At 44.7% G+C, this 72089-nt stretch overlaps 2 protein-coding genes across 8 annotated transcripts in view; both read left to right on the forward strand.

The window, feature by feature from the left end:
• wdr55 (WD repeat domain 55) overlaps positions 1–1596 on the forward strand; it is an 85680-nt gene extending 84084 nt beyond the window's left edge. For 2 of the 3 annotated variants that reach the window (XM_078198053.1, XM_078198051.1), the window contains exon 10: positions 555–1590. In XM_078198053.1, the coding sequence (XP_078054179.1) occupies positions 555–864 (310 nt within the window). In that variant the 3' untranslated portion in view covers positions 865–1590. Of the gene's footprint in view, positions 1–554 lie in introns of all 3 variants that reach the window. The other variant, XM_078198052.1, reaches the window with a different exon arrangement.
• A 22990-nt stretch (positions 1597–24586) lies between these two features.
• LOC144479408 (polypyrimidine tract-binding protein 1-like) lies at positions 24587–57622 on the forward strand. Of its 5 annotated transcripts, none has more exons than XM_078198045.1 (16): positions 24587–24677; positions 26738–26768; positions 41085–41169; positions 41434–41609; positions 42123–42269; positions 43506–43673; positions 44303–44413; positions 46181–46376; positions 47863–47937; positions 48339–48365; positions 49046–49197; positions 51902–51935; positions 52357–52449; positions 53454–53670; positions 53906–53983; positions 54109–57622. In XM_078198045.1, the coding sequence occupies exons 1-16, from the start codon at positions 24670–24672 to the stop codon at positions 54239–54241; spliced, it is 1731 nt and encodes a 576-aa protein (XP_078054171.1). In that variant the 5' UTR covers positions 24587–24669; the 3' UTR covers positions 54242–57622. The 5 variants fall into 5 exon arrangements, with proteins under 5 accessions (XP_078054171.1, XP_078054172.1, XP_078054173.1 ...); XM_078198046.1 differs by having other exon boundaries at positions 46181–46355; XM_078198049.1 differs by lacking the exon at positions 24587–24677 and adding an exon at positions 24759–24773.
• Positions 57623–72089: the final 14467 nt, after the last annotated feature.

Genomic DNA, 72089 nt, shown 5'->3' on the forward strand with positions numbered 1-72089 from the left:
CCGAGTAACATAGGAAGAATGAAGCAAATTTAAACTAAATAGGGGCACAGAGCCCCCGGGGTGTATGTTAACAAATCTTCACGGTTGTCAGGACAAATTGAGAAGGATGTCAGGCAAAGCATACAGGATCCTTGGATTTTCTACAGAGGAAAGATTATAAGTGAGGAAGTTATCCAAAACCTTCATAAAACATTGCTTAGGCTCGGCTGAGTTTAGCGTGGAGAGGGTCCAGAATGATACCAGAATGACTTTCGTTATATAGAGAGGTTGGGATTGGTTTCCTTGTAGTAGAATAGGTTAAGAGCAGATTTAATAAAAGTTTCAAATCATGAAAGGTCAAGTAATTAAGTAGGAATTATTTACCGTAGCAGAAGGTTTGTTAACCAGTAGACCTGGATTACTCTAGGTCTGTAGATTCTAGTCTAATGATATTCCCACTATGGCACGGTATATGAAGGGTGCTGTAACTATGTGTATGTGCGTGTTTTTACAGTTACATAACTGTTTATCTGCGTATATGAGCAATCCTCTAACTGTGTGTGCATCTTTTCCAGGGCTGTGAATATTTTTCCCAATCGAGTGATTGGGAGTGTGGGGCAGCATGTCGGAGAGCCCATAGAGCAGATAGCCAAATCCCGGGAAAGCCGCTTCCTGGCCAGCTGTGCCCACGACCAAAAGGTGAAATTTTGGGATATTTCTGATCTCCGTGGGGTTGTCATTGATGACTACAGGAGACGGAAGAAACATGGGAAGTTGAAGTCACTGAGCAGGAAGGCATTTGGTTGCGGAGATGACTTCTTCGCTGATCTTGTGGAGGGAGGTGGAAGGGAAGAGGCTGAAGAGAGTGAGAGTGAGAGTGACTGAGAGCAGGACTCCCAGATGGGTGAGGACTTCCCAAAGCATGTTCCCTGCTCAGGATCCCAGGACTCTCCGCCGCAGTCACCTGGGAGACTTGCCTTTCCCTCAACCTGTCTGACTGACCCAGGAATCACCTCAACATCTGCAACAAACATTGACTTCAATTTATATTTTTGCCCTGAAGGCTGTGAGGGGAAGTCTGTGTGTGAACAGAGTAGAGAACATCACTCTTTCCCCCCACCGCCAGCCCACCCTGCTCTCCGTTATAGACTCCCTGCAGCCCGTTATCCGTCTTCCCTAGTTTGTGGTTGCAGCATGAGCTCTAACTGCCCACTGGCCAGTTCATTACTGCTCCGGCCTCCTCATCTGTTGTGCAGTCTGGGCTCCCAGTCCAAACTACTGTTCGAGTCCGGCCTGGGCTCTGGGTCCGCTCCGCTCCGGTTGCTCTGGGTTCTTGGTGCAGTGGGCCTGGCCTGAGCTGAAACACAGTCCAGTTTACCAGTGGGTGACACTCACCCCATTGAACTGATTTACATTATCCAGACCAGGGTTTTTCAAACTCCAGCCAAGGAATCCCTTCGACCTCCCAAGAGGAAGGAATCCCTGAGAAACATTCCCACTGTACTGAACAGCCAAACCACACACAATGGGTAAAGACATACAAAAGCCCTAATTTATGGAAGCCTTTCTATTTCTTGTGTATGTTTATTATAATTAAAAAGTTTTTACTAAAAATGTTCTTCGGTCTCACCTTTTTGTCATTCTAATGGAAGGAGTGCTGTTGGGTTCCCATCTTGGACACAGGTTCGTGCCCTCGCCCTCCCCTCTCTCAGGGACAGGCCCTGCTCCCCTTTTCTCTCTCGCCCTCTCCACGCCCCCCCCCCCCTTCTCCCCCACCCTCCCCCTCCCCCACAGGCCCTGTATCCTCCCTCTCTCCCCCTGGCCGCAGGCCCTGCGCGCCCCCCCCCCCCCCACCGGCCCTGCTCTCCATGCTCACCCTGAGGAACCAGCCCCTGATTGGACAAACTGGGAACAGCCGGAAGCTCTCACTGTGTCGATGGGGCCAAACTCATAGATTCGAAACAAAAACTGACAGTTTTTGTACCTGTACCCCTGTACCTACCCCCCCAGCACCTTAAACCTGTGTCCTCTCGTAGCAGACATTTCCACCCTGGGAAAAAGCCTCTGAGAGTCCACCCGATCTATGCCTCTCAACATCTTATATACCTCTATTAGGTCTCCACTCATCCTACGTCTCTCCAAGGAGAAAAGACCGAGCTCCCTCAGCCTATCCTCATAAGGCATGCCACTCAATCCCAGCAGCTTTGAATTTCCAATGATTTAATGGCATTTGAAAAGGTGCCATTGTCAGTTGTATAAATATGAACAATAATAAATACCCACTATGTCGGAGGGTAGAGCCAGCCGTCTCCACACTGATCCTGACAGACTGAATTCTCAGGTGCTGCAATGGAGTGTCAGTGCTTGTGCAGGTCTGGGGCAGTCTGAACAGTCAGAACCATTCATACTGTGACCTCCACTGGTTTTATCTCTCACTGCAGTCTGATTGAAGGATTTTACAAATACTGAGTCTCCTTACAGAAAGACCAAAGAATTCCTATTTGTACAGACTCAGTAGCTTATTGAGGCGAGTGTCAGGTAGGGAATAAGACAGCCAATTTGTATATAGCAAGCTTTCACAAACCATGACAAGATGATCTACTTTGGTGATGTTTGAGGAATAAATATCGACCAGAACACCAGAACTCCCCCCACCTCCTTCTTTCACGAAATGGTGCCATGGAATCTTTCACCTGAAAGGACAGATGTGAGGCTCAGTTTAACACCAGACCCACAACAGTGCAGCACTTCCTCAGCACTGCCCTGGATTATACGCCCCAGTCTTTGGAGGGGGACTTAGAAACATAGAAAAACCACAGCACAAACAGGCCCTTCGGCCCACAAGTTGTGCCAAACACATCCCTACCTTCTAGGCCTACCTATAACCCTCCATCCTATTAAGCTCCATGTACTCATCCAGGAGTCTCTTAAAAGACCCTATTGAGTTTGCCTCCACCACCACTGATGGCAGCCGATTCCACTCGCCCACCACCCTCTGTGTGAAAAACTTACCCCTAACATCTCCCCTGTACCTACCCCCCCAGCACCTTAAACCTGTGTCCTCTCGTAGCAGACATTTCCACACCGGGAAAAAGCCTCTGAGAGTCCACCCGATCTATGCCTCTCAACATCTTATATACCTCTATTAGGTCTCCTCTCATCCTTCGTCTCTCCAAGGAGAAAAGACCGAGCTCCCTCAGCCTATCCTCATAAGGCATGCCACTCAATCCAGGCAACATCCTTGTAAATCTCCTCTGCACCCTTTCAATCTTTTCCACATCCTTCCTATAGTGAGGCGACCAGAACTGAGCACAGTACTCCAAGTGGGGTCTGACGAGGGTCTTATATAGCTGCATCATTATCCCCGGACTCCTAAACTCAATCCCTCGATTGATAAAGGCCAGCACACATAAGAACATAAGAACATAAGAAATAGGAGCAGGAGTAGGCCATCTAGCCCCTCGAGCCTGCCCCGCCATTCAATAAGATCATGGCTGATCTGACGTGGATCAGTACCACTTACCCGCCTGATCCCCATAACCCTTAATTCCCTTACCGATCAGGAATCCATCCATCCGCGCTTTAAACATATTCAGCGAGGTAGCCTCCACCACCTCAGTGGGCAGAGAATTCCAGAGATTCACCACCCTCTGGGAGAAGAAGTTCCTCCTCAACTCTGTCTTAAACCGACTCCCCTTTATTTTGAGGCTGTGTCCTCTAGTTTTAACTTCCTTACTAAGTGGAAAGAATCTCTCCGCCTCCACCCTATCCAGCCCCCGCATTATCTTATAAGTCTCCATAAGATCCCCCCTCATCCTTCTAAACTCCAACGAGTACAAACCCAATCTCCTCAGCCTCTCCTCATAATCCAAACCCCTCATCTCCGGTATCAACCTGGTGAACCTTCTCTGCACTCCCTCCAATGCCAATATATCCTTCCTCATATAAGGGGACCAATACTGCACACAGTATTCCAGCTGCGGCCTCACCAATGCCCTGTACAGGTGCATCAAGACATCCCTGCTTTTATATTCTATCCCCCTCGCAATATAGGCCAACATCCCATTTGCCTTCTTGATCACCTGTTGTACCTGCAGACTGGGTTTTTGCGTCTCATGCACAAGGACCCCCAGGTCCCTTTGCACGGTAGCATGTTTTAATTTGTTTCCATTGAGATAGTAATCCCATTTGTTATTATTTCCTCCAAAGTGTATAACCTCGCATTTCTCAACGTTATACTCCATTTGCCATATCCTCGCCCACTCACTCAGCCTGTCCAAATCTCTCTGCAGATCTTCTCCGTCCTCCACACGATTCACTTTTCCACTTATCTTTGTGTCGTCTGCAAACTTCGTTACCCTACACTCCGTCCCCTCCTCCAGATCATCTATATAAATGGTAAACAGTTGCGGCCCGAGTACCGATCCCTGCGGCACGCCACTAGTTACCTTCCTCCAACCGGAAAAACACCCATCTATTCCGACTCTTTGCTTCCTGTCGGATAGCCAGTCCCCAATCCACTTTAACACACTACCCCCAACTCCGTGTGCCCTAATCTTCTTCAGCAGCCTTTTATGGGGCACCTTATCAAACGCCTTTTGGAAATCCAAAAACACCGCATCCACCGGTTCTCCTCCATCAACCGCCCTCGTCACATCTTCATAAAAATCCAACATGTTCGTCAAGCACGACTTTCCCCTCATGAATCCATGCTGCGTCAGATTGATCGAACCATTTCTATCCAGATGCCCTGCTATCTCCTCTTTAATAATGGATTCCAGCATTTTCCCTACTACAGACGTTAACCTGACCGGCCTATAGTTACCCGCCTTTTGTCTCCTTCCTTTTTTAAACAGCGGCGTAACATTAGCCGTTTTCCAATCAACCGGCACTACCCCAGAATGCAACGAGTTTTGATAAATAATCACTAACGCATCCACTATTACCTCTGACATTTCTTTCAATACCCTGGGATGCATTCCATCCGGACCCGGGGACTTGTCCACCTTCAGTCCCATTAGTCTACCCAGCACTGCCTCTCTGGTAACATTAATCGTATTAAGTATTTCTCCTGCTGCCAACCCTCTATCGTTAATATTTGGCATACTATTTGTGTCCTCCACCGTGAAGACCGACACAAAAAACTTATTTAAAGACTCAGCCATATCCTCATTTCCCACTATTAACTCCCCCCTCTCGTCCTCCAAGGGTCCAACATTCACTCTAGCCACTCTATTCCTTTTTATATATTTATAAAAACTTTTACTATCATTTTTTATATTAATTGCTAGCCTAGCTTCATAGTCTATCCTTCCTTTCTTTATCGCTTTCTTAGTCTCTCTTTGTTGTTTCTTAAATTTTTCCCAATCACTTGTTTCTCCACTATTTTTGGCCACTCTGTACGCAGCTGTTTTTATTTTAATACTCTCCTTTATTTCCTTCGTTATCCACGGCTGGTTCTCCCTTTTCTTACAATCCTTGTTTTTTGCTGGAATATATTTTTGCTGAGAACTGAAAAGGATCTCCTTAAAAATCCTCCACTGTTCCTCAGCTATCCTACCTGCCAGCCTGCTCTCCCAGTCTACCTTAGCCAATTCATCCCTCATCCTATCATATTTCCCTCTGTTCAAACAGAGGACACTGGTTTGAGACCAAACTTTCTCCTCTTCCATCTGAATCAGAAATTCGACCATATTGTGGTCACTAGACCCAAGTCTTAACCACCTCCTCCACCTGCGGGACTTGAACCTTTCTGACTCCAAAGTGAGCTCTACTAACTGAGCTGCGGCTGACAATACAATCTTACCTTTGTGCTGCTGGTGTTATGATGATTCCTTCACAAATAAATTAAATAGGGAAGTCGAGAGATAATTTACCCCAAAAATGGTGAGAATGTGGAACCCGAGGACATGCAGCAGCTGAGGCAAATCTTCTAGTTGCATTCAAGGGGAAGCTGGACAAAGACATGAGGGAGAAAGGGACAGAAGGATATATGGATAGAGCGGTAGGGGTGGATGAAAGTTTCTACAATCACTCTGATGTAATGAATTCCATGTTCCTACCACCCTCTGGATTAACATTTCTTTCTCTCCCCTCTAATTCTTCCACCAATTGGGTTAAATCCATGCTCCCTGATTTTGACTCCTATTTACTCTAAGCTCCTCATAATTTTATACATGTTAATCAGTCACCCCTCCGCTCCCTCCTATTCAAGGAAAACAACCTCAGCCAATCCAGTCTTTCCTCATTACTAAAGATTTGTGGTCCTGACAACAGCCTCATAAATCTCTGCCTCATAAATCTCAATCCCAGTGCAGTCACATCTTTCCTGTAATGTGATGACCAGAATTGTATGCAGCACTCCAGCTGTGCTCTTATCCCCACTGTTGTACAGTCTTTAAATGTATTTGCTTATGGGATGTGGGTGTCACTGGTTAGACCAGCAAGGAGTATGACAGGTAAGGCAGATGAATTTAGAGCTTGGATTAGTACATATAACTATGAGGTTGTAGCTATTGCAGAGACTTGGTTGAGAGAGGGACAAGACTGACAGCTTAACTTTCTGGGATTTAGATGTTTGAGGCGTGATACAGAGGGATGTAAAAGGAATGAGTGAGTTGCATTACTGATTAGGGAGAATATCACAGCTGTACTTAGGTAGGACACCATGGAGAACAGATATGTGGACAGATTATGGAAAAATGTAAAAGCAACAGGGTTGCTGAGAGTGATTTTAACTTCCCCGATATTGACTGGGACTCCTTAAGTGCCAGGGGCTTTGATGGGGGGGGGGGGGGGGGGTGGAATTTGTTAGGTGCATCCAGGAAGGCTTCTTGAAACAATATGTAAATAATGCAACCAGGGGAGGCCATATGAGACCTGGAATTGGGGAATGAGTCCAGCCAGATGATCGAAGTTTCAGTGGGGGAGCATTTCGGGAACAGTGACCATAATTCCTTAAGTTTTAAGTAACTTATGGATAAGGATGAGTAGCCCTTGGATGAAAGAACTAAACTTTGGGAAGGCTAACTACGACAATATTAGGCAGGAGCTGGGGAATGTAGATTTGGGGCAGTTGTTTGAGAGTAAATCCACATTTGTCATGTGGGAATATTTTAAAGGTCAGTTGATTAGAGTTCAGGACCAGCATGAAAATGAAGGACAGGAATGGCAAGATTTGGGAACCTTGGAAGACGAGAGGAATTGTGAGCTTAGTCATAAAGGAAAAGGAGGCATTCATTTTAGGAAACTGAAGACAGACAGAGCCCTCGAAGAATATAAAGAAAATAGGAAAGAACTGAAACAAGGAGTTAGGAGGGCTAAAAGGAGACATGAAATGTCCTTGGCAATCAGGATTAAAGAAAATCCCAAGGCATTTTATATGTACATAAGGAGCAAGAAGGTAGTTAAGGAAAGGGTAGGTCACTCAAGGATGAAGGAGGGAATTTATGTGTGGAGGTGGATGAAGTCCTTAATGAATAGTTTGCATCGTTATTCACAAAGGAGAAGGTCATGGTGAATGGTCTCCCAGATACCATACTGGCAACCTGTGCCAGGAGGGTTAAAGACACACTGCAGCCAGGAAAGTCATGGTTAATTTATTGCTCTAAACTTGATTCTCAACAGCCCAATTTTAATGGGATATATCTGCAATTCTAGGGCCTCATACATTGTAGAAGAAACTTGTTTGTAGCTGCAAATGGCCTTATGTATGTGGAACAAACAAAGCCTTCACTGGTGCAGTACAGACAGTGCAAATTCCTGTATTGATTATTTAAATGAGACCATCGGCAACTGGCACTGATTAAAATGTAACATTTCACTGGTCACTTATTCTAATAATGATGGAAAACACATTTAATAACTGATTGTGATCCACACCACACCAGGATATCTGCTGAGATTACAGAGTTGTTCCCCTTCATTTCTCAGCCCTTCTGTGAAGGTAAATCCTCACAGTTCACTACCCTGTAATATCATGTCGCAGGAGAAAGGTACATTTGAAGAAAGAATTACAAGATAGTAGACTAGAACATAGAAAAGCTACAGCACAAACAGGCCCTTCGGCCCACAAGTTGCGCCGAACATGTCCCTACCTACTAGGCTTACCTATAACCCTCTATCTTACTAACCTCCATGAACTTACCCAAAAGTCTCTTAAAAGACCCTATCGAATCCGCCTCCACCACCACTACCGGCAGCCGATTCCACACACCCACCACCCTCTGATTGAAAAACTTACCCCTAACATCTCCTCTGTACCTACTCCCCAGCACCCTAAACCTGTGACCTCTTGTGGCAACCATTTCAGCCCTGGGTAAAAGCCTCTGAGAATCCACTCTATCAATAGCTCTCAACATCTTATACACCTTTATCAGGTCACCTCTCATCCTTCGCCTCTCCAAGGAGAAAAGACCTAGCTCTCTCAACCTATCCTCATAAGGCATGCCACCTAATCCAGGCAACATCCTTGTAAATCTCCTCTGCACCCTTTCTATGGCTTCCACATCCTTTCTGTAATGAGGCGACCAGAACTGGGCACAGTACTCCAGGTGGGGTCTGACCAGGGTCCTATACAGCTGCAGCATTATCTCCCGATTTCTAGACTCAATTCCTCTATTGATGAAGGCCAGTATTCCATGCGCCTTCTTAACCACAGCCTCTACCTGCGACGCTGCTTTGAGCATCCTATGAACCCGGACCCTAAGATCCTTCTGATCTTCCACACTGCCAAGCGTCTTACCCTTAATATTATATTCTTTCATCCTATTGGACCTGCCAAAATGAACCACCACACACTTAGATGGGTTGAAGTCCATCTGCCACTTCTCCGCCCAGTCTTGCATCTTATCTATGTCTTGTTGCAACTGCTGACATCCCTCTACACTATCCACAGCCCCACCAACCTTTGTGTCATCAGCAAACTTGCTAACCCATCCTTCCACTTCCTCATCCAGGTCATTTCTAAATATCACAAAGAGCAAGGGTCCCAGAACAGATCCCTGGGGCACTCCACTGGTGACCGACCTCCATGCTGAAAAAGACCCATCTACAACCACTCTTTGCCTTCTGTGGGCAAGCCAGTTCTGAATCCACAAAGCAATGTCCCCTTGTATCCCATGCCCCTTCACTTTCTCAATGAGCCTTGCATGGGGCACCTTATCAAACGCCTTGCTGAAATCCATATAAACTACATCTACCGCTCTTCCCTCGTCTATGTGTCTAGTTACATCTTCAAAAAATTCAATTAGGCTCGTAAGGCATGATCTGCCTTGGACAAAGCCGTGCTGGCTATTTCTGATCATACTATTCCTCTCCAGATGTTCATAAATCCTGCCTCTCAGGATCTTCTCCATCAACTTATCAACCACTGAGGTTAGACTCACCAGTCTATAATTTCCAGGGCTATCTCTTCTCCCTTTCTTGAATAACGGAACCACATCTGCAATCCTCTGGAGCCTCTCCCATCTCCATTGATGACGCAAAGATCATCGCCAGAGGCTCAGCAATCTCTTCCCTCGCCTCCCACAGTAACCTGGGGTACATCCCATCCGGTCCCGGCGATTTATCTAACTTGATGCTTTTCAAAAGCTCCAACACATCCTCTTTCCTAATGTCCACATGCTCAATCTTCTCAGTCCACTGCAAGTCTGCACTGCAACCACCAAGATCCTTTTCCACTGTGAATACTGAAGCAAAGTATTCATTGAGTACCTCTGCCATTTCTACAGGTTCTATACAGACTTTCCCACCGTCACATTTGATAGGTCCTACTCCTTCACATCTTATCCTCTTGCTCTTAACATTCTTGTAGAATGCCTTGGGGTTTTCCTTTATCCTGTCTGCCAAGGCCTTCTCATGACCCCTTCTTGCTCTTCTAATTTCCCTCTTAAGTTCCTTCCTACTAGTCGTATACTCTTCTAGATTTCTAACATTACCTAGCTCCCTGAACCTATTGTAGGCTTTTCTTTTCTTCTTGACTAAATTCGTTACAGCTTTCGTGCACCATGGTTCCTGTAACCTACCATAACACCCCTGTCTCATTGGAACGTTGCTGTGCAGAGCTCCAGACAAATTTTCCTTGAAAATTTGCCACATTTCTTCTGTACATTTCCCTGAGAAAACCTCCTTCCAGTTTATGCCTCTAATTTCCTGCCTAATATCCTCATAATTGCCCCTACTCCAAATAAACACTTTCCTAGCTTGACTGATCCTATCTCTCTCCAATGCTAATGTAAAGGAGATAGAGTTATGATCACTATCCCCAAAATGCTCTCCCACTGAGAGATCTGACACCTGCCCAGGTTCATTCCCTAATACCAAATCAAGTACAGCCTCTCCTCTTGTAGGCTTATCCACATGCTGTGTCAGGAAGCTCTCCTGAACACACCTAACAAACTCCTCCCCATCTGAACCCCTTACCCTGGGGATATTCCAATCGATATTTAGGAAATTAAAATCTCCCATCACGACCACTCTGTTATTCTCACATCTCTCCAGGATCTGCTTCCCAATCTGCTCCTCCACGTCCCTGCTACTATTGGGTGGACTATAGAAAACTAGAGTATTTAACTTCTGGAAAAGCCTGGTAATGGTTTCAATGGACATTGTTTTGTACTAATGGAAACTGGCTCCATTTCTGGAGTTCTTGTTAAAGAGACATCCAGACTCAACGTTGGCTCAATTCTCTCTCCACAGATTTTCCAGCATTTTCTGTTTTTGGTTCAATTTCTGAACAATTGGATTTCTTCATCCTTCCAATCAGAAACCTGCCTGTGGCCAATCAGGACTTGCCTGCAATAACTCTTGGCATTTCTGAAGAGCTGCGATGGTCATTCTCTTATTAAAGTCAAGGCTGAGTGCATTAATCCTGCTCTGAATAGCAGAAATCAGTAAAGGTTAGACCTGTAATTGTACAGCCCAATCACCTGACAATATTCTGATTATGAAAGGTACTGTACTCTGTTCCAAATCTGGACATTGGCTGAAAGATTTAGTAATAACTTTCCAAAAGGATAAAGCCATAGATATGGTACATTTAAAGACAGAGTTACAAGACTACTCTCAAGTATTTAACTTTTGGAAAAAGTCTGTTAGTGGTTTCAATGTCAAAGGAGCAGATAATTAGCACCCAGTCAAGCTAGTGTTGTGAGATGTGAATAAGAAGATTTCCTTTGCAGCTTTCCTGTGACGGGCACAGTGACTGACTGTGGGGGAGAACAGTAACACATCTGCAAAACTGCTGCTGTCAAACTTCAAGTGACAATTCATTCCATTACAAAATGCTTGAAGTGGGTATTTAAGGAGTTGTGAGGAAAGAGCAGGAGTATGTGGCATGCTTTCTCTCAGAGCAGGGATCTTAGAAATCTTACAGCACAGAAAGAGGCCATTCGGCCTATCGAGTCTGCACCAACCACAATCCCACCCAGGCCCTACCCCCATATCCCTACATATTTACCCACTAATCCCTCTAACCTACGCATCTCAGGACACTAAGGGGCAATTTTAGCATGGCCAATCAACCTAACCTGCACATCTTTGGACTGTGGGAGGAAACCGGAGCACCCGGAGGAAACCCACGCAGACACGAGGAGAATGTGCAAACTCCACACAGACAGTGACCCGAGCCGGGAATCGAACCCAGGTCCCTGGAGCTGTGAAGCAGCAGTGCTAACCACTGTGCTACCGTGCCGCCCTGGCGGTGAGCCATTTTCTTGAATCGCTGCAATCTGTGATGTAGGTACACCCAGAGTGCTGTTCGGGCAGGAGTTCCGGAATCAAACTACACTTTCCAATTAATGGGCGTAATCTACTGAGATAAACTCAGTAAAAGCTGGACTTTAATATGTCCAAACTGCAAGCTGACCAAACCTCAAACCAGAGTGAGTGACCCTACAGCTGGAGGACAATCGGCTGATTTGGAACTTTTCCTACATACTGTCCAAAAAAGAGACCAGTAGATGGGAGTGTGAAAAGTAAAGCTCCCTCTACACTGACCCCATCAAACACTCCCAGGACAGGTACAGCACGGGATTAGAAACAGAATAAAGCTCTCTCTACACTGTCCAGCCTCTACAACTTCCCTCAGCTACTACTCCCCTCCCTATCTCTGTAATCTTCTCCAGCTGCTACAACCCTCCCTATCTCTGCAACATCCTCCAGCCACTACTTCCCATCTCTGTAATCTCCTCCAGCCACTACTTCCCATCTCTGTAATCTCCTCCAGCCACTACTCCCCTCCCTATCTCTGTAATCTCCTCCAGCCCCTACAACCTTCCATATCTCTGTAACCTCCTCCAGCCACTACTCCCCTCCCTATCTCTGTAACCTCCTCCAGCCACTACTCCCCTCCCTATCTCTGTAACCTCCTCCAGCCACTACTCCCCTCCCTATCTCTGTAACCTCCTCCAGCCACTACTCCCCTCCCTATCTCTGTAATCTCCTCCAGCCCCTACAACCTTCCATATCTCTGTAACCTCCTCCAACCACTACTCCCCTCCCTATCTCTGTAATCTCCTCCAGCCCCTACAACCTTCCATATCTCTGTAACCTCCTCCAGCCACTACTCCCCTCCCTAAGTCTGTAACCTCCTCCAGCCACTACTCCCCTCCCTATCTCTGTAATCTCCTCCAGCCCCTACAACCTTCCATATCTCTGTAACCTCCTCCAACCACTACTCCCCTCCCTATCTCTGTAATCTCCTCCAGCCCCTACAACCTTCCATATCTCTGTAACCTCCTCCAACCACTACTCCCCTCCCTATCTCTGTAATCTCCTCCAGCCCCTACAACCTTCCATATCTCTGTAACCTCCTCCAGCCACTACTCCCCTCCCTAAGTCTGTAATCTCCTCCAGCCCCTACAACACTCCCTATCTCTGTGTGGATGGGGAAAGTGTGGATGGAGGGGGTGGGGGGAGTATGGATGGGGGGAGGCTGGTCCTCGCTGCCCTCTCCCCACCTCCTCCCCAGGGAGGTTCTTAGTTGGAAACAGACCAGAGCTGGACAGGTGTGCCTGACAATAGGCAAACCCCACTCTGAATCAGACAGGTTCGACAGTTGACTGCTTTACCAAAGCAGCGGGAAGTGTAGATAGAGTCAATGTAATCAGAGAGAATGCTGAACTGTCTCTGATTACTTTGGTTCCTACAATGAGCCCCAAGTTATTCCTGAGCCTAAATTCACAGGATTGGATGGTAGGATTTTTAAAAAATTCATTTTTGGGACATGGGTATCACTGGCCAGCCAGCACCTGTTGCCCATCCCTAGTTGCCCTTCTGTCGCGATTGATATAACTGAGTGGCTTCATTGGCCAAAGGGCAATTGAGAGTCAACCACAATGCAGTGGGTCTGGAGTCACATGTAGGCCAGACCAGGTAAGGACAGCAGATTGCCTTCCCTAATATGGGGAGCAGGCGGGTAAGTGGAACTGATTCGCTTCAGATCAGCCATGATCTTGTTGAATGGCGGGGCAGGCTCGAAGGGCCAGATGGCCTACTCCTGCTCCTATTTCTTATGTTCTAAAGGACATTAGTGCACTAGATGGGTTTTTCCAACAATCGACAATAGTTTCATAGGTTCTTAATTCCAGGTATTTTTTATTGAATTCAAATTCCACCATCTGCCGTGGTGGGATTTGAACCCAGATCCCCAGAACATTAGCTGAGTGTCTGGATTAATAGGCTAGCGATAATACCACTAGGCCATTGCCTCCCCCATCAAGTACTGGTCTTCAGACTGGAGCTAACAAAGTTATCTACAGAATGGAAGGCTGGAGGTGACACTAATGATTGATAATATGACCACAGACTCAATCTTTGTAAATATAGGAGAAAGCTGAACAAACTATCCAAACAGTTCCTTCCTGAGCCCCAGAGTTTATTCTCAGAATTGCTGTTCTTGGATTGTTTCCAGAATTAGCTCACACAAAGAAAGCAAACACGAGTCCACTCCGAATCTGTACTCGGACTGAGCAGAGAGGTGTACACATTCAACCCAACCATTGTTCAGAGATGTGGAGAGAATCAGTGATTATTCTCCTTAGAACAGAGAAGAGCAGAGGAGATTTCATGGGTTTTTCAAAATCATGAAGAGTACAGGTTGGTAAATAAGGAGACAGGGTTTTCAGTGGTGAGGACACAAATTTAAGGTGAAAGTAACCAGATGGGTGATGAAGAAAACACTTCTGACACAGTTGTGATGATCTGAATTCACTGCCTGAAAGAATGATGGAAACAGATTCAACAGTAAAATTCAAAGTGAATAAAATACTTGAAGGGAAACTTTTACAAGTCTATGAGGGAACCCTGAGCAGGAAAATGGGAATAATTAGAGTGCTGAGGGGCTATCCTATATTTTCTTTATTCATTCAAGAGATGTAGGCTTGGATGGGTGGTATAGTGGTTAGCATTGCTACCTCACAGCACCAGGGACCCAAGTTTGATTCCCAGCTTGGGTCACTGGCTGTGCAGAGTCTGCATGTTCTCCCCGTGTCTGAATCTCCTCCAGCCCCTACAACCTTCCATATCTCTGTAACCTCCTCCAGCCACTACTCCCCTCCCTAAGTCTGTAACCTCCTCCAGCCACTACTCCCCTCCCTATCTCTGTAATCTCCTCCAGCCCCTACAACCTTCCATATCTCTGTAACCTCCTCCAACCACTACTCCCCTCCCTATCTCTGTAATCTCCTCCAGCCCCTACAACCTTCCATATCTCTGTAACCTCCTCCAACCACTACTCCCCTCCCTATCTCTGTAATCTCCTCCAGCCCCTACAACCTTCCATACCTCTGTAACCTCCTCCAGCCACTACTCCCCTCCCTAAGTCTGTAATCTCCTCCAGCCCCTACAACACTCCCTATCTCTGTGTGGATGGGGAAAGTGTGGATGGAGGGGGTGGGGGGAGTATGGATGGGGGGAGGCTGGTCCTCGCTGCCCTCTCCCCACCTCCTCCCCAGGGAGGTTCTTAGTTGGAAACAGACCAGAGCTGGACAGGTGTGCCTGACAATAGGCAAACCCCACTCTGAATCAGACAGGTTCGACAGTTGACTGCTTTACCAAAGCAGCGGGAAGTGTAGATAGAGTCAATGTAATCAGAGAGAATGCTGAACTGTCTCTGATTACTTTGGTTCCTACAATGAGCCCCAAGTTATTCCTGAGCCTAAATTCACAGGATTGGATGGTAGGATTTTTAAAAAATTCATTTTTGGGACATGGTGTGTCTGTGTGTTTGTGTTCCTGTTGCTCTCGGAGAGCTTGTGGTAGCACAGGGGATAGCATTGCTGCCTCACAGCACCAGAGGTCCTGGTTCAATTGCAGGCTTGGCCACTGTCTGTGCAGATTCTGCATGTTCTCCCCATGTCTGCGTGGGTTTCCTCCGGGTGCTGCAGTTTCCTCCCACTATCTGAAAGTTGTGCTGGCTAGGTGCATTGGCCATGCTAAATTCACCCTCAGTGTTCCCGAACAGGCGCCGGTGTATGGCGACTAGGGGATTTTCACAGAAACTTCATTGTAGTGTTAATGTAAGCCTACTTGTGACACAAATAAATAAACTAAAAGAGCTTTAACCAGTTACACATCCTGAAAAAACATCACACCATTCATCAGAAGAGATGACACCTCACAGGACCTTCAACCGATGCTATACACTAGATACATCGATGACATTTTCTTCCTTTGGATTCATGGTGAACAATCACTGAAACAACTATATGATGACATCAACAAGTTCCATCCCACCATCAGACTCACCATGGACTACTCTCCGGAATCGGTTGCATTCTTGGACACACGTATCTCCATCAAGGACGGTCACCTCAGTACTTCACTGTACCGCAAGCCCACGGATAACCTCACGATGCTCCACTTCTCCAGCTTCCACCCTAAACACGTTAAAGAAGCCATCCCCTACAGACAAGCCCTCCAAATACACAGGACCTGCTCGGATGAGGAGGATCGCAACAGACACCTACAGACGCTGAAAGACGCGCTCGTAAGAACAGGATATGGCGCTCGACTCATCGATCGACAGTTCCGACGTGCCAGTGAAAAATCGTACAGATCTCCTCAGAAGACAAACACGGGACACGGCAGACAGAGTACCCTTCGTCGTCCAGTACTTCTCTGGAGCGGAGAAGCTACAACATCTTCTCCGGAGCCTTCAACATGTCATTGATGAAGACGAACATCTTGTCAAGGCCATCCCCACACCTCCACTACTTGCCTTCAAACAACTGCACAACCTCAAACAGACCATTGTACGCAGCAAACTAGCCAGCCTTCAGGAGAACAGTGACCACGACACCACACAACCCTGCCACAGCAACCTCTGCAAGACGTGCCAGATCATCGACACGGATGCCATCATCTCACATGAGAACACCATCCACCAGGTACACGTTACATACTCTTGCGACTCGGCCAATGTTGTCTACCTGATACGCTGCAGGAAAGGATGTCCCGAGGCATGGTACATTGGGGAGACCGTGCAGACGCTACGACAGTAGATGAATGGACATCGCTCGGCAATCACCAGGCAGGAGTGTTCCCTTCCAGTCGGGGAACACTTCAGCAGTCAAGGGCATTTAATCTCTGACCTTCGGGTAAGCATTCTCCAAGGCGTCCTTCACGACATACAACACAGAATTGCTGAGCAGAAACTGATAGCCAAGTTCCGCACACATGAGGACGGCCTCAACCGGGATCTTGGGTTCATGTCACACTATCTGTAATCCCACGACTTGCCTGGGCTTGCAAAATCTCACTCACTGTCTTGGCTGGAGACAATACACATCTCTTTAAACTGTGCTTGGCCCTCTCTCCACTCACATTGTCTGTACCTTTGAGACTTGATTACTTGTAAAGACTCGCATTCCAACCATTATCTTGTAATTGCGTTTGTGTCTATATATGCCCTGTTTGCGAACTAAACTCTTCATTCACCTGATGAAGGGGCAACGCTCCGAAAGCTCGTGCTACCAAATAAACCTGTTGGACTTTAACCTGGTGTTGTGAGACTTCTTACTGTGCCCACCCCAGTCCAACTCCAGCAAATCCACATCATCACTAAAAGAGTGGTAAAAATCTGAAATTCTCCCCAAATACCCGCGGATTTTGGACTTCAATCGGAGCTTTCAATATTGGGAGAAGAATTTATTGGGTAAGTCAAGGGATTACAGAAAAAAGGCAAGTAAATGGAGTTAAAATTGAGATCAATCATGATCTGATTAAATAGTGGAACAGCCTTCTGTTCCTATAGTAATTTGGCCAACTCCCTGCCACTGGACACTGAGTAATAAACCATTTTTGTTGCTGTCGTTCAGTGGGAATTCACAAAGTCACATCATAGTAAGAACATAATAAGAAATAGGAGCAGGAGTAGGCCATCTCGCCCCTCGAGCCTGCCCCGCCATTCAATAAGATCATGGCTGATCTGAAGTGAATCAGTTCCACTTACCCGCCTTCTCCCCATAACCCTTAATACCCTTACCCATCAGGAATCCATCTATCCGTGACTTAAACATATTCAATGAGGTAGCCTCCATCACTTCAGTGGGCAGAGAATTCCAGAGATTCACCACCCTCTGAGAGAAGAAGTTCCTCCTCAACTCTGTCCTAAACTGACCCCCCTTTATTTTGAGGCTATGCCCTCTAGTTCTGATTTCCTTTCTAAGTGGAAAGAATCTCTCCACTTCTACCCTATCCAGCCCCTTCATTATCTTATATGCCTCTATAAGATCACCCCTCAGCCTTCTAAACTCCAACGAGTACAAACCTAATCTGCTCAATCTCTCCTCATAATCTACACCCCTCATCTCCGGTATCAGTTCCGGTATCACATCAGTTCCATTGATAACCAGCTGGACCTAGTGAAATCCAGGGTCCATTGGTAAAAACATCACCTGCAAAGTTCACCCTCCTGGTTAACTCTGCCAGGTCATCACAGATGTCACATCTAAAGAAGAAGCAGAGCAGTTGAAAAGTTTGATTGGTCAGTTGAATTGGTTATGTACCCAGACAAGACTGATTTTGATGTTTTGGAGCGAAGTACTATAAAGAAGCACCCTTAACATCGAGGATGTTATAAACATAGAAACATAGGAGCAGGAGGAGGCCATTTGGCCCTTCGAGCCTGCTCCGCCATTCATTATGATCATGGCTGATCATCCAACTCAATAGCCTAATCATCCAACTCAATAGCCTAATCCTGCTTTCTCCCCATAACCTTTGATCCCATTCGCCCCAAAGGCAAATAAAACATTTTTAAAAATTAAATATGGAGAAATGTGTACTCAAGTTTCCATCTTGGTGACCCAGAAAACATGAAATTATTATTAGCAATTCTTCTCATCGGAATCTTTCTGATGGATACTCAGAAGTAGAATCATAGAATCCTTACAGAGCCATTGGGCCCATCGAATCTGCACCAACCACAATCCCACCCAGGCCCTATTCCCATAACTCCACATGTTTACCCTGCTAATCCCCCTGACACTAGAGTCAATTTAGAATCATAGAAACCCTACAGTGCAGAAGGAGGCCATTCGGCCCATCAAGTCTGCATCGACCACAATCCCACCCAGGCCCTACCCCCACATATTTACCTGCTAATCCCTCTAACCTACGCATCCCAGGACTCTAAGGGGCAATTTTTAACCTGGCCAATCAACCTGGGCCAATCAAGCTAATCTGCACATCTTTGGACCTTGGGAGGAAACCTGAACATCTGGAGGAAATCCACGCAGACACAGGGAGAATGTGCAAACTGCACACAGAGAGTGACCCGAGGCCAGAATTGAACCCAGGTCCCTGGCACAGTGAGGCAGCAGTGCTAACCACTGTGCCACCGTGCAGGGTTCCTTGCATGCCTTGTGTCATCATTCCTTGTGGGACAACATACACCCTATAAAAAGCGTAAGTGAAAAAAGAGTAAGGATTGGCTATACTAACATGAAACACCGGTGCCCCACAAGGCTGTGTTCTCAACCCCCTACTGTACTCCTTATACACCTATGACTGTGTGGCCAAATTCCACTCCAATTTGCTTTTCAAGTTTGCTGACGACACCACCGTAGTGGGTCGGATCTCAAACAATGATGCGACAGAGTACAGGAATGAGCTAGAGAATCTGGTGAATTGGTGCGGCAACAATAATCTCTCCCTCAATGTCAACAAAATGAAGGAATTGTCATCGACTTCAGGAAGCGTAAAGGAGAACATGCCCCAGTCTACATCAATGGGGGATGAAGTAGAAAGCGTCAAGAGCTTCAAGTTTTTAGGTGTCCCGATCACCAACAACCTGTCCTGGTCCCCCCCATGCCGACGCTATAGTTAAGAAAGTACACCAACGCCTCTACTTTCTCAGAAGACTAAGGAAATTTGGCATGTCAGCTACGACTCTCACCAACTTTTACAGATGCACCATAGAACTCTTTCTTTCTGGTTGTATCACAGCTTGGTATGGCTCCTGCTCTGCCCAAGACCGCAAGGAACTACAAAAGGTCATGAATGTAGCCCAACCCATCATGCAAACCAGCCGCCCATCCATTGACTCTGACTACACTTCCTGCTGCCTTGGCAAAGCAGCCCCAGCATAATTAAGGACCTCACGCACCCCGGACATTCTCTCTTCCACCTTCTTCCATCAGGAAAAAGATACAAAAGTCTGAGGTCACGTACCAACCAACTCAAGAACAGCTTCTTCCCTGCTGCTGTCAGACTTTTGAATGGACTTACCTTGCATTAAGTTGATCTTTCCCTTCACCCTAGCTATGACTGTAACACTACATTCTGCACTCTCTCGTTTCCTTCTCTATGAACGGTATGCTTTGTATAGCGCACAAGAAACAATACTTTTCACTGTATGTTAATATGTATGTGGGCGGCACGGTAGCATGGTGGTTAGCACTGCTGCTTCACAGCTCCAGGGACCTGGGTTCGATCCCCGGCTTGGGTCACTGTCTGTGTGGAGTTTGCACATTCTCCTCGTGTCTGCGTGGGTTTCCTCCGGGTGCTCTGGTTTCCTCCCACAGTCCAAAGATGTGTGGGTTTGATTGATTGGCCATGCTAAAATTGCCCCTTAGTGTCCTGAGATGCGTAGGTTAGAGGGATTAGCGGGTAAATATGTAGGGATATGGGGATAGGGCCTGGGTGGGATTGTGGTCGGTGCAGACTCGATGGGCCGAATGGCCTCTTTCTGCACTGTAGGGTTTCTATGATTCTATGTGACAATAATAAATCAAATCAAACATTAAGGACACTTAACCGTGTGTTATTTTACCTTTATTGATTGGACTCTAACTCTCCTTATTTCTGATACGCATGTATCTGTTTGTATGTGTCTGTGTGTATGTATGTAATAAATCAAATCAAAATGTATGTGTGTCTGTGTATATGCCTCTGTGTATGTACATGTGTCTCTGTGTACGTTTCTGTGTGTCAGAGTCTGTGTGTTTATATGTCTCTGTATATGTATGTTTCTGTTTGTGGGTGTGTATGTATATGTTTCTTTGTGTGTGCCTGTGTATCTGCATTTGCATATGTCTGTTTGTGTGTCTGTATGTTTGTGTGTGTCTGTATGTTTCTGTATGTTTGTGTGTGTGTATGTTTCTGTATGTTTGTGTGTGTGTATGTTTCTGTGTGTGTGTGTGTGTTTCTGTGTCTATACAAAGAACAAAGGATAGTACAGCACAGGAGCAGGCCCTTTGGCCCCCCAAGCCTGCGCCGATCACGTTGACCGATCTGGACCAACTGCTTGTTTCCCTCTATTCCCTGTCTGTTCATGTGCCTATCCAGATAAGTCTCAAATGTCGCTAACATATCTGCCTCAACCACCTCACTTGGCAGTGCACTCCAGGCCCTCACCCCCCTCTGTGTAACAAAAACTTCCCCTGCACATCTCCACTGAACCTTTCCCCCCTTATCTTGAACTTGTGCCCCCTTGTAATTGTCATTTCTGCCCTTCCAAAGCTTCCAACTGTTCACTCTATCTGAAGGTATAAGTTAAAGCTTTTTTATTAGTCACAGGTAAGGCTTACATTAACACTGCAATGAAGTTACTGTGAAATTCCCCTAGTCGCCACAGTCTGGTGCCTGTTCGGATCAATGCACCTACCAGCACGTCTTTCAGAATGTGGGGGGAAACCGGAGCACCTGGAGGAAACCCACACAGACCCAGGGAGAACATGCAAACTCCACACAGTGACCCAAGCCGGGAATCGAACCCAGGTCCCTGGCGCTGTGAGGCAGCAGTGCTAACCACTGTGCTGCCTGCATATATACCCCTCATAATTTTATAAACTCCTATCAAGTCGCCCCTCAGCCTCCTTCTTTCCAGGAAAATCAATCCCAGTTTATTCAATCTCTACTCATAGCTAATACCCTCCATACTAGGCAACAGTCTGGTAAATCTTTTTTGTACTCTCCCCAAAGCCTCCATGTTCTGTCTGTTTCCGTGTATGTATGTTTGTGTGTGTGTATCTGTATCTGTATGTATGTGTGTGACTATATGTATTTGTGTACGTACAACAGGATGAAAAAGAGTAGTAATGGAACAAGTATGAGACAATGTGGCAGTGTGGTGGCACAGTGGTTAGCACTGCTGCCTCAGTGTCAGGGACCCAGGTTCAATTCCAGCTTTGGATGATTGTGTGACATTTGCACGTTGTCCTTGTGTCTGCGTGGGTTTCCTCTGGGTGGGTTTCCTCCCACAGTAGTCATGATGTGGAGATGCCGGCGTTGGACTGGGGTAAACACAGTAAGAAGTCTCACAACACCAGGTTAAAGTCCAACAGGTTTATTTGGTAGCAAAAGCCACTAGCTTTCGGAGCGTTGCTCCTTCGTCAGGTAAGTGGGAGTTCTGTTCACAAACAGGGCATATAAAGCCACAAACTCAATTTACAAAATAATGGTTGGAATGCGAGTCTTTACAGGTAATCAAGTCTTAAAGGTACAGACAATGTGAGCGGAGAGAGCGTTAAGCACAGGTTAAAGTGATGTTTATTGTCTCCAGACAGGACAGCCAGTGAGATTTTGCAAGTCCAGGCAAGTCGTGAGGGTTACAGATAGTGTGACATGAACCCAAGATCCCGGTTGAGGCCGTCCTCGTGGCTATCAGTTTCTGCTCAGCGACTCTGTGTTGTGTGTCGTGAAGGCCGCCTTGGAGAACGCTTGCCCGAAGATCAGAGGCCGAATGCCCGTGACCGCTGAAGTGTTCCCCAACAGGAGGAGAACACTCTTGCCTGGTGATTGTCGAGCAGTGTTCATTCATCCGTTGTCGCAGCGTCTGCATGGTTTCCCCAATGTACCATGCCTTGTGACATCCTTTCCTGCAGCGTATCAGGTAGACAACGTTGGCCGAGTTGCAAGAGTATGTACTACGTACCTGGTGGATGTACCATGTACCTGGCACTCCGAAAGCTAGTGGCTTTTGCTACCAAATAAACCTGTTGGACTTTAACCTGGTGTTGTGAGACTTCTTACTGTGTTCCTCCCATGGGGTACATACACAGGGTTACAGGGATAGGCAGGGCCGGGGGGCGGGGGGGAGGGGGATCTGCTCTTTCTGCACTGTAGGGATTCTATGACACTACCAGAAGGACGTGGAGGCTTTAGAGAGAGTGCAGAGGAGGTTTACCAGGATGTTGCCTGGTATGGAAGGGCTTAGTTATGAGGAGAGATTGGGTAAACTGGGGTTGTTCTCACTGGAAAGACGGAGGATGAGGGGTGACCTATTGGAGGTGTATAAAATCATGAAAGGGATAAAGGGGGAGGTGGCTAGATGGGTGGAGAACTGGCTTGGTCACAGAAGACAGAGAGTGGTAGTGGAAGGATCTTTTTCCAGCTGGATGCCTGTGACTAGTGGTGTTCCGCAGGGCTCTGTATTGGGACCTCTGCTGTTTGTGATTTATATAAACAATCTGGAAGAAGGTGTAACTGGGGTGATCAGTAAGTTTGCAGACAACATGAAAATGGCTGGACTTGCAGATAGTGAGGAACATTGTCAGAGGCTACAGAAGGATATAGATAGGCTGGAAATTTGGGCAAAGAAATGGCAGATGGAGTTCAATCCAGATAAATGCGAAGTGATGCATTTTGGTAGAACTAACGTAGGAGGGAGCTATACGATAAATGGCAGAACCATAAAGGGTGTAGATACGCAGAGGGACCTGGGTGTGCAAGTCCACAGATCCTTGAAGGTGACGTCACAGGTGGAGAAGGTAGTGAATAAGGCATATGGCATGCTTGCCTTTATAGGACGGGGCATAGAGTATAAAAGTTGGGGTCTGATGTTGCAGTTGTATAGAATGTTGGTCCAGCCGCATTTGGAATACTGCGCCCAGTTCTGGTCGCCACACTACCAGAAGGATGTGGAAGCTTTAGAGGGAGTGCAGAGGAGGTTTACCAGGATGTTGCCTGGTATGGAAGGGCTTAGTTATGAGGAGAGATTGGGTAAACTGGGGTTGTTCTCACTGGAAAGACGGAGGATGAGGGGTGACCTAACAGAGGTGTATAAAATTATGAAAGACATAGATAGGGTGAACGGTGGGAAGCTTTTCCCCAGGTTGGTGGTGACGTTCACGAGGGGTCATTGGTTCAAGGTGAGGGGGGGGAGGTTTAACACGGATATCAGAAGGACGTATTTTACACAGAGGGTGGTGGGGGCCTGGAATGCGCTGCCGGGCAAGGTGGTGGAGGCGGACACACTGGGAACGTTTAAGACTTATCTAGATAGCCACATGAACGGAGTGGGAATGGAGGGATACAAAAGGATGGTCTAGTTTGGACCAGGGAGCAGCACGGGCTTGGAGGGCCGAAGGGCCTGTTCCTGTGCTGTATTGATCTTTGTTCTATGAAGAAACAAAATATATGTCTAGAGGTGTGAATGGCAAAATGATGAACAGCTGCTGTCCAAATGCAAAAACAAGGAGTGAGGCAGTGGAGTTTACAGCCTGAAATTGTTGAACTCATTGTTGAGTTGAAGAGACTATAAAAGTGCCCAAAATGAAAGATGAGGAGCTGTTCCTCGAGCTTACGCTGAGCTTGACTGGAAGAGGTGAGGGAGCCCAGGAGTGTGTGACTGACTGCACGGTGCAGAGTTAACGTGGCAAGCTCGGGTCACACCTCAGGCTGAAGGGAGGTGCAGACACCCAGTGCCTGTCCTGTCTGCCCATTGTAGAGGAGGCGGCATTGTGTGCAGTGAATACAGGAGACTGAGCTCCACAGGCTTCACCTGGAGGAGTGATTGGGGCCTTGGAGAGAGAGAGAGAGAGGAGGCGGTCAAAGAGCAGCTGTTACACTTCCTGTGTCGCATGGAAAGGCGCCATGAGAAGTGGGAGTAATGAAAGAGATGGAGCAGGGGGAAGGGGGCGGGTCTATCTCCTCGCCCCGCCCTTCCTCTGATTGACAGGGGTCCTGGGCTGGCACGTGTGTGTCCCTGTCCAATCAACAGTGCGGACGGTGTGATTGGCAGGTAGGGGCGGGACTTCCGGTCAGACCTTGGGTTTGATTGACAGGAAGCTCCACGTTGACTCTTTGCAGCAGCCAATGGGACCCGGGCTGGCCCCGCCCCTCCCCCTGCAGCAGCCAATGGAAGGCGGCGGGGGGCGGTGATTGACGTGGCGCCATTTTGTGCGGCTATATGTGAGCGGGGCGGGCCGGAGTCGCGGCTTTTCTTTCTGCGCTCCTGGGTCTGCAATGGACGGGTAAGCCGCGAGCCCACCCCGATCCCCCGCCCCCGACCCGCGTCTGGCCGGAGCCAGTGTCCCGCTTCGTCATGTCGGAGAAATTGCGGGCGGGCGGTACGAACACGCGGACTGCCCGGGGCCCGGGGGGGGGAAAAGGAGGCCCGGGGCCCGGGGGGGGGAAAAGGAGGCCCGGGGCCCGGGGGGGGGAAAAGGAGGCCCGGGGCCCGGGGGGGGGGAAAAGGAGGCCCGGGGCCCGGGGGGGGGGAAAAGGAGGCCCGGGGCCCGGGGGGGGAAAAGGAGGCCCGGGGGGGGGGAAAAGGAGGCCCGGGGCCCGGGGGGGAAAAGGAGGCCCGGGGCCCGGGGGGGGAAAAGGAGGCCCGGGGGGGGAAAAGGAGGCCCGGGGGGGGAAAAGGATGCCCGGGGCCCGGGGGGGGGAAAGGAGGCCCGGGGCCCGGGGGGGGGGAAAGGAGGCCCGGGGGGGAAAAGGAGGCCCGGGGGGGGAAAAGGAGGCCCGCGAGGGGGGGGGGGCGAGAGGAGGCGGCTCGGGGCCCGCGGGGGGGGGGGGAAGGAAGGGGGCCCGCGGGGGGGGGTGGGCGGGCTCCCGTTCGCTCCGGAGCGGTTTGAGGGGGAGGGGAAGAGGCCTTGGGGCGGTCGGTTCCGCTTCAGGGCCGGGCCTCGGCTTGTTGGGCTGCTCCGGCCCCGGGGAGTTTGGTTTGCGGGGGGGGTTGGTATAAAGGCCTGGGCGCTCCGCGAGATGGCGGCTCCCTGGGGGTCGGGCTCGGTGTTCCGGCCACATGGCTGGCTGGCGCTGCTGCCTTTGTGCGGCGGCGGTTCCTGATCCGGATCCCTGCCTACCGGACTCCCATCCCCCCCCACTCTGAGGCCACTGCAGTTGAATAGCCCAGTGTCTCCCCCTCCGCACTGAGCCCCGGGGTGAAGCTTGCGGCCATTTCCATGCTGGAAAGTCGCAGTTAACTTTTAAATGATGCTGTGATCACTGAACTCCATTCTCGCTTCCTGTTGCTATTCTTTGGTTTTAATCGATATGTTTGGCAGTGAATTCTGTGCCGCGCTCCCAGCAAAGGGCCTCGAGTCTGGGGTTTCTGGTGAATCGTCCATTTGGTTGGAATACTCAATGTTGGGTATTTTTGAAGTTCGCCTTCGTGTGGGTCATGAGACTTTATGAATGAGGAAATGAGCGTTTAACATGACTCCACCCTCTTTGAAACCAGTTGCATAACCCTCAAAGCGCACACGTCTATCCAGAAAACAATGGAATTTGGTGTGTGGGGTTGGGGGGAAAGAATATTTGGTTCCTGATTTTCAAGCATAGCGCTAGCAACCCAATTCTCACGGGGTGGATCGGAATTATTACCACAACTGATGTCCACATGTTCGGGTCTTCAGATGACGCTGGCTGTTTCTGTAATGCAAGGAAACAGATTCTTGTTGCATTTTGTTCTGTAGAATTTAAAAGTTCTTTGCTCGATCTCATTCCATAACACATTTTCCATGTTATTTCCCTGTTTTGCTGGGTCTGACTGCTGATCCTGTACGACACTATCTGACCCTGGCAAAACCATATTTTTTTTCACATGTTGCCTAACAAAAAAAACGGTCCGAAAGAATGCAATGTTTGGAAACCTTGGTTAAAGTGGCACAACAGGATGTATGATGAGTTCTAGACAAATGCAGTCACTTGTACAAAAAGTAGCAACCATCTAATGTGGGCTAACATTTTGGGTGCAGTTTTAAGAGGAAAATAAATATTTTTGTACTCCATAGCTAATGTGGTCGGATCTTTCCTCATTTTGGATCTTTCAGAACTTGATCTTTTTACTTTGCCTTAAATGTAGAAATTGCCTTCTAAAATCTTTGTTTATTGGATTCAGTATCTTTGCGGAGGCATAGCATATTTCTGTTGAGTGTGATACTGAGTGAAGTAAATTTTGTGTAGGCTTATATCAACTTATAGCAAAGTCTGACCCTTTCTCTTAAACTGCAAAAGCACTTGGAATGTTCTCATAACTGATTTAGTACGTGATGAACTTATCTAACTTTTTCTGTTCCATTTACAGCATTGTCCAAGATATAACAGTTGGTACAAAGGTAGGTTTCATTACTGTAACTTTCATAACTAGGCCTATTCATGTGTTTCAGTTCCTGTTACTCGACAATAAGTGGGCCTCAGTTTCCATCTCAAGGTTGGATTTTAAAACCATTCAATAGTGGAACATAAAATCCCTACAGTGCAGAAAGGCGGTATTCGGCCCATCAAGTCTGCACCGACTCTCTGAAAGAGCATTCCAAACAAGCCACCCCCCCCCCCCCCCCCCCAAGCTAAAGATCCAACTAGCCCCCAGGGAAGTAGTTAGCTGCACACAAACTTTAATTCCAGTGGGAATGGAATAGGCTGCACACTCCTACTGTCCACGAGACTAAATGCATCATTTATCTCACTTGGATGTGAGGACACTTTAGCTGAAATAATGAGTTCTTGAGGAATATCCACCAGTCGATTAGCTCAGCACTATGACTTGAGCTAGTGGTGCAGTGGTATTGTCACTGGACTAGTATTCCAGAGACTCTGGGTAATGCTCTGGTTCAAATCCCACCACTGCCCATGGTGACATTTTTAAAAATCTGGAATTAAAAAGCTTAATGATGACTATGAAACAACTGTCGATTGTTGTAAAACCCCATCGTGGACAACAAATCTTTACCTGGTGTGGCCTACATGTGACTCTAGACCCACAGTGGTTGACTAAGCCCTTTGAAATGGCTTAGCAAACCACTCAGTTCAAAGACAATTGGGGACGGTTTGGCCTGTTTTTAAAGGGTTACGGTTGGGCCAGATTACATTGATCTAGCCCTGGTAAACTTAAGCATAGTCAACATACCTTTACAACTTGAGATGTTTATGAAAGTTAGTATGACATATCAAAACTGACAAGGCAGCAGCTTTAAGGTTCTAAGCAGGTCAGTAACTATTGTAAGAACATTTCTGGCTGCTGTAGTCTATACCTAGTCTGTCTGTTTATCCTTTTTCTTGCAAGGCAGGTTAGCATTGCTTTGCAAAACAAGAATTCTGCAGAAGTTAATAGTCTAAATTTCAATTTCTACCTGCCCAAAATTTGTTTATGCGTCACTATGCAACAAGACTGTCCTAAAATCTGGTGAAGCAGCTTTCCAAGTACAATTACCATTGCTAAAAATCAATGCAGTTATCTTGTGCAGGCTGCGAGTACAGGAAGACTGGGTGAGTTGTGTATAGTCTGTTTACTTCCTGCCTCCAGTGATGCAGGGAACCAGCACCTGGATTAGGGTGTGAAATCTGTTAGCAAAATGCAATTTCAGTGTAGGGACCAAGATTCTGGCTCTTCCAGCAAGACCCTGTGTAAAATTGCCACTTGGACTGGATGTATAAGATTGTCTAGTTCAAGTTTGCAGATGTGATTTTTGATCTTGAGAGTTTGGTTGGTGCTTGTTCGAAGGAGAGCACAATCTAGTGAGCTGACTTTTTATAGACTTGCATTAGAATTATTTATAATACCACTTTATACCATTTATAGACCACTTATTAGAAGAAATTCTTCAGATGATTCTGCTATTCTGTGCTTGCTAACACATTAAATTTCCAGCTTGTATGCGTGCAGTTCTAGAATCTGGTCTACGGGTCATCAATTAGAATTTCTCACTTTTTCCCTACCCTATTTTTATTTTTCCTTTTAAAAATATTTGAATTGTTATTTTCTCATCGTTCCATGAATGACTTGACCTTATAGTTTCTGGTTTAAACCTTTCAATGTTCTAAGACGTGAACTGGAGATCTTGCATGCAAAGCTTATTTAAGATCTAGTTGAAAAAATTATGCTAGAGTCTTTTGGCAGTAGACATGCAATTGAAGGTTAGATGAAGATAATTAAACAGTGGCGTTCTCACTTAGCAACAGTCTAATGTGGGATTTATAATGTAACAAACTACTTGGACATGTAGTTTTGCAATGTTAATTCAGGACTTCATTCATTTATTAAACAATTGTAGAATGATGGGTTGGAAGGAATCTTGTCATAAGCTGTGGTTTCCTGTGTTTAAATCTAGAGTTGGCACCTGATTGTAGTCCCTGGATGTGTACCCATATGTAACCTATTAGAGATTCGGAAGAGTTTCTCTGAATAGTCTAACGGATTCTGCAGATGTGAAAGGGTCTCCTGTAATCAATAAATTGTAATCCAGCTTTGTTTGGAATGCCTGTGTTGGTGGAATAGTAGTCTAACTTTGAGTGGAATATGTTCCCAGAATGAAGCCTGGTCCAGAAAGTGATCTGAGAAATTGAGCTGAGCTGTTTAACCTGGAAAATATTCGTATTGAATATTGAGCTACTGGTATCAAATTATTCATGATGTAGAGATGCCGGCGTTGGACTGGGGTAAACACAGTAAGAAGTCTCACAACACCAGGTTAAAGTCCAACAGGTTTATTTGGTAGCAAAGGCCACTAGCTTTCTGAGCGCTGCTCTTTTGTCAGGTGAGTGGGAGTTCTGTTCACAAACGGGGCATATAAAGACACAAACTCAATTTACAAAATTTACATATCACAATCCACTCTTCCTCATTTTTCCTCCTGGCTCCAAATAGGTGGTTACTGATCTTTTCCCATAAAGGGAATTTTACAGTGCCATATTTGATGTAATCCTGTTCACCTGTACAGTCAAACATATCACTAGAATCTATCTGACAGCAATGGGCATGTAGCTTGTTCCACCTCTCCTGATTAACTGCTGTACCAGTTGGTTCAGTTTTTTTTTTATTGTCACAAATAGGCTTACATTGACGTTGTGATGAAGTTACTGTGAAAATCCCCTAGTCGTCACACTCTGGCGCCTGTTCGGATACACTGAGGGAGAATTTAGCTTGGCCAATGCACCTAGCCAGCACTTCTTTCAGATTGTGGGAGGAAACCCCCTCAGACATGGGAAGAACGTGCAAACTCCACACAGTGACCCAAGTTGGGAATTGAACCTGGCTCCCAGGTGCTATGAGGCAGCAGTGTTGTCCTGGATGTGGTTAAATTCAGTACAGTTACCAGACATGTTATGATGTGGAGATGCCGGCGTTGGACTGGGGTAAGCACAGTAAGAAGTCTCAACGCCAGGTTAAAGTCCCAACAGGTTTATTTGGTAGCACAAGCTTTCGGAGCGCTGCCCCTTTATCAGGTGAGTGGGAGTTCTGTTCCCAAACAGGGCATATATAGACACAAACTCAATTTACAAGATAATGGTTGGAATGTGAGTCTTTACAGGTAATCAAGTCTTAAAGGTACAGACAATGTGAATGGAGAGAAGGTTAAGCACAGGTTAAAGAGATGTGTATTGTCTCCAGCCAGGATAGTGAGATTTTGCAAGCCCAGGCAAGTCGTGGGATTACAGATAGTGTGACATGAACCCAAGATCCCGGTTGAGGCTGTCCAGGCATATTGCCATGGTTTGGCTCAGATTTCTGGACTGTGATCATAACCACCTGCTCTGCCTGAAATAAGTTTATTTTTGCCCCACCTTAAAGCACTTGTGCAATGTCAGTTAACCTTTGGAAGCTTCAGCTGTTTACGTCTACATTGAGGGTGTGGAGAGTAATGGATTGGTGCAAGTACACCAGTGGTAATTCTGTGAAGCTAATTTGCAACTTACTCCCAGCTTTCTGGCACCTGCTGATATTTTGAGGCTGTATTCAATTGAAATTTTTGTGGCGATAGAACAAAACAAAAATGAATTGTGATGCATTAGAAGCTGTGGGCTGATATACACCTGTCATTGACCAAGTATTATTGTTTTAATATCAGAAGCTGGATTTTTACTAGCCAAAGCTAGTGTTCCTTTGGTCATGCACCACTTTTTAAGTGTCAAATACAGGCTGAAGAGGGAAATTTAAAAAGATGCAGGAATTCAGCTCTTAAACAGTGGCATAACTGGGGTATTTTGTGATGGGCAGGTTAGGGGGATTGGCCATGCTAAATTGCCACATAGTGTCACAAGGATTAGGGTAAATACGTGAGGTTATGTGGATAGGGCTTGGGTGGGATTATTGTTGGTGCAGAATGGCCTCTGATTCTATGATTCTATTTTTGATGCAATTAATCTTGTAGTAGATAGGATAACAAAAATGAGATCGAGTTGGAATGTATTCCAGGTTGCTGAGGGGAACTGGGATGGAGGTGGCAGAGAACTGGAGGACTGCAAATGTTCACAAAAGGAATAGGATACAATGGTAAGTGCAAGTCAAACAAGACTTGTGTCAGTGGAGACAAATAAAGATTGCTATGATGGCTTCATTCTTGGAGAAATGTGAGCTAATAAAGGATAGCCAACACTTATTGTGAATTTGTTAGTTGTGTAACTAATCTTATAAACAACTTATAAGTAACAGGATTGTTGAAGGTAGGTACAGTAGGTCTATAGATTTATTTGGAAATAGAAGTATATCAAATTGTAAATGTGCGATTGGCTAATGGCTAGGAGACAGAGTGGCTATGAATGCATGTTTGTGTTCACTGGAGAAGTATGCAATGGGGATTGCATCAAGTGATTTGGATATAGGGAGTACAATTCTTAAGTTTGCAGATGATACATAATAAATAGAGCTGCATAGTAACACACTTCCAAGAGGGTGAAGACTAATGAAACGGGCGGATGTGTGGTAGTTGTGGCCAAGGGTAGAGATGCATTTTGGGAGGAACAATGTGGTGATGTCACAACTTAAATGGTGCTATTCGGGAGATTGGGAGTACATATTCACAGATCTTTTGAAGGTGGCAGGGCATGTCAGATAAGGTGATTTTAAGAAAGCACTTGGACTACTTGTTTAAAAGGTCCCTAATTAAAACCAACATGGGGAAGCTTTACCAATCATTTGGTCACAGCTGGATTATTGTGACCAATTCTGGGCATGACACTTTTGGAAGATGTTGTGGCCTTGTTGAGTAGAAGTGCTATGAACGATCATTGAAATCATGATCGTAAAGATTTTCCAAGAGCTGGAAGAGATAGCTGGGCTTGGGGCATTGCTGCAGGAGTTCCTCAGAGCATACTGAACTGCTTAAACAATGACTGCCTCCATGTTGCATTCTGTCCTCTGGCAATGGAGCAGTTAGTATGCGCATGCAGCAATACCGGAAAAACTTTCAGACTTCGGCTGATAAGTGGCAAACAACTTTGTCACTCAAGTGCCAGGCAATGACTATTTCCAATAACAGTTTAACCACTTCCCCATTTTCTTGTTGAATTCCCCCACTATCAAGGGTGGGTGTTAAATCATATAAACATCCAACCCAAAAGAGGCCAGTCAGTCAGTCATGCCTGTGCTGGCTCGGAGTAGTTGTATTTCCTCTGTTTTTAACCCATCACCTGATAAATTCCTCATCTTCTAGCACCTGTTCAACCTATCCTTAAATTATTTCTGGATTTGGCATCTACCATCTTTCCAGGGAGAATATGTTGGATCTCGACAACTGAGTAAAACCTTGCTCCTTGCCTTTCCTTACCAGTTTGTTCTTGTATTTAGAGTAGTTGTGTGTTGAAGGAAGACAGTTGCAGGTATTCAAAATTAAGGTTTTGGTTAAGTAGGAAAACTCTTGGAGCACCTGACTACAGACCAGGTTGTCCAAACCAGCATTAATAAAAGTCCTACAAAAATGGGTTGGTTTTTTGCCTTCCTCTTGCAAGGTTTCCTGTTGATGTAGCTAGTGAATACTGCTGGCTGTGCCATGCTGGTGTTCTAAAATTGATTAAATCTTGTTTAACTGAGGAAACATGCACTGTTGACAATGTTTACCTTATTCTAACAGTAATTATTGATCCCATTTTCTCGATCTGTGATGTGCATTCTAGAGTTCATATACATCAGTCTTTAAAGAAGACATTCCCGAGAGCCTGCATTTTACAAGTAGTTGCAGCTGGCCCCTCTTTTTATAGGTAGCTCCAATGATCTGTTTAACTGTGGAGTCCACTGACAATGTCACAACCAGACCAAAGATCAGCCTGTGAGCAAAAGGGGATTTATTGGTATCGTTAAAAGTGCCTGAAAGGTTGAAGAGTCCATGTTTTCTGTTCTAGCTTTAGGAAAGATTTATATGACTGAAGTGGATAGGAATAGTTTTCTTTATAGTTGCAGTGTTCTTCACTTTCAGTAGTGCTTTGATTTTGTTTTTGCTGGTCCTGTTAATGTAGCAATGCTGCAGATTGCTGCATGTCTCCTGTTCTGTTGTGCAGTCTGCTGTGGAGTAAAAGCAGGTTTAGTGTAGGGGAAGCTGTTTGCTATTAGTGGTATTGCTTTTAGAAGCACTTGGAATACAGCAGATTCTTTGGGTCCCTGATATTTGAATTGGTAAAATTCCTATTCTTTTGAGCCATGTGCCCAATTCACAGTTTCCTATATCAGCAGATGTTCCCGATAGTGGGAGAGTGCCAGGGGTCACAGTTAAAGCATCTGGGACTGAGGTGAGGAGAAATTTCTTCATCCGGACAGTGGTGAGCCTGTGGAATTCACTACCACAGGAAGCAATTGAGGCCAAAACATTTTGTTTTCAACGAGTTAGGTATAGCTCTTGGGCAAAAGGGACTGAAGGATATGGGGGAACAGGTTACTGAGTTGGATGATCATAATGAGTGAACATAAGAATGGTGGAGCAGGCACGAAGGGTTCACTGGCCGTTTCCTATTTTCTATGTTCACTGGCAAATATGAAGTAAACACTGATCTCTGCAGCAGATTTTAACACTGCATGTAATCAGCCCAACATCTGAACAAAGAACAGTACAGCACAGGAAACAGGCCCTTCGGCCCTCCAAGCCTGTGCCGCTCCTTGGTCCAACTAGACCAATCGTTTGTATCCCTCCATTCCCAGGCTACTCGTGTGACTATCCAGGTAAGTCTTAAACGATGTCAGCGTGCCTGCCTCCACCACCCCACTTGGCAGCGCATTCCAGGCCCCCATCAATATCTGAATTATACTTCGCCCCTCTCACCTTGAGCCCGTGACCCCTCGTGAACGTCACTTCTGATCTGCGAAAAAGCTTCCCACCGTTCACCCTATCTATCCTCTTCATAATCTTGTACACCTCTATTAGATCTCCCCTCATTCTCCGTCTTTCCAAGGAGAACAACCCCAGTTACCCAATGTCTCCTCATAGCTAAGACCCTCCATACCAGGCAACATCCTGGTAAACCTTCTCTGCATTCTCTCTAACGCCTCCACGTCCTTCTGGTAGTGCGGCGACCAGAACTGGACGCAGTACTCCAAATGTGGCCTAACCAGCGTTCTATACAGCTGCATCATCAGACTCCGGCTTTTATACTCTATACCCCGTCCTATAAAGGCAAGCATACCATATGCCTTCTTCACCACCTTCTCCACCTGTGTTGCCACCTTCAAGGATTTGTGGACTTGCACACCTAGGTCCCTCTGTGTTTCTATACTCCTGATGACTCTGCCATTTATTGTATAACTCCTCCCTACATTATTTCTTTCAAAATGCATCACTTGGCATTTATCCGGATTAAACTCCATCTGCCACCTCTCCGCCCAATTTTCCAGCCTATCTATATCCTGCTGTATTGCCCGACAATGCTCTTCGCTATCCACAAGTCCAGCCATCTTCGTGTCATCTGCAAACTTGCTGATTACACCAGTTACACCTTCTTCCAAATCATTTATATATATCACAAATAGCAGAGGTCCCAGTACAGAGCCCTGCGGAACACCACTGGTCACAGACCTCCAGCCGGAAAAAGACCCTTCGACCACTACCCTCTGTCTCCTATGGCCCAGCCAGTTCTCCACCCATCTAGCCACTTCTTGTATCCCATGAGCCGTAACCTTCTTAACCAACCTGCCATGTGGGACTTTGTCAAATGCCTTACTGAAATCCATATAGACGACATCCACGGCCCTTCCTTCATCAACCATTTTTGTCACTTCCTCAAAAAACTCCACCAAATTTGTAAGGCACGACCTCCCTCTTACAAAACCATGCTGTCTGTCACTAATGAGATTGTTCTGTTCTAAATGCACATACATCCTGTCTCTAAGAATCCTCTCCAACAACTTCCCTACCACGGACGTCAAGCTCACCGGCCTATAATTTCCTGGGTTATCCCTGCTACCCTTCTTAAACAACGGGACCACATTCGCTATCCTCCAATCCTCAGGGACCTCACCTGTGTCCAAAGAAGTGACAAAGATTTCCGTCAGAGGCCCAGCAATTTCATCTCTCGTCTCCCTGAGCAGTCGAGGAGTCTGCTTCCACTTGCAGAATAAGGACTTGTTTGAAGTTTTGAGTTCTTCTCTTTTCACTTGGGTTCTGTAGAGTATTTCTTTAATGCCAAGTATATTCTATATTCCTGGGTGCTGACTTAGTTCAGTTGTAACTACATGCTTCAGAACTATATTACTCGAGTGGAAAATCTACCATTTGCTCTGATATCTGTAGAACAGTGTGCTGATGGCTGGTTTTGGTCAAACGTCTTCCCAACAGCAATAATCTTCAACGTCGATTTCCTTGTGTTTTTCTCTTCTGGCCGTGACCCAGTGAGTAAATTCCTATGGGGTGTCAATTAAATGGCCAGTTAAATGATAACACCATAGTAATTCTGTGATATTGGGCAGGCAGATCTGGATTTAAACCAAACTTGCAAGATTCTTTCAGAATTGGGTTTCTTTCCTTACGGAGAATAATATAGTGCCATAGAGTACAGAAGAGATATTTTTGTCTGGGTGTCTGGCTTGCATTTTATTCATTTGTTCATGGTATGTAGATGTTACTGACTGGACCAGCATTTGTAGCCCACCTGTAATGCCCATGAAAGTGGTGGTGAGTTGCTGCCTTGAACCACTGCAATCTGTGGTGTAGGTATATTCAAACAGTGCTGTTAGGAATGGAATTTTAGGATTTTGGTCCAGCGATGGTGAAGGAATGTCGATTTATAGTTCAAAGTCAGGATGGTAAGTGACTTGGCAGGTGTTGATGTTCCCATGTGTCTGCTGCCCTCTTCTTTCCAAGTGGTAAAGGTTGTGGGTTTAACAGGTGGCTGTCAAAGGAGCCTTGATGAGTTTCTTGCAGTGCACCTTGTAGATGGCACACCCTGCTGCCACTGCACAATGGTGGAGGAAGTGAATGTTTAAGATGGTGAATGGGGTGCCAATCACGTGGGCTGCTTTGTCCTGGATGGTGTCAATTCCATCTGTTGTGTTGGAGCTGCACCCATCCAGGCATTTGGAAGTATTCCATCACACTCCTGATTTGTGCCTTGTAAATGGTGGACAGACTTTGGGGAGTCAGGAGGTGAGTTACTCACTGCAGGGTTCCCAGCCTCTGACCTGCCTGTGTAGCCACCATATTTATATGGCCAAGCTTGAATACTGTCCAGGATACGGACATGGACTGCTTCAGTCTCTGAGGTGTTGTGATGATGCTAAATAAAACCATCAATGGAGAACATCCCCACTTCTGACTTTATAAAATGAAGGTAATTGATGAAGCAATTGAAGATGGTTGGGCTAGGACACTAATAAGATCCCTGATAAATTTGAGACCAAATGTTAAAACAGTGTTCTTATGGGAGGTCTGTCATTAGTATATTTCCATATCCATTTAATGGAATGAAGTATTTGGGGTTAGGGTTCAAAGGGCTTGGAATGTTGAAGATAAATCTGTCATATTGCCAGGGTATATTTAACAGAACATGGTACCATCTGATCATAAGCTGGCATGTGTGCAAAAAACCAAACTGGTGAGTTGACGTCAAGATAAATCCCCCAAAAGCCTTATTGAATGCATTTTGGGGCATTGTTGCATCCTGTTTTTGCTGCAGTGTAATTTTATACACACTTCCTTTGATTATTCTATCGCTGTGCAGCTTTCCGCAGAGGAAGTGTTGAGCAAGTAACAGGAATGTCTGTTTAAACTGATTGCCAGGAATTTTTGCTTTGCTTCACTCCCCTCCCGTGCACTCTTATCTTAAATAAGCATCAGTTCTATGAAATGAGTTTTTGAAGAGACTTTGCTCGTGTAAATGAGTTACTGGCCAAATCAAGCAGTGGCTTTCCTACACAGACTAAACTAGGAAATTGTGTCTTCACTTTTCATTGTCAAAAGTTATACTGTTTAAGTGGCTGAGTTTATTTAGCTGGACCAATAGTTTCTAATATATAAATTCACCTTTTTTCTTTTTAAAATAATTGTATTGACTGTTCAGAAACCTTGTGGATTTGTCACAGTTCAAATTGATTTAGAGACCATTGTTTTTGATTCGCTTAATCCCTCAATAGCTTTTCCTGTAATTGGATACACCTGGGGCTTTAGGGTAAAATTTCAGTAAACAAAAGACTCGGTCCCAGAATCGCCATAGCAATTCCTTTTGTTTGTTGATTTTGTTGTTGCAATGCCTGGCTGAGTACTGAAATAACTTTGGGGGATGAAAACAAAAGGTCTGGCAGTATCTGTGGAGAATCTCAAAAATGCATTACAAAATGTTTCAACATGAAATTTAGAGAACCTAGTGCCATAAAACTTGACTTTTCTTCATGCGACTGTGCAATCATAATTCTTTTGCTGTTTTCGATATATGTTCCAGGCTCAGCCTGGGGTCAAAACATTTCAAATTGAAAATTACAGTGCAGTAGATTTCAATTTTCTTTCATACAATGTGTTCCCCTCTCGGGTGCCTCGATACATTTGTACAGATTTCCATCCTCTTGGTACCCTGTGGCTGAAAGGTCGCTGTCCAAAGCCTTTCTCCTTTGCGCCTCTGCGGTGACTGCCCCAAGTGTTAGTTCATTTCTCAGCACGTAGTCCTGGACTTTGGAATGTGCCAATCTGCAAGTCCCCACCCCCACTGGGGCCATGAAACGAGGTTTTTTGGAGTTGTGAATTCCAAGCCAGCAAAGGCTGCCATGGCGCTTGGGCTGAATGCTAACAATTGTAAGATCCTTGGTTTTTAATGGTGGTTATGGGCTCGCTGATCTTTTGAGGTCTTATTCCTACTCAAAAGCCAATGAAAAGGTGAGGTGATTTTTTAAAAAGAAGTCTGTCTGTGTGGAGTTTGCACATTCTCCTCGTGTTTGCGTGGGTTTCCTCCGGGTGCTCCGGTTTCCTCCCACAGTCCAAAGATGTGCGGGTTAGGTTGATTGACCAGGTTAAAAAAAAAATTGCCCCTTAGAGTCCTGAGATGCATAGGTTAGAGGGATTAGCGGGTAAAATATGTGGGGGTAGGGCCTGGGTGGGATTGTGGTCGGTGCAGACTCGATGGGCCGAATGGCCTCCTTCTGCACTGTAGGGTTTCTATGGTTTCTAAGTTTGCTCCACCTTCCCCTCCCCCTGCTTTCTCCCAAATTTCCCATTCCTCCTCGCACCCTGCACTCAGTCTGGCGTCATAGCAATTTTCAAGCTGCAAAATGGGGTCAGTTTGGAAAGCACTGGTTTTGTGAATGCACTAGTCCAGCTGGTGACTAGCTGCCAAGGTAAGGCAGTTTGTTCCATGCTGTACCTTGTTTTATTGGAAACCAATGCTTTCTGTTCTGTACATTAAGTCTGATCCACTGAAAGGTCTTGTCTGTTAAGCGGATTAAAATTAGGTGGGCCTCTTGGTTTGAGCTGTGAATGGAATGTTACTGTTCTGGCAAATATTTAAGGCTTCTATTTTTTTGGAGTATCCTCACACCATGGTTACAGTGATGTTTGTCAGCTCTCTGCTCCAGTTGTCTTTTCGGGTATATCAAATATGTCTGAAACTCAATGACTCTATACCCTCTGTAAAACCAATCAACTCCGATCTGATTCTGCTTTTTTAAACCCAGTGTTGTGGTCATTTTAAACCACCCAAAATGAGGTGGAGTTTTCAAGAACAGTCATGCTACTAGCTGATTCCTATTATGCTGTCCGGATTGCTAAATTTATAGGTGATCTGTGAACTGATATACTTGCAGGACAAACTCTACAGCATCACAATAAAGGTTGTTAACAAACTTATGGCTGTCAAAAGGGCATCAGTTTTCTTCAAATGAGGTTGGTGTAGCATTTCATCTGGAAAGCAGTAATAGATCACCAAGCCCACAACACAGCTTCACCAGGCACTAAGTTTGGAATGGAGTGATATACCTGGTTCTCATTTCACATAGATTAGTTTACACTATCTCTTCCTTTGTTCCTGGATTGAATGTTGTACGGGCACCCATCATTGATTCTCCTTGTGTTCCCAAGCATGTTGGTGTCACAGCTAATCATCCAGTGGCGGGAAAATAAACATTGACCCACGTTAAGATTTAAGCAATTTAAGGAAAAGATGTGTTCATTGCAGCACATTTAAGTTGTCCAAAGTAGTTTAGAAATTAATACATGATCAGTTCTGAGCTTCAACTTCCATTATGTGGAGGTGAACAGGGTGAGTTTGGATGAGTCATTTGAGACTTGTTTGGAGAATACAATAGACAGTGTGGTTGGTGTCTTCAGTATCTAGTTATGATGAGGCCAGTTTAAATAATAAATGTTGACAATGTAACCCTGTTATGTGATCTTGCTAGCTATTGTAGTCAGCTCTTTGTATATTTTTTAGGTTTTTTCCATGAAGGCATTGAAAGAGTGCTGGCTCTCACTGGCAGTGCTTATTGATGTATGAATTATTCAGCTGTACTTTTTGCCATATTTTCTGTCGAATGCTCTTTTTTTTCTCGATTGGAAAGCAGTTGTGACCAGGTACTTGTGTCTGCCTTTAGTGGGCACACCCCCACACAGGATCAAAAATGTCCTAATTTCCCTTTTTAAAAAATGTATAATGTCCACTAACCAACCGCACCAGCTTTTGGATACTGGGGCAGTTTTCTAATTGCCCTGTACTGTGAAGATGTTGGCCTGTGCCCCAGTCTAAGTATAAATTGTTATGGCTCAAATTACCATCTTGAGCTGGGTTAGCCGACCTGGCACTAACCCATGATGGTTCTGGCTGGTTGAATTACTGACATTTAGTTGCCTGTATAATGTAGTCAGCAGTCGCATTCTCAGTAGTCCGGTGGCTTATTTGAAAATTGTGAAAAATTTGGGGTTAAAAGTAGGATAGTGATACTCTTTGCTCATCCTACTTTCCCCAGAGAACTCGAGTTACTAGGTGCATTTACCATTGTTGAAGCTACCAACTGTTAAAAGCATTTTGGCTGCACTCATTCTCATGTGGATTGAAGGGAAACTTGGTGATATCTTTGTTTGCAGTGTAAATTCATGTTAGAAGCTGACTGCACCCACTGTGCTGTAACCTCCTGGTGTAATTTAAATGTTTATCTTCATGGGGTCATTTCCTGAGGGCACGAACACTGGATGGTCCCTGTGCAAGTCTGCTTATACAAAGAAATCCAAGCATTCCACTGCAGTGAGAGCATTGAGAGATGGGGAACATTTACTAAACTTCATTTCTTTGAGCTGATGTACTCTAATCTGGTTCCACTTAAAATCTTGGATATTCTATTCTGAACTGGAAAAGCCAATGGCTGTGTTTCTTCCTGCTGCATTCTAAGATAGACCACTTGTACAAATAGGGAGATGGTTGATCCAGCTGAATTGTTACCAGATCTCTCAAGCACCAATCTCTGGAGAACATGTTTCTGAGCTCAATTCATGAGAAACTAGAATATTTTACTGCCGGTGTCATTAATGGCACAGAAGCTGGCCATTTGCCCTGGCAAGTCCATGCTGCCTACCCCAGAGAAATCTAGTATGTCCCATTCCCCTGCTCCATCTCTTTAGCTCTGTTAGTTTATTTCCTTCAGTGTCCATTCAGTCTCCTTTTGAAATCATTGTTTCCACTTCCACTAAGTATAAAATGGGACCATGTCACTTGGAAGAAAAGTTGGGTAACACTTTTATACATGTAGGATTGGTAGAAGTATAGAATACTCTCCCAAAGGTGCTAGCTTAATTTGAGATTAACAGACTGTTAGGTAAGGGTTAACAGACTGTTAAAGCATAAGGAGTTAAGATGCAGCTCAGTCGTCAGCAAGTGATGCTGGACATGATTTGTAGTGACTCGGGGAATGAGTACAGTTGAGCTGCTCTTGTGTGGAGCTGAGCACAAACTGGTTGTAGTATATCCATGTGGTGCTGGTCATGTGAGCTAAAGTAGGCTTTATAACAAAGGATGCTGTAGTGTGAAACATGCAATTTGTAGTAGAAACAAAACTCTTGCAGATGCTAGAAATAAGCAGCACATCTATGGGGAGAAACGAGGTTCTGGAGGAAGGTCATTAGGCTGGAAAATTACCCTTATTTTTCTTGTCTGCAGATGCTGTCTGACCTGAGGTTCCAGCATTTTCTATTTCTCGTTTTGTATGTGAAATACATGTACTTGCACAGATTGGAAAATGTGTTTGATTTATCTTTTTTCTGCAGCGGGGGTCTGACGAGCTTCTATCTGCTTGTGCTACTAACGGTCCCTTTATCATGAGCAACTCTGCTCCCTCTGCTGGTGAGTACAGTAAGTATCTCCATTTTATTTACTGTACTTTATAAACTACTGTATACGCTGATGAGGAAATAATTTGTAATGAGCTGTAAATGTTCAATACACAGTTGAATTATTTGGGCTGGAAGTTGCTGTAATTAATTTAATAACTTAACTCTTGGGCTTGTATTTTAAATAAAAAACATTTTTGCCTGCTATTGTATATGGTGTTCACTTTTAAAATAATACCATACTTGGAGAATGCTAGTACCTTCACGTTGTGTTAAACTTTTCTAGCCAATGGCAACGACAGCAAAAAGTTCAAAGCAGAAAACAGGACTTCAGGAATATTACCTTCCAGAGTCATTCATATCCGCAAACTTCCCAACGATGTCACTGAGGCAGAGGTCATTTCCTTGGGTTTGCCTTTCGGCAAAGTAACCAATCTTCTCATGTTAAAAGGCAAAAACCAGGTGTGTAATTCTTGACTTTCTGTCCCTGAACAATTTGTCTGGTTAAGAACCCAGGAAGCATATTTATTGTTCCTTATTCTGAACACTAAATCTGTCTGAAAAACGATTATAAATCTTCAGTATGGATTATAGTCTGGAGAGAGTCACTGAACTTTTCTACAATGGTTGAGCAGTTTGTTGTTGCCGAAAGGTGGATGGCTGGAAAACCTGCTTTTAAACTTGGCACAGTGATTTGTCAAGGTCACCAGTGTATGATTCTGTTGTTGGCATATCACTTGAAGTGCCCTGCAAATTGGTAACACTTCGCACAACTATGTTATTGCTGTTTTATAGTTGTACTGCTTAAAAGCAAGTTTGCAATACTGTTGGGGCATTTCCCAAGACCTCCACTGCAACATCTGACTTATTGACAAAATTCACTCGAGCCTATAAACCATAACTTTGGTGAAAACTGAGCGTTTTATTACTCTGAGCAAGACTTAAATGAACAGTGTATGCTTTTCTAATTTGCAGGCTTTTATAGAAATGAACTCTGAAGAAGCTGCGAACACGATGGTGAGCTATTACAGCACTGTCACTCCCTACCTAAGAAGCCATCCTATCTACATTCAATATTCTAACCACAAGGAGTTGAAAACTGACAACTCTCCCAATCAGGCTGTAAGTACTTGATACTTTGTACCTGGTTTATTACTAACCAGCATGAAGAAAATCCATTTCTTCTGAGTTCTGAGGATCTTGTTTTAAGAGTTGAGTTCAGTAATCACAGATTACCAAAAGATGGACAATGCATAAGCAAAATAGGCAGAAAAAGCATACGACTATTGACAGCTGAGAGCGGTTTACTGGTCCTGGAGGACAAATAGAACCTCCTCAGTGCAAAAAGAGGCCAATTGAGCTGCACTGAAAACAATCTCTGTTCCTGTAACCCCACGTATTTACCCTGCTAATCTCTTAACCCTAAGGGTCAATTTAGCATGGCCAATCAATCTAACCCACATATCTTTGGAATGTGGGAGGAAATTGGAGCACCTGGTGGAAACCCACTCAGGCAGGCAGAGCATGTAAATTCCACACAGTCACCCAAGGCTGGAATTGAACCCGAGTCTCTGGCAGTGTGGGGCAACACTGCTAACCACTATGCTACCATGTTGCCCATATAAATGGACTGATGCAGATTAAATTTGCATTGCTGGTGTAACAGTGGCTTTGCTTTCCAACCTCCCCCTTGTGTGGTGGAAGGCTGAAGCCAGTGTAGATCATTTTGCTGCCTGAAATGATTTATTTTCCCTTTTCAGCCTGTTTCTAACCTTTAAACACAGTTGGGTTACATATGGCTAACGAGATTCAACCTTGTCAGGAATATCCATTAGGGACATGTTCTTTGCAGAGATAACAGGTCTGTCCTGTATTTTTTCAGTTGAGATGTGGGGCTTTCTTAATTTTAAAATATTCAATAAAATTTAAGATTTTACAAGGTTAGACAATGATTTCTTGCATGTGATGTTCCAAGGCGATTTCCTGTCTATTTAAATGGACATTACGAGAAGAGTAAATGGCTTTTGGGTCCCTCAAGCACTCCTCTGTAGAGTTGAACGTGGACCTGTTGTACTTGCGTTGTCTTTTGCTTCTTCCCCATCCCTACAGGCCTATGTTTGCTCCTCTCCCTTATTTTATTTCCTTTTAATGATGGGGAGCTCCAGAGTACCAGAACTCCCCTGAAAGCAGAGATTTTTAATTGAAGTCTAGTCAGGTGGAAGGCCCAATGCCTTCCATGATTTTGGTTCAGTATAGACTGGAGGGCTGTTTGTGCATGTATTAAGACAATTTACCTTTGGCAACAATGTGCTGACTAGTGTTAGAACGGTAGTAACTTTACTTTTGATTCCTTTTCAGAGGGCACAAGCAGCTCTTCAGGCTGTAAATGCTGTGCAGACAGCTAACATGGCTATTGCTGGCAGTGGTGTCTCGGACAGTGCAGCTGGTCTTGCTGGCCAGAGCCCTGTTCTTCGCATCATTGTGGAAAACCTTTTCTATCCTGTTACACTTGACGTGTTGCACCAGGTGAGTCTTGCCTTTAATTTGACTATGGTAAATTGTCCCAGAGTGGTGGGAAATTGGGTGGGGAGGGTGGTGATTGATGGCACAAGGAGGGCATGCTGTGGTGTTGAAGATAGCTTGTGGGGGTGCAAGCTGGGATATTGAAGACATTGGGAGAATGGAGTTGGTGGCCTGGAATTTCTGGGGTGTGGGGTTGAGACCTGTGGGATTTTTGATTTTGTGGAATCAAGGCATGTTCACACTATGGGGTCTATTTTTGGAACTGGAAAGCATCCACTATGAGAAAAAAACACATTCATCCTCTACGGGGATAGGATTACTACAGGTATCCAAAATGTTCATCCTCCAACTCCATGGGCTGAGATTTGGCAAGGGCTGTTACTGATGTTGCCACAATACAATGCTGGATAAATTTTATGTAAACACCAAAATCTGTCATTTGAGCTATGTGTAAATTAAATGGCAGCTTTTCACTGAGCTAGGTATAGCTAGCAAACAAAACCTTAGCCATGCTTTGTAAGCCCCCAGATCAAGGACAATTTATAGTTCCCCATGAAGCAAGCACTTTCAAATATGTACAAATTGTTCTGCAGTAAACTAATTTTCATTTTTCTAATATTCTTGGATTGCAGATTTTTTCTAAGTTTGGCACTGTAATGAAGATCATTACTTTCACAAAGAATAACCAGTTCCAGGCATTGCTCCAATATGCTGATGGCTCCAGTGCACAACATGCAAAACTGGTATGTTGACGTCTACTAAGTGGGTAGTAGTAGTAATGTCGCCCTCTGTGGATGTAGGCTTTAATGCACTTCAGTGAGGTTGTAATGAGAATATCTTTGTGATCTTCAGACACTACCTACTGTGTAATGAAACAGCATTTTATGAACTGAAATATTGTGGAACTGCACCAGAGTCTCACTAGGCGGGCTGTTAGTTCAGCGTCTTGCCTTTGTTCCTCCTTCATCCACCTCTGGACTCAATCCAGAACCAGGGGTCCGGGTCCGTAAGGGTACAGTGTAAACCATTTAGGACTGAGATAAGAAGTTCTTTGCCCAGAGAGTGGTAAGCCTGTGGATTCTCTACCACAGAAAGCAGTTGAGGCCAAAAGGTTGTATGTTTTCAAGAAGGCCTTCGATTAGATATAGCTCTTGGGATGAAGGTGATCAAATGAGATAGGGGGAAAAGTGGGAACAGGTTATTGAATGAATGGTGGAGCAGGGCTGAATGGTCTACTCCTGTTCCTAGTTTGTGTTTCTATGATATTCCCAAGATAGCAACAATTTTGTACTGGAATGGAGGGGGGGGGGTTGTTGTTGATGTCTAGGAGTATGTGGCTAGGTTGGCATGATACAAGGTTTCTGTCTTCAGGCTTCTTGTCAGGCCCAAGTGTTCTGAGGCTAGGGCAAAGAAATTGACAAGTAACCAAATATCCTCCGGAGTATGAGCTATGAGAGCACAGTCGTCCATGAGCAGGTGAATAGGACAGTTAAGAAGGCATATGGGACACTTGCTTTTATCAGTTGTGGCATAGAGTACAAGAGCAAGGAGGTTATATGGGAGCTGTACAGAGCTTTGGTTAGGTCACAGCTGAAGTACTGTGTGCTGTTCTGGTCACCTCAGTATAGGAAGGATGTGATGGCACCAGAGGGGGTACAGAGGAGGTTCACCAGGATGAAGCATTTGAGCTATAAGGAAGAGACTGGATAGGCTTGGATTGTTTTCTTTAGAGCAGAGAAGGCTGAGGTGAGGGGAGACATGATTGAGAGATTATGGACAGGGTGAGTAGGAAGTAGCTGCCCTCCTTGGTTGAGGGGTCACTCACGAGGGGACATAGTTTTACGGTAAAGGGCAGGAGATTCAGAGGGGATTTGAGAACTTTTTTTCACTGAAGGTGGTGGGAATCTGGAATGCACTGCCTGGGAGGCTGGAAACCTTACAACCTTTTTAAAAGTATTTAAATGAGCACTTGAAATATCATAACATTCAAGGATATAGGATCAGTGTACTTTTAGTGGTAGTTATTGTCGGTGCAGACTTAGTCGCAGGGCCTTTTCTGCACTGGATGACTCTGAACTAGAGTTCACTCAGTAGCTGTTCAGTAACCTTTGTACAATGCTTGAACCTTCAAGTTGAAGAGGTTGTTGTCTGTACTGAATTGAATGTTTCAAGACCTTTGAGCGCACACTGGAGCATGGGTGAGAAGTATGTGCCAAACACAGCTGGAAACATATACAGCCTTTCCGTTGGTCACAGGAAAGGCATTGGACTGTGTACCCCATTACATCTCGCTAGCTGTCGTCAACTGGGTAAATGACACTGGTCGTCTTTCCAGGGCAACCATCTTTATACAGAATCTTCCACACGCCTTCCTGCTTTACTGTGTCAAAAGACTTGGCCACATCAGCAAGGGCCATATAGAGACCCTTATTCTATTCCACGGGACTTTTCATGGAAGCTTGGGGACTTGAGGGAATAACTGTTTTAACCTCTACTTATACCTTTTCTAGGCTCTGGATGGGCAGAACATCTATAATGCCTGCTGCACTCTGCGTATTGACTTCTCCAAATTGACTAGCCTTAATGTTAAGTACAATAATGACAAAAGCAGAGACTACACACGTCCTGACCTACCATCTGGTGACAACCAGCCAACCTTAGACCAAACCATGGCAGCCGCTTTTGGTAAGGAAGCCTCCCTACTAGGTAAATACTCATTCTCCTGTCAGTTTTGCCGTGTGTGTGTGTAGGGGTGGGTTAACATTACAATGGGTTAAAATGCAATCAGCAGTGCTGTTTAAAAGTAGGCTCTCTAACCCAGCTTATGGGAATTCTTTGTAGTTGGAGTTCTGCATGGCTTGATGTGGTTTTTTAAAAAAGATTAAAAATTCATCAAGGATTAGGTGCAGGGGTGATCATGTCGATGGATAGGGGAGAGGTGAGTGTATTTAGCTGCTTTCTTGATGCTCCCCAAGTATAGAGTACTATTTAGCTGCTTTATCGTGCAGGACTGAGGTGCCTTGATCATTCTCTGGCCTTAGTGAGGAAAGGTATGCACTAAACCACCCAAGTGTTGTCAGTCTGACATTTTGATGACTCGCGACGATGGCTATTGCAGCTAAAGTTCCATTTAAAACATTCAGCTAATTGCTGAACGCCATTGTATGTGGGGTGCTGTCAGTCGTAAGACTGATTTGATGTTGAGTTTTACCTTGCTGTTCATGCTCCTGAACACATAGCAGCAACTGTTATTTGAAGGCAGTGATTGTAAAGAAAAACTGATGCCAGGTTCCACTTGGCAGTGAGCCTGAAGAGCAAGTATTGTAGGGATTCCTGACTAGGGCTGTATAGATAGCAGGAACTTGTGGCGTCCCATCGTGGTACTGCACTGTTCAACACGAGATTGACTAACTGTAAAGACCGATAGCTAAGCTTGCCTCTGTTCTTAGCCATTAAAGTGCGTCTCAGAATCTAATTGAGAAATTGAGATGGCTAGATTATACTGTTCACAGTTCTAGCAGCAACTCCTTATTGTGTTTAATGTCCAATATGAAGATTAGGCAAAGTTCAGTTGGTTCCAAACTGATGAACAGGGTGCATTAATTAAGGTGCTGGACTGCAGAGCCAATTGCTGGCAGATGGCACATGATTTTAACTATGCCAGAGTAAAAAGAGTAATTTGGTGTTGCTTTGCATACTGTAGTTAGATGCAATTATTAACATTTACCTGTTTGGTTAGCTGTCTTTCTGTTGAAACTTTCCCAGCTTATAGTTTATGTATGTATATTGGTTTTGGCCTGGTGTTAGCCAATAATATATTAAATCCACAAGAGTTCAATATATCTTGTGTGCACATAATTGTTTGGCTGCGTAAACTCTTGGTGATTTGGGCTGTGGCCAAAATACATATTGAATGGTGGTTTTCCCAGCTGAGTTTAATTTTCCACACCTCTAAATCTATAACTCTGCACTAGTGGCATTCAACCCTGTTTTGTGAAGAGCTTAAACATACCAACAGGTCCTTAACCAGAATTTCACTGCATGTTGGAACTGCTGCAAAAGTTATCAGTTGAGTTCTGTAGCATTCTTGTAGCCTGTTGACGCCTAGCAGGTGGCAGTGTAGGCAGAACTGGATTGTAAAAGTTATTCTTGTTGCTAAAAGGGCTTACTGACAGACTTGTTCTCTTGTCAGGTGCACCAGGTATCATCTCCTCGCCCTACGGAGGGGGAGCTGGCTTCCCTCCTAGTATTGCCTTCCAGCAAGCCGGTGAGTTGCTAATGCAGGAATTATATTTTTAAACGTTTTTGTCTTCTGCATTTGGGCCTAATATTTTTGAATAGTCTGAAGTGGAACTGGTGAGCTATGAATAACTATGGAAGCTTTGGGTTCTATTCTGAAGATAAATTTCTTGGGACTAAGGTGTGTTTAGCCGCTTGTTGAAACTAATTTGCTTCTGTCTTATCCATAATAAATGGTTTGTTCTATCCACCTGTTGTGTTTGAGCAAGTGGAGAGCTAATGTTTGGGAAAGCTGTGTGTGAAGTTTCCATTTCCCTAGTATTTTGCAGTTATCTCAGGAAGGTCATTTTAAAGTATAAACTTCAACAGCCAAGGCCTCTCTTTTGTAATTCAAAGTTGCTTATATTTTGAAAACTTGTGTCTCTACAGACTTCCTCCAACATCCATCAGATTTCTGTATGTACACTGCTCATAGACTCAGATTACTGTATGTACACTGCTCAGAATCTCAGCCTTATTTATTACCATTTGCCCTTCTGCCAATGGTACACTGTGACTTGATGGGAACATTTTATACTAACAGCTTTGTTTACAGTGGCATTTATGCTACTCAGGTTTGGACTAACAAATGTACAATAAGTACTTTTAGTACTTCTAGTTACAACTGTTTAGAAGGAAGCGTAAATGTGGTTCTGAGTGAATCATTTGTGTGGCAAGTAAAGGCCAAGTTTGGAGTAATTATGCAGTTTTATTACGGTGGTGGCTGGCTTTGTTTGATTATTGGTATCTAATAGGTATGGCACTATTTATTTGAATGTGCCTGAACCATCTCCCTATTGATGGGTTTTATGTAGTTTACTATAGTGAGTAGCCTTGTTTGAGGCATTGTGCCTGTTTCCACTTGCAGTGGACAGGATCCTTTGGGCTGTTGCAGTCAGGTTTCGGTCTACCTGCTATTGATGCTTTTTAGCTTTAAAAGTGGGTAGATGTGGGGAGCATTAATTATTTTCAATATGTTAAGTGCATTGTTAAACTTTCACTGTCTAATTTGTGTGCATATAGTTAAACTACTTTTAAATTTGTTAACTGATGAAATGTGTATGTTTTGTCTAATGGCTCCAGTTTCTTATCTGTAGGTTTGTCCGTCCCAGGGGTTCATGGGGCCTTGGCTCCACTCAGCATGCCGTCAGCAGCCGCAGCAGCTGCTGCAGCAGCTAGTCGTATTGGTATTCCGGGATTTGCCTCTGCAGCCAATGCTGTCCTGCTGATTAGCAATCTGAATCCTGAGGTTAGTGTCGTGTGTCCTATTTTTGTGTGCCACATGTCTCCCTAAACACCGTTCCCTTTCCTAAATCTGTTAACTGTAACTGGAGAAGTGGAGATGAAAATTTCAACTAGACATTTGTTTCTCTGGCTATCTATCTTCAATTTAAATTGCTATGAAAATATATCCTCCGCACTTGTTACTTGTTGTTTTATGCCCCAACCTACCCTGGTCTTCCATGTTCACCTTTACTATGACTATTTTCAATTTCTCTCAATGGGGTTTTAATAGGGAAATGTGTGTTCTGACTAGTCACTAACTCATCTTTTATCTCCACAATAAACCTCTGGCCTTGCTAGAGATGCACTGAAGTAATATTCAGTAGAAATGTCTGATTCTCTTTTGGTTTAACACATAGAACTGCAAAAGGCTACATACTGCAGGTTTCCAATGGTTTTTATGGTTTTCAGGTGCATCTATGGTTGGCCAGTCTGGAATGTGATGTCATCTCCCCACTGGGTTTGACATTGCAGTAGTATCCTAGTGTACTCGAGGCAGGTAGCTCTTCAGCTAGGCACTTTGATGGAGTGACTTTGCATGTTGTCATTTCTAACCATGTGAATTTTTGAAAAGATTGTAGGCGTGTAACAATAAAAGTTATGGTTTGGTTTCTTTGTTTCACTTTACTACTCTATGTATTGCATGCATTAATGTAACTTGAGTTTTGGCCTTATTTCCCATGCTTGGGTGGCTTTCAGTAAGTTTCCTAACCTGTACACAAACCCAGCATTTAAGTGGAAACAGCGCTTGTTTTGGGACCTGGAAGCTATGCTAAGACAGTTCTGCACATGAGTCCTGTAGTTCTTTTACATCACTTGCATCAGACCAGGAAAGCTCAATGAATTGAGTGCAATTTTTGTCTTGCACTCCTTTCCCTTTGCTAAACTGTTGTGATGTTATGCCTAACTAGTGCCTTTCATTACCAACCCAAATTACCCCCTGCAGTTGTGATTTAGTTGACTCAGTACAGCCAACCAGTGCAGTCGCAACTATTGTCCCAGAAGTCGACAATTTGATGCATCAGTTTCCATTCCAGTTGGCCCTGAAGTTTTAGCATATAAATATCTTTCACTATACTCGATCAGGCACCTGGTTTCCATTCTGTGCTGGCTTCCTCAGTGTTTCCTTTTCAAGGTTTTTCTGCTAAATCTAATTTATCTCCAGTTATCAATTCTGCTTATTTAATTTTAACTTTCACTATTTTGCTGTACGCTGTCCTTTTGGAAAGTAGGGAGAAAGTGAACTGTATCTGGGTGCAAAAGCATGCTTTCTCTTTGTAACTAGCTTCTCTTGTGTTCAATCCATTTGGTATGAGTCTTGAGAATTTCAAGGAACAGTCTTTATCCTGGCAGTTTTCATAACACCAACTCACTCCAAAACGTGACTTAAGTACTTGGTTTGGGCATGTTAATTAAACTCAGTTCCAAGATAAACAAATTTGATTAGCACTGAAAGGCACAGATGAGTCTAAATAGAGCACCAGTGTGTGAAATAGTAGCAACTTGGGTCAGAACAAGATTTTTGGGGGGTGAGGGGGGCGGGGGAGGAATGGTATGTTTTCAAGGTTAGGTACTTAGCTAACTTGTAGCCATCTTGTGCCCCTTGTGGGGCAATAGTTTTGAGCATTGCATGATCACACTGAAGTAAATTCATGTGCATTTCCCACAACTTTATTGCTTTTTGGTATGCCCAGTGTTGTGCTGTACATACTAACTTAGATCCACTATTATGCATGTCTGTGCAATAGTCTGTTTCATGTTTTATATTTTGAGACTTGCATCACTTGCCAACTCCAAGGTTGTTGGGATTTTAAAGAACTGTTCAACAATAATCTGCAAGATGTCCCTGTTGAATGCTCAGAGTGTTAACTTGTAAATAGATGTTTGCTGGGGGGGGGGGGAAGAGAGAAAAAGAGAGGAGTGGAGGGAGTGGATGTTTTGGGATAAAGTAGTAATAGCTGGAGTTCAGTTCAACTCCAGAATGAGAAGTCTAGCTGAATCAACGGATTATCTTGATTGGAAGTATCTAAATATTTGAAATTGATGCTGTGCAGAAATAAAAGAATCTCGACTGTTTGAATCCAGTGTTAAGATACTAACTCAACTGCTTTGGTTTAAATAAAGTAGTTGCTGGATTTGAATGTGGTTTGAGGTACTGAACCTTGTGCACACTTCAGATTTTGAGATGGTTTTAATCTGCAGCCTTTGAGCAGTAAAAGGATACAGTCTCTTTTTAATCTCTGTACATTTTACTCCCTTTCCTTTAGCATGTGTTCCCCCTAGGTGAAGTCATACAGCTTTTAATTTTGTGAAATAATGGAAGAGAATGCATTGATCAACCAGATGGAACTCTACATATTTCTCATGTATACTGACCTGTTTTATGCTACTTTTTTCTTTCCTACCCTTCCCCATCCCTTTCTCCCTTCCCAAACTTGATGCGGATTCCTTTGTGAACTGACTGCACGGTCCCCATGCTTCCTGTGCTTCAACAATGCTCTTCGGACCAACCTGCCCCTCAATTAACCATCTTGAACCATGATCCATGAACCAATTCACCATTCTGTGGGAACCACCCTTCGTTGTGGATGATTCGTTCCATCTTCGTTCTCCCTCGATTCCTTTCCTCTTCCTGTCTTCCGCTGCCTTGCTCTGCTGTCCTTCTAAAGAGAGTTACGCCCCAATGCCTCTTTATTCTTTTCGGTATGTTATCGTTAGCACTTATTATCTGTTTTTATTATTTCTTGTTGAAAGCTTTATATTTGAAGTTTGCAGTTTGCTATTTCAATGCATAATTTCAGTTCAACTATAATTTGGCATTAGTTTGATGCTTTGATTTGCATACATAGCTCAGTAATGCATGTTTGGGTGCTTTGCATGCCTTTGTAAATCTTTAAACTTGTATAGATGACCTCAGTAATTTCTTTGGCTTTTAATTTAGTCTGACACTGAATTTCATTCTCCTGAGTGCTATGATTTTCATAGCATCCTAATTCTGAATTTTGCTAACTAGGAGAAAATGGATACATGATTTTTGAAACTTTGGTTGTGATTGGGTTGCATATTGGCTAATGGTATTGAATAGATAGACAGCACCTGTTAACTTCCTGTATCTTCTGTTAAGGAGTGTATGGTGATGTGCAGCGTGTGAAGATACTTTTCAACAAGAAAGAAAATGCCTTGGTGCAAATGTTTGACTGTACCCAAGCTCAACTAGGTAGGTCTTCACAAGAAGGCTCTGGCACTTGGTCCTTCAGAAAAGGTGTTTTGTATTTAAATTGGTAATGTTAACTGCATTGTCTTGCATACACGGATTTAAAATTAACTGGTTCAGAAGAGGTTGTGTAAGCAGTTCTTTGTGTTGTCAACCATTATCCAGTACTCTGCTTTCCTGTTCCTTTCCTAATTGTTTAAAATGATCAGCAACTTTCAGCAAAAGCAACTCTGCCAATTCCACTCCTGCCCTGTAGCCTTGCAATTATTTAGTTTTCAAATGCTTATCCAATTCCCCATTACAAGCCACAATAGAATCTACCACCTCATTCAAATAATATACTGCAAATCCTAACCATGCAATGTAATTTTAAAAACAGAACCTTTTTCCTTGTCATTTTTTGGTTCTTTTGTCAGTAAAATCGGTGTCCTGTGGTTAAATGGGTATTTTTTGAGAATGTTTAAATCTCATCTCAACATTCTCTAAGGAGAACAAACCCAGTTTCTCTCTTTCCACATAATGTATTTTGTTGCTGGTACAATTGAGTCTATTCTGCATTATCTTCAATGTTTCACATCCTTCCTAAACTGAGGTGGCCAGAATTGGGCACAATATTTAAATTGCGGTCAAGCCAGTGCTTTATACATGTTCTTTATAACTACCTGATTTTGCATATTCTGTCCTTTATAAAGCCCAGGTTCTTCTCTGCCTTTGGTTCCCCCAACCCTCCAATGCTCACCTAATTCTAGACTTGTGCGCACCCCTGATTGTAATTTGGTGGCTGTGACTTCAGCTGCCCCCCCCCCCCCCCCCCAAAAAAAAACAAATTATGGGTCAGAATATCAAATTCTAACAGCCAAACTAGATTTTGTTTCAGATATTCAACTGGTGGCATATTTTAATCTTTTTGCCAGTTGTCTTGAGAATCTGTTTCATCTTCTGTAACATACATGTATTGCCAGTTGTACTCATGTTACCTCACAAATTGACTCCTGCACTTTCCCTAGCTATGAGCCATCTGAATGGCCAGAGGCTTCATGGAAAGGCAATGCGTGTGACAATGTCCAAGCACCAGACAGTGCAGCTTCCCCGTGAGGGCCAGGAGGACCAAGGCCTGACCAAGGACTATAGTAGCTCACCACTGCATCGCTTTAAGAAACCAGGGTCGAAAAACTTCCAGAACATCTTTCCTCCTTCTGCCACCCTCCATCTCTCCAATATTCCGTAAGTGGTGAACGTTTTGCAATTTTACTGAATAATCATATAGCTTAGATTTATTGAATTAGAGGGATATGGACCCTGGAATGGTAGGGGATTTTAGTTCAGTTGGACTGCATGGTCAATGCAGGCTTGGAGGGCCAAAGGGCCTATTCCTGTGCTGTAATTGTTTTTCTTTCTTTGTATTGGTGCCTTGTTAGAGTGTTTGACGGGTAGACCACCTCCATCTCTTTTATTCCAGACCTTCTGTTACTGAAGAAGATCTGAAGTTGCTGTTCTCGAGCACAACTGGCATGGTCAAAGCATTCAAGTTCTTTCAGTGAGTTTCATTTTCTGATCCAATTCCTATTCCAATTCCTATTTCTGAAGCCATTGACCCAACTCCTTTTGGATGGACAGGGGGTTCTGCTCAATTTTTAATATAAAATCTCCTTGTAATTCTAGGAAGGATCGCAAGATGGCTCTCATCCAGATGAGCTCAGTAGAAGAAGCAATCCAGGCTCTCATCGATCTTCATAATCATGACCTTGGAGAAAACCACCACCTCAGGGTTTCCTTCTCCAAGTCAACCATTTAAGGCTCTGACATGGACTTCCAGCTATTCTATGGAGTCTTGTCTAGCCTATGGGCACAATGATTATCTTAGAGACACCACTAGACCTCAAAGCAGCTACATCGCTGAAATTACCCAAAAGTGACCACAGTTCTTTCTTAAAAAGCAAACTTTTTGAAGTTTACTGCAATGACATCCTGTTTTATGGTAGCAATGCTGTCAGTTTCAATCTGTTTATCACAGATTGACTTGTGCTAGTGTTGTTCTTAATTCAGCATTTGAAATTCTTCTAAAAGTTTACAGGTTGCAAATACTTCTCTTGGATCACCAAACCTGTGCATCTATAATCAGGTTGTGTATTAATAAACCTTTTAAGTCTTTTTTTCCTCTTTGGGTATCCATACCACTATAATACAGAAGTGTGGATAATTTAAGCATATGCTCTACTTTCATTTAAATGATTATCCTGTGCCTTATGTCTTTATAATGAAACAGGGGCCATTTTATAAATTGTAAGTCTGTTTCTGGTTATGTGCTTTACGGTTTGCTTCAAGCAATGTTTTGCTGCTTGTTTGCTCATTAATGTTGTTCCTTACCCAAATTGCAGGAGGGTGTTGGAGGAGGCAGGGAAGAGACAGAGAATTGGCATGTTGTAGCTGTGACTATTTCATCCAAGATGCTGATTTGCAGCTTTAGCCATCTAATCTTGGATATTGTACCACCACTCTTGGGCAGCAAGCTTTCTGGGCATCATAATTTGTTCCCAACATTTCCCCCCCCCCGTCCGCAAATCCCTTTTGCCTTTTTTCTCACCCCACCATTTGGGATTAAATAACTATTTACCATCAACTGCCTGGTGGCTTTGTCATTAATCTGTATTTTTTTCAACCAGTGCAGAACAATGCTGTTGAATATTCATTTAACCAATTGAAGCAGTGTAGATATGAAGGTTGCTGCAGCTTCAGAGCTGGTATATTGTGATGCACCACTCTTTAATTTCAGCTGGCTAGTTGTCACCTTAGTAGGGTTATACTTTTTTTAAAAAACAAACTTTCCATCAGTGTGCTAGTTGTCTTGGATACCCCTGAATCAAACTAGAAGATGGTGCACAGCCAATTGTATGGATATAAATGCATTGCTTTTTGTAGGAGTGGGCAGTTATTTTGTCCACTCCACACGCCTACAGTTGTCATTTGTAATGAAACATGAATTTATTCAGTCTCTGTCCAGAAGAGCTCTGGTCACCCCAGTAACCCTAATTCGTGACTTGGAATATCCTCAGGAGTAGGCAACTACTATTTTATCCTGCCTTTACAAAGGAAAATACAATTGTCCAGTAACCAGGAACAGTCCCAATTTTAAATGGCCTAGGCTTGTTGCCTCTATATTCAATATCTTGTATGTATTTTATAGTTGGGTGTTTTATTATCTTAGTCCATAGAATGTGCATTTTTTACCTGTATTTTGTTTAGTATGATTTTTGATTTTAGTTTCTTGAGCTGAAATTTCAGCTCTGTACACCTAAGTGAGATTGACATGATGTCAATGTCCTGCCGTATGCCCTGTCACCTTTTATTGATTTTATTAATGTATCTGCTGAAATTCTGGCATGGTGTGCAGTTATGTTTTTATGCTGTCTTGGTAATTTGCTTTTGCTTTTTGATTTGTATATTCCTTCTAGGGTCAAATGAGAACAGATTTGTCCTATTGATCTGTCTTTTTGCCACCTAGTATCTCATTCCATTTTTACCCTGCCTTGTTCCCTTATGCATGAGTACAGCATTGACAAAGAGGTTCCTACAGTATTAAGTGCTCAGTATAGTATTTGATGAAGCTTCTGTCCATTTACAAGGTTACTATGATTTGACTACTTGTAACTCTTTGGATATTGGAGTCCATGTACAAGTACTCTATTGATGCACTTAATGCCGTAAAGTCATTAGTTATGAGTACAATCAAACTCTTAACCTGTTACCAGAGTTTCCTTTTGAGTATGATTCAGCAGATTAACTAGCAGGAGCACAGGAGGAGGAAAATGGTGCCTTTTCTGGAAGGTGGTAGTGTGCAGTGATGTGAGAGAGTGTTCCATTTGCTGACTGAAACTGATACCTGGGTAGTCGAGTGGTCTAATGAACAACCAGTTCTCAAGCTACCTGCAAGATTTTTACTATTTTGGAGAGTTATTTTTATTTACAGATTTGGCTTTCAGTCTAATCTGTGTAATTACAGGCCTGTAGGGATGAATTTGTCGATATTGCCATAGCAGCCCTTGTAACTAGTCACCTTATTACAGTTTCCTTACTTTTGGACAGATAAGACACTTCCATTTTGTGTAGCCTAGCAAATTAACATTGGGAGAATGGGCTTTGTAGTTTTTAAGCCCTTCTAGACTGTACCAAGTCCTGACACCTTTTTAAAACCATCTAATACACTTGACATCCACTCTAAAAGCAGTTGGCACTTGGATTAAATCAAATATTAGTTGCTGATAATTCATGGTTTCCCTACTGTCCAAATGTAACATGTTCCCTTAAATAGTGAAAAGAAAATACTTCAGATCCACTTCCCAAACATTCCATAGTTTGGGCTAAATGCTGGAGTCATAAATGAATATTTGTACACTTCTGACTGATCGTGTGTATGAGTGCTCATTAATGACCATGTTAGTGATCTTGTGCCTAAACTAATTAATGAGCAATAGTTTACTTTAAGAGCAGAATGTTCAGATTGACGCAAGTCAACTGTTTAATGGATTTTTTAGGTTTTTTTTCAGGGTTTCATGGACCAAAGTTGTTGTGCCTTCTGAAGTCTTAGTTCTTCACATTTTGCTATTCGTCTTCAAGCCCTCAAATGTGGTGATTGTAATGCATTATGCACCTAGAGTGATTGGTAGTTGTATGTTTAGGGGATTCACTGCTGGATTCAATCTGTGTTCCTTTAAAACTGTTGAAGGTGCTGCCTACATAAAGTATGCAGTTTTCAAACATGAAATACAACTCCACCTCTATTTTTGTCCTTGATTTCTTTAAAGAAATATTCCCTCTTTTCAGCTGTAAAGAATGTTTGAAAAAAAGGTGTAAATATTCATAACTTTTTTACCTAGAGAGGCTAAGGGGAACAAAACCGGTTTTTATATGGAAGCATTGTCTTGTATATTTTGATTAAAAAAAAACAGCTGTCAGGTTTCGTATGTAAAAGGGTTTTTCAGAAAACAATTCCTCTTTTATTGAGAAGAATGTTTGTTTGTAATGCAAAGAGATGATTAAAATAATTTTCTAATGAATTTGTAGCTGTATGAATACATTCAGTGTACCACCATTTCAGATTATGCAATTTTCTTTTACAACCATTAACAGCTCTGGCCAATGTAGTACTTGCACCTTCAATAAACTGCTTCATTCTTTATTTTCTGACCTTTTTGTGTCTGATTGCTGTTCCTTTATCTAAATGTTTCAGCTTGTCTACTATTTTATAACTATCATCATAGCTACTAAGGACTTTATTTTAACTGCCCCATGTTGGAAGAAATTGCATTGCTGTTTCTGTTTAAACAGTTTTCTGTTTTAACTTGATTGCTTTTCTTGCATTTAAATTCCAGTCCTACTTGACCTAAAGAAACAATATTCTTTTATGATATACCTTGACCTTTCTCTCCTCTCCTCCTCCCACCCATCGGTATCAAAAGTACACTATCTCACTCAATATATGCTCAGCTTGCTGGCTATTTTGAAGCCAGTTCAGTGTGAATGTTCCTGGTTGCTTGCTAAGGAGCATCAGCCAGTGACTCAGCCTAACTACAAAATGAATACAAGTTTGACAGATCAGCTGTTACTGGAGTGTGTCAAACTAGTCTTTGATCCCTCTTTATTAAATAGTAAACTTTGCATTTCCTCCCATCTGAAGACCTAGTTTGGAATTCAGCTGCACATTAGGGTCAGAGTATAGATCTTTCTGTCCCCACCATTTGCCTCACTTTCCATTTGCTTCACATCTCAAACAAGTCCAGGGTGGGGGTGGTTAGTGCAGTAACTTCCCTATTACTGAGGAACAGGCAACCAGTTTAGCACAAAGTTGATACAGAAATTACCAAATAAATGTAGTGGCCACATTGTTATTTCAGCTATAAGACAGCAGTAATCCATTTCATGGATCATTCTGCCTGCAGTGCTACCCATTTTGGTCCTTCAGTTTTATTGTAAACACAGGAACTACAAAGCTGGTAACTCAATGATCCACTCATTGAACATGGCAAAAGCTTTTGTATACTTTAGACCCAGCTGTATAGCTAAGTGTGAAGCTTGAGCAGTGTAGATAGTCCTGAAGTTTGAGCTGAATTGTAATTAACAGCACTGCCATACAGAGCAAGAAGACTTGGAGAGTAGAATGGAGTTTGGTTTGCCCACAGTCTGCAATTGCACTGAAAGCCTTGAGAGCGTTAAACTAACATTTTGATTTGTTGTCACATGTATTGGGATACAGTGAAAAATATTGTTTCTTGCACACTATATAGACAAAGTATACTGTTCATAGAGAAGGGGAGGGTGCAGAACATAGTGTTACAGTCATAGCTAGGATGTAGAGAAAGATCAACTTGATGCAGGGTAGGTCCATTCAAAAGTCTGGCAGCAGGGAAGAAGCTGTTCTTGAGTCGGTTGGTATGTGACCTCAAACTTGTATCTTTTTCCTGAGGAAGAAGGTGGAAGAGAATGTTTGGGGTGTGTGGGGTCCTTAATTATGCTGGCTGCTTTGCAGTGGTTTACATGGACTTCAGCAAGGCGTTCGATAAGGTCCCCCATGCAAGACTTCTCGAGAAAGTGAGAGGGCATGGGATCCAAGGGGCTGTTGCCTTGTGGATCCAGAACTCGCTTTGCCTGCAGAAGGCAGAGTGGTTGTAGATGGGTCTTTTTCTGAATGAGGTTGGTCACCAGTGGAGTGCCCAGGGATCTGTTCTGGGACCCTTGCTGTTTGTCATTTTCATAAATGACGAGGAAGTGGAGGGATGGGTTGGTAAGTTTGCTGACGACACAAAGGTTGGTGGTGTTGTGGATAGTCTGGAGGGATGTGTAAGCTATCTTTCAAAACTTGGCATCTGGAACCTACTCACTTTTCTCACTCAATGGATTTGCTGCTTGTCACTTGCTCGATTCCATCCGAGTATCCTGAAGGCAGTCAATAGGAACACCTGCAGAATTTCCTAAACTAGGTTCATAACTGGTCTTGATGGCAGATTCTCCAGAGACTCCTTTATCCTTTTTCTTAAATTAAAGTCATTAAACTGGTCAGCTCTGGCAGAATTCAAGCATAGAACTGACATCCTCACCAAAGCCAATTTTCAGCTTTTTCCTTTTTAACTTTGCACTTCATAGAAATCATAGAATCTACGGTGCACAAGGAGGCCATTTGGCTTTCGAACCTGTCCTGCCAATTCCACCAGTCCCTCAGCCTGTAACTCCATTATTTACCCTGCTAATCACCTGACACTTTGTCACAGCCAATCCATCTAACCTGCATGTCTTTGAACTGTGGGAGGAAATGGGTGCATACACAGAAGAAACTCTCGGAGAACGTGCAAACTCCTCAGTGACCCAAGACCACAATCGAACCTGGGTCCCTAGCACTGAGGCAGCAGTGCTAGCCACTGTGCCCCCCCCCCCCCCCCATTGTGTGGCTTTGGGCTGCAGTAGAGTGCTAAAGTTCAAGTTTGGTGACGAGGTAATATAGGATTAACTTCTATCTGAAGTCTAACTTTTTATTTAGAAATTAATGAAAAGTTGCTATTAGGGTCGGAAGAAAGTGAGTTTTATGCAGCTGTAAAACTGGGCTGATGGCTCATTTAATTAAGGCTTAAGCAGGTTTGCAGAAGTTAGATTCAGTTGACAGAGTACAGGAGTGAGATAGAGAAACGGGTGCAACAACAATAATCTCCCTCAATGTCAACAAAACGAAGGAAATTGTCATCGACTTCAGGAAGCGTAAATGAGAATATGCCCCTGTCTACATCAATGGGGACAAAATAGAAAGGGTCGAGAGTTTCAACTTTTTAGGTGTCCAGATCACCAGCAACCTGTCCTGGTTTCTTCCCCCCCCCCCCCCCCAATGCCTACACTATAGTTAAGAAAGCCCACTACTTTCTCGGAAGATTAAGGAAATTTGGCATGTCAGCTATGACTCTCATCAACTTTTACAGATGCACCATAGAAAGCATTGTTTCTGGTTGTATCACAGCTTGGTCTGGGCTCCTGCTCTGCCCAAGACCGCAAGGAACTACAAGAGGTCGTGAATGTAGCCCAATCCATCATGCAAACCAGCCTCCCATCCATTGACTGTCTACACTTCCCGCTGCCTCAGCAAAGCAGCCAGCATAATTAAGGACCCCACGCACCCCAGACATTCTCTCTTCCAACGGGAAAAAGATAGAAAAGTCACATACCAACGACTCAAGAACAGCTTCTTCCCTGCTGCTGTCAGACTTTTGAATGGACTTACCTTGCATTAAGTTGATCTTTCTCTGTACCCTAGCTATGACTGTAACACTACATTCTGCACTCCATGAACGGTATGTTTTGTTTGTATAGCACGCAAGCAACAATACTTTTCACTAAGTTAATACATGTGACAATAATCAAATCAAAATTGAGTAAAGAACTAGGCTATAAAGTACTGCCTTTTGCACTTACAGTGGATTTAGACTGGTTAGGGGGCTAAAGTTGGAGTCCGGTGACAGGGAGTGAGGTGATCCTTTTCTTTTCTACCTTTCTGCAGCCTTGGAAGGAGGACCTGGTGAGCGTTTCTACTGTCCTTCATATACCATAAACCAGGAGTAATTTTTGAGGGCACGTCATGGCAAGACCGCTTGGTCATGTGGAATGCGCCTCTTGTGTGATGTGGGAAGTCAGGGACACTTCCAGTGTCCAGGGCGACCACATGTACAGGATGTCTTCAACTGCAGCCACTCGATCTGCCTTTCAGAGCTGGAGCTGTGGCCGGAGTCATTGCAGCATCTGCAATGATGAGATTTTTGTGGAGAGGATGTACAATGAGGTGATCACACTGCAGATACTGGTCCCAGACAAAAACCACACTGCACAGGCAGAACAGGAATGTGGCCACCAGACAGGGAAGAAGCATTGGGCAGGTAATGCAGTAGTCCCCAAGATCCATCTCCTTTACGTTTTCTGTTTTCGATACTGCGGAGGTTTCCTCAGGGGAACGCAGCAAGAGCCAGATCGGGATGGCGAAAGAGCAAGAAAGCAATTGTGATGGGTGATTCAGTTGTAAAGGGAAGAGCTAGGCTGCTGATAGTTTGTTGCCTCCCTGGTGCAAGGGTCCACTGAGCAGCTGCAGGACATTCTGAAGAGGGATGGCGAACAGCCAGAGGTTGTCCATATCAGTACTGTAAGAGTTTTAACAACACCAGGTTAAAGTCCAACAGGTTTATTTGGTAGCAAATACCATTAGCTTTCGGAGCGCTGCTCCTTCGTCAGATGGAGTGGAAATCTGCTCTCAACAGTGTAGGTAAGAGCGATGGGGACCTGACAGCAGAATATTAGGAGCTAAGAAATCCATTTGAGTAATCTCAGGATTACTCTCAGTGCCGTATGCTAGCAAGAATAGGAGAATAAGACAGATGAATTTGTGGAGGGAGGGATTCGGATTCCTAGGGTGTGGGGACTGATTCAGGGGAAGGTGGGACCTGTATAAGCCGGACAGGATGCGCCCCAGCAGGGCTGGGACCAATATCCTTGCAGGGGTATGTGCTCGTGCTGTGTGTCAGGGGGCTGGGGACCTGAGTGAGCAGACACAAAGGTAGAAATGAAAGACAAAAATAGAAAGCAAAAGTAGAAGGCAGAGGAAGTGAGAACCAGCAGCAAATAGGACGTTAGAAGAAACTGTAAAACATGCTGGTGTAAAAACACTGTATCTGAATGCTTGGCACATTCGCAATGCACTGCAAATTAATATACACCAGTACGATATGATAGCAATTGCTGAGGATGACCAGGGCTGGGAACTGAATATCCAAGGGTATTCAGTATTTAGGAAGGACAGGAAAAAGGAGAGGGGGTGAAGGTTAGTGAAGGATTAAATCTGCAATAATGAGGAGCCAAAGAGAAAATGCTGGAAAATCTCAGCAGGTCTGACAGCATCTGTAAGGAGAGAAAAGAGCTGACGTTTCTCTCCTTACAGATGCTGCCAGACCTGCTGAGATTTTCCAGCATTTTCTCTTTGGCTTCAGATTCCAGCATCCGCAGTAATTTGCTTTTATACAATGAGAGGATATTGTCTCAGAAAATTTAAGTGTAGAATCGGTCTGGGATGAACGGAGAAGCAACAAGGGGTGGAAGTGGGAATTATAGGCTTCACAATAGTAACAAGATAAGAGGATGGCATTAAACAAAAGTAGAGATGCCTGAAAAAAGACAGGAGTAATGATGGGTGACTTTAATTGCATATAGATTGGGCAAACCAAATTGGCAATAATACTGTGCCAGGTGAACTGCTGGATTGTGAATGAAATGTTTTTAGACCAGCATGTTAAAGAACCAACTAGGGAACATGCTATCCTTGATATGGTATTCTGCAGTGAGAAGGAGTTAGTTAATAGTTTTCCTTCAGGGAACACGACCATAAAATGATAAAACTCTTCACTAGGATGAAAAGTGAAGGAGTCTGATCTGAAACCAGAGTCAGAAATCTAATGGGAGCAGTTCCGAATTCAGCAAAGGACAAAGATTGATTGAGAAAGGAAAAATGGAGTATGAGTAAACTTTCAAGTAACATTGAAATGGACTGTAAAAGTTTCTCAAAGTTCATAAAAAGAACAAGGTTAATGAAGACAAATGTAGGTCCCTTACAGTCAAACAGGCAAACTTATGAAGAACAAGGAAATAGAGCAATTAAACAACTACTTTAGTTCTGTCTTCACGAAGGAAGACACATAACGTCTCAGAAATGCTAAGGAAAAATGCTAGGGCAAAAAGGGGTCACAAAATGTTCTTGGCAGGCAGGATTAAGGCATTTTATTCATACTTTAGGAACAAAAGGGTTGTCAGGGAAAAAATCGGACCTCTCAGGGACAAAAGTGGGGAATTATGCTTGGAGCCCAAAGAAGTAGGGGAGATCCTAAATGAATACTTCTATTTCTAATACTTTGCGTCGGTATTCACAAAGGAGAGGGATGTGTTGACTGGGAGTGTCTCAGAGGGGAGTGTTGATCCGTTGGAAAAAATCTCCACTACAAGGGAGGAAGTGTTAGGTTTGTTAGAGAATATAAAGACTGACAAATCCCCAGGGCCTGATGGAATCTATCCAAGGCTGCTCAGGGAGACGAGAGATGAAATCGCTGGGCCTCTGACGCAAATCTTTGTCTCGCCACTGGACGCAGGTGAGGTCCCAGAGGATTGGAGGATAGTTAATGTGGTCCCGTTATTTAAGAAGGGTAGGAAGGATAACCCGGGTAATTATAGGCCAGTGAGCTTGACGTCCGTGGTGGGGAAGCTGTTGGAGAAGATTCTTAGAGATAGGATGTATGCGCATTTAGAAAGGAATAAACGGATGGTATGTTGCCTACCGGATGCCAAGGTCTGTGACGTCTCAGACCGTGTTTTCCGGATTCTGAAGGGGGAGGGGAAACAGTCACAAGTCGTGGTACACATTGATACCAATGACATAGGTAAGAGAAGGGACGGGGATTTAAAGCAGGAATTTCTGGAGCTGGGCTGGAAGCTGAGAGCTAAGACAAAACATGTGGTCATCTCTGGTACGTTGCCGGTGCCACGTGATAGCGAGTTGAGGAACAGGGAGAGAGTGCAGTTAAACATGTGGTTGCTGGGATGGTGTAGGAGGGAGGGTTTCAGATACGTGGATAATTGGAACACATTCTGGGGAAGGTGGGACCTGTACAAACAGGACGGGGTGCACCTGAACCAGAGGGGCACCAATATCCTAGGAGGGAAATTTGTTAAGGCTCTTCAGGGGGGTTTAAACTAATTTGTCAGGGGAGTGGGAAAAGGAGTTGTAGTCCAGAAGTCAGTGAGGGTGGTGAGGTATTGGGGAAGGTATCAGGGTCAAGGGTGGGTACCGGTAGACAGGAAGGTGGGTTGAAGTGTGTCTACTTCAATGCAAGGAGCATCCGGAACAAGGTAGATGAACTTGGGGCGTGGATTGGTACTTGGGACTACGATGTTGTGGCCATTACGGAGACGTGGGTAGAACAAGGACAGGAATGGTTGTTGGACGTTCCGGGGTATAGATGTTTCACTAAGTGTAGGGAAGCTGGTAAAAATGGTGGAGGAGTGGCATTGTTAATCAAGGATAGTTTAACGGCTGCGGAAAGGCACTTCGAGGGGGATCTGCACACTGAGGTAATATGGGCTGAGGTTAGAAATAGGAAAGGAGCGGTCACGTTGTTAGGAGTTTACTATAGGCCCCCAAATAGTAATAGAGATGTGGAGGAAGAAATTGCTAAGCAGATTATGGATGTGTGTGGGGGTCACAGGGTAGTTGTCATGGGGGACTTTAACTTTCCAAATATTGATTGGAACCTTTGTAGGTCAAATAGTTCGGATGGGGCAGTTTTTGTGCAGTGTGTGCAGGAGGGTTTCCTGACACAATATGTGGATAGGCCGACAAGAGGTGAGGCCACATTGGATTTGGTACTGGGAAATGAACCGGGCCAAGTGTTAGATTTGGTTGTGGGAGAGCACTTTGGAGATAGCGACCACAATTCGGTGTCTTTTGTTATTGCAATGGAGAGGGATAGAGCCGTACGGCAGGGTGAGGTTTACAATTGGGGGAGAGGTAATTATGATGCGATTAGGCAAGAATTAGGGGGCATAAGTTGGGAACAGAAACTGTCAGAGAAAGAAACTAATGAAAAGTGGAACTTTTTCAAGGAACAAATACTGGATGTCCTTGATAGGTATGTCCCTGTCAGGCAGGGAGGAAATGGCCGAGTGAGGGAACCATGGTTCACGAAAGAGGTGGAATGTCTTGTGAAAAGGAAGAGGGAAGCTTATGTAGGGATGAGGAAACAAGGTTCAGATGGCTTGATTGAGGGTTACAAGTTAGCAAGGAATGAGCTGAAAAAGGGGCTTAGGAGAGCGAGGAGGGGACACGAGAAGTCCTTGGCGGGTCGGATCAAGGAAAACCCCAAGGCTTTTTACTCTTATGTGAGGAATAAAAGAATGACCAGGGTGAGGTTAGGGCCGGTCAAGGACAGTAGTGGGAACTTGTGTATGGAGTCAGTAGAGATAGGCGAGGTGATGAATGAATACTTTTCCTCAGTGTTCACCAAGGAGAGGGGCCATGTTTTTGAGGAAGAGAAGGTGTTACAGGCTAATAGGCTGGAGGAAATAGATGTTCGGAGGGAGGATGTCCTGGCAGTTTTGAATAAACTGAAGGTCGATAAGTCCCCTGGGCCTGATGAAATGTATCCTAGGATTCTTTGGGAGGCAAGGGATGAGATTGCAGAGCCTTTGGCTTTGATCTTTGGGTCCTCGCTGTCCACGGGTTTATGTTCTATCTCTGGTCTGCTGCTCCCAGGCAGGGTGAGTGCTGCAGCTACTCTGTTGGTGAGGGGACAATTGGCTGGCCTTCTTGATCAAGATTCCTAATCCAAACCCAGCCAGGAGCAGGAATGGTTCACTGAGACCTTCTCCTCTGCCATTCAATAAGATTGGGGCTGATCTTTGAGCTAATGCCTCAGACCTGTCTTTGCCTCATATTCCTTCACACACTTGGATAATAAAAATGTATTCATCTTGGATTTATAATTTATAATAGAAAGATAGAAACTAGGGCAGGAGTAGGCCATTCGGCCCCTCGAGCCTGTTCTGCCAATCAATATGATCATGGCTGATCTAACATCGATTGCTGTTTGAAGAGTTATCTACCAGCACTCTATGTGTGTCAAATTGTTTCCTAATTTCAATCTTGAAAAAACTGGTTTTAATTTTTGCCTTAAGCCCTATCGTCCTATTCAGTGTACACAAGGTAGAGAGATTACAGCTCCGGAGGAGATGCCGTAGCTTCTCCGCTCCGGTGCTCGACTCATCGATCAACAGTTCCGATGCGCCACAGTGAAAAACCGCACCGACCTCCTCAGAAGACAAACACGGGACACGGTGGACAGAGTACCCTTCGTCGTCCAGTACTTCCCCGGAGCGGAGAAGCTACGGCATCTCCTCCGGAGCCTTCAACATGTCATTGATGAAGACGAACATCTCGCCAAGGTCATCCCCACACCCCCACTTCTTGCCTTCAAACAACCGCACAACCTCAAACAGACCATTGTCCGCAGCAAACTACCCAGCCTTCAGGAGAACAGTGACCACGACACCACACAACCCTGCCACAGCAACCTCTGCAAGACGTGCCGGATCATCGACACAGATGCCATCATCTCACGTGAGAACACCATCTACCAGGTACACGGTACCTACTCTTGCAACTTGGCCAACGTTGTCTACCTGATACGCTGCAGGAAAGGATGTCCCGCGGCATGGTACATTGGGGAAACCATGCAGACGCTACGACAACGGATGAATGAACACTGCTCGACAATCACCAGGCAAGACTGTTCTCTTCCTGTGGGGGAGCACTTCAGCAGTCACGGGCATTTAGCCTCTGATCTTCAGGTAAGCGTTCTCCAAGGCGGCCTTCACGACACACGACAGCGCAGAGTCGCTGAGCAGAAACTGATAGCCAAGTTTCACACACATGAGGACGGCCTAAACCGGGATGTTGGATTTATGTCACATTATCAGTAACCCCCACAGCTTGCCTCCTGGACTTGCAGGCTGTCCTGTCTGGAGACAATAGAACATCTCTTTAACCTGTGCTTAATGCTCCCTCCACCCACATTGTCTGTATCTTTAGATGGCAAGGATAGATAAATTTTTTAACAGTAAAGGAATTAAGGGTTATGGTGAGTGGGCGGGTAAGTAGAGCTGAGTCCATGAAAAGATCAGCCATAATCTTATTGAATGGCGGAGCAGGCTCGAGGGGCCAGATGACCTACTCCTGCTCCTAGTTCTTATGTTCTTATGTTCTTAACGGATAGGAAGCAGTGGTTAGCACTGCTGCTTCACAGCTCCAGGGTCCTGGGTTCGATTCCCGGCTCGGGTCACTGTCTGTGTGGAGTTTGCACATTCTCCTCGTGTCTGCGTGGGTTTCCTCCGGGTGCTCTGGTTTCCACCCTCAGTCCAAAGATGTGCGGGTTAGGTTGATTGGCCAGGTTAAAAATTGCCCCTTAGAGTCCTGAGATGCGTAGGTTAGAGGGCTTAGTGGGTAAAATATGTGGGGGTAGGGCCTGGGTGGGATTGTGGTCGGTGTAGACTCGATGGGCCGAATGGCCTCCTTCTGCACTGTAGGGTTTCTATGATTCTATGATAGGACCACAGTACTGCCATTCCCATTCTATGATTCTATGGGACACCTTCCAAGTTGGCAGGTTCTGGCTACTGGAGTGTTGCAAGGATCAGTTCTGGAGTCTCAGCTATTTACAACCTATGTTAATGACTTGGATATAGAGACTGTTCAGTATCACAGTCTGCTGATGTTTCAAAGCTAGGTGGAAATGTAAGGTGTGAGGAGGTTGCAAAGAGGCAGGTTATGAGTGGGCAAAAAGATGTGGCAAAGTGAGAGGTTATTCACTTGCTTCCTAAGAATAGAAAAGCAGGATTTAAAAAAATATCCAATTGGGATGAGAGGCTGAGTTAATTGCGTTTATATTCTCTGGAGTCGAGAAGAATGAGAGGTGATCTGATTGAAACACACAAGTTTCTGAAGGGGTTTGATAGGGTGTTCCTGCTGATTGGGGAATCTGAAACACGGGGGCGCAGTCTCAGGATAAGGGATCATTTAGGACTGAGATGAGGGGAAACTACTTCACGCATATGAAAGTTTGGAATTCTCGAGCCCAGGGGGATACTAGTTCTCCATCGATTAATGAATTTAAGTCAGGGTTAGACAAATTTTTGGAATATGGAGAGTTGACAGGAAAGAGAAATTGAAGCCCAAGGTTAGTCATGATAGGATTGAAGCTTAGAGCAGTCTCGATGGACTATGTGGTCTACTCCTATTTCTTATCTATGTGTGACGTCGGTCCTGTCTAGCTCCCAGCTCCCCCAGAACCTCTTCCTCTTTTTATTTACATTTCAGTTTGTATTTCAGAATCAGGTTCGGGGAAATGCAATCCTTCCCCATGTTGGTGAGAAATACATTGCAGAAAAAAAATGTCCATTTCTTCAAATGCTAAATGAAATGGTGGTGGAGTGTGTTAGGATTAAATATACAGTCTTCCAGCTCACGAGGAGAGGTGGTACAGGATAACTTTCCCAGTGGAATCCACTTCAGTTAAACATTTACCTCTCCGAAGCTTGTTCAAAATGTTTTGTTTTAGGAAAATCTGGAAACTCAGCTAATATTCTGGGGACCTGGGTTTGAATCCCACCGCAGCAGATGGTGGAATTTGAATTCAACGAAAAAAAAATCTGGAATTAAGAATCTACTGATATCCAGGAAACCATTGTCAATTGTCGGGAAAAACCCATCTGGTTCACTAATGTCCTTTAGGGAAGGAAATCTGCCGTCCTTACCTGGTCTATCCTATATGCGATAGATTGATGAGGGTAGGGCAGTGGATGTTGTCTACATGGACTTCAGTAAGGCCTTTGACAAGGTCCCTCATTGCAGACTGGTGCAGAAGGTGAAGTCGCATGGAATGAGAGGTGAGCTAGCAAGGTGGATACAAAACTGGCTCGGTCAAAGAAGACAGAGGATAGCAGAGGAAGGGTGCATTTCTGAATGGAGGGCTGTGACAAGTGGTGTTCCTCAGGGATCGGTGCTGGGACCTTTGCTGTTTGTAATATATATAAATGATTTGGAGGAAAATGTAACTGGATTGATTAGTAATTTTGCGGACGACACAAAGGTTGGTGGATTTGCGGATAGCGATGAGGACCATCAGAGGATACAGCAGGATATAGATCAGTTGGAGACTTGGGCGGAGAGATGGCAGATGGAGTTTATCCGAACAAATGTGAGGTAATGCATTTTGGAAGGTCTAATACAGATAGGAAATATACAGTAAATGGCAGAACCTTTAGGAGTATTGATAGGCAAAGGGATCTGGGTGTACAGGTACACAGGTCACTGAAAGTGGCAATGCAGGTGGAAAAGGTAGTCAAGAAGGCATACGGCATGCTTGCCTTCATCGGCCAGGGCATTGAGTACAAGAGTTGGGAAATTAAGTTGCAGCTATATAAAACCTTAGTTAGGCTGCATTCAGAGTATTGCATGCAGTTCTGGTCACCACACTACCAGAAGGACGAGGAAACTTTGGAGAGAGTGCAAAGAAGGTTCACCAGGATGTTGCCTGGTCTCGAGGGTGTTGAGGAGAGGTTGAATAAACTGGGATTGTTTTCACTGGGAAGACGGGGGCTGAGGAGAGACTTGATAGAGGTCTACAAAATTGAGAGGTGTAGACAAGGTGGATCGTCAGAGGCTTTTTCCCAGGGTGGAAGTGTCAATTACAAGGGGGCACAGGTTCAAGGTGAGAGGGGGAAAGTTTAAAGGAGATGTGTGGTAAACCACTGTTAGCTTATTGCCTGTGTGTGTGTGTGACATGCCTGGACATGCCCCTGCCGGCCCTGCCTGAGACTCCTCCCCCCCTGGTCCCGGTATAAAGGTGACTGCTCCCCACCCCCCTGCCTCAGTCTCTGGACCAGTTCATCAGCATGGGTGTGCTCCAAGTCTTTTGCGAATAAAAGCCTATTTGTTCTTGCATACAAACTAGTCTTTGCTTGATTGATAGTGCATCAATTTTATTCGCAAAAAGTTTTGGGATGGAGCAGATACTAAAACCCGATAGACTCGAATTGGATCCTCAAGCTGTCGGAGCCTCTAACAGCTTCGATCACTGGCTGCGATGTTTCAAAACTTTCCTCACCGTCTCCGCCTCCGTCGTCCGGACCGAAACCGACAAGCTACACGTGCTCCACGCCCGGGTAAGCGATCAAGTATTCTCGATGATCAGAGACGCTGAAACCTACGAGGATGCGATCGAACTTTTAAAAGGCCAGTACAACAAACAGACTAATGTAATCTACGCCACACATCTTCTGGCTACTCGCAGACAACAGCCAGGAGAATCGGGCGACCAATTCCTGCGTGCGTTGCGAGCACTTGGCAGGGCCTGCAACTGCAAGGCTGTAACAGCCGCCCAAAACACTGAGGACTTAATCAGAGATGCCTATGTCACGGGTATCAGGTCAAACTATATCCGACAGCGACTGCTGGAACAGGGTGGGTTGGACCTACAAAAGACTGTGCCGCTTGCCGACTCGTTAGAGGTGGCCTTCCGTAATCCCGAGGCCTACACCCCCGACCATGGGGGCGCATCGTGGACGCCGCAGTCGCCGCCACCTCTGTACTCGGGAGGGCCGCAGGCCTACGCCACGCCACGTCCCACCAATGACCCGAACGCAGTCTCTGGAGGCCTGAAGTGCTACTTCTGCGGCCTGGGGAAGCACCCCCGACAATGCTGCCCGACGAAGGTTGCGATCTGCTCAGGTGTGGAAAGAAGGGCCATTACGCGAAGGTATGCAGAGCGAAATCGACCTCCAAGCCCAGTAGCGCTGCGTGCGACCCACCATCTTGGATGCCTTCAGCCACGTGTGAGCCGTGTGGGCCGCCATCTTGGACGCCTTCAGCCGCGTCGCAAAATCCAACGGTGGCTTCAATTACGCTGGACCAACCCAGGCCTCACCAACTCGCCAGGTCCATGATGGACATCGAGGTAAATGGTCGCACTACAAACTGTTTATTTGACTGTGGGAGTACGGAGAGCTTTATTCACCCTAACACAGTGAGTCGCTACGCCCTTTCAGTACTGCCAGTGAAGCAAACGATCTCCGTGGCTTCAAAGTCCCACTCGGTGGATGTCCTCGGGTACTGCGTGGTGACCCTGACTGTACGGGGCACAGTGTACAAAAACTTCAGGCTCCTCGTGCTGCCACAACTCTGCACTGCCGTACTCCTGGGGCTAGATTTCCTGTGTCACCTTAAGAGCGTCACCATGGAGTATAATGGGCCTTTTCCCCCGCTCTCTCTTTGCAATCACCAGTTCTTAGATCGCCCACCGCGCACCACCTGCAGCCTCTCGACCCTTAAAGTCGCCCCTCCCTCACTGAGAAAATCTCACCCCTGACTGCAAGCCCATTGCCACCAAGAGCAGACGGTACAGTGCTGGAGACAGGGCTTTTATCAGGTCCGAAGTACAACGGCTCCTAGGGGAGGGGATCATCGAGGCCCAAGCAGTAGTTGTTAAGACTGGGGAGAAACATCGCATGGTCATTGACTACATGGTTAATCAGATTGCGCAATATCGGGTGTTCTCCACCATCGACTTAAAATCTGCGTACCACCAGCTCCCTATCCGCCCGGAAGACCGCCAATATACTACCTTTGAGGCGGATGGCCGCCTCTATCACTTCCTTAGGGTCCCCTTCGGCGTCACCAATGGGCTCTCGGTTTTCCAGCGTGAGATGGACCGAATAGTAGACCAGAACGGGCTGCGGGCCACCTTCCCGTACCTGGATAACATCACCATCTGCGGCCATGATCAGCAGGACCACGACGCCAACCTCCACAAATTCCTCCACACCGCCACACTCCTAAATCTGACCTATAATCAGGAGAAGTGCGTATTCCGTACACGCCGCCTCGCCATCCTTGGTTGTGTTGTGGAAAACGGGGTCATCGGTCCCGATCCCGACCGCATGCGTCCCCTCCTGGAACTCCCCCTCCCCACCAGCCTCAAAGCACTGAGAAGATGCCTGGGCTTCTTCTCGTATTACGTCCAGTGGGT

The sequence above is a fragment of the Mustelus asterias genome, chromosome 26 (genome assembly GCF_964213995.1).
Source record: "Mustelus asterias chromosome 26, sMusAst1.hap1.1, whole genome shotgun sequence".
Taxonomy (NCBI): domain Eukaryota; kingdom Metazoa; phylum Chordata; class Chondrichthyes; order Carcharhiniformes; family Triakidae; genus Mustelus; species Mustelus asterias.

What these genes read in the sequence shown, in the direction of transcription:
- LOC144479408 (XM_078198045.1), top strand. An exon ending in TATTGCCTTCCAGCAAGCCG is followed by an intron (nt 47,938 to 48,338) that starts GTGAGTTGCTAA and finishes GTGTCTCTACAG; the next exon opens with ACTTCCTCCAACATCCATCA. An exon ending in CCAACATCCATCAGATTTCT is followed by an intron (nt 48,366 to 49,045) that starts GTATGTACACTG and finishes TCTTATCTGTAG; the next exon opens with GTTTGTCCGTCCCAGGGGTT.